Source organism: Erythranthe guttata, chromosome 8 (assembly GCF_056151865.1).
Source record: "Erythranthe guttata isolate IM_541 chromosome 8, IM_541, whole genome shotgun sequence".
NCBI classification, from domain to species: Eukaryota; Viridiplantae; Streptophyta; class Magnoliopsida; order Lamiales; family Phrymaceae; genus Erythranthe; species Erythranthe guttata.
The window spans coordinates 12,981,650-13,048,613 of NC_142540.1; the positions used below are offsets into that span (position 1 = coordinate 12,981,650).

A 66,964-nucleotide genomic window follows, 5' to 3' on the forward strand; every position below is an offset into this window, starting at 1 on the left:
TAAGTGATTTGGGATATGATTTGGTCCTTTGAACCGTTTGAGCCTTTCAAGCCTACCTTTTTTGTCGAATTTATCCTTAGAACCTTGATTTGAGCCTCGGAGAAAAGGTGTTCTTTCTTTTAGCCAATATGTAGAAGGTAGAAAGTGGAGATTTTTGAATAATTATCCCTTGGAGGTCGATGGAAAATTCTTATAAGATCTTTCTTCTTCTTCGAAAAATTAAAAAAAAAAAAAAAAAAAAAAAAAAAAAAAAAAAGAAGAATAGATTAGAAGGGAGAAATAAGGACTAGTTGTGAATTGGGTTGAAAACTCGATCCATTGCCTAAAAGGCAAAAGTGTTGACGTGCGAATTTTGGAGAATCGAGTTTATTAAAGTCCCTAGAGGTGAATTCATTGTTTCAAACGCCTATCTTTCAAATTTCGGCGTAATCACCTCAATTCAAGAAAAATTAGCCACACATACCCATATTACCTACCTCGGACCAAAGAGCCTAACAATTAAAAGCCACAAAGTCCCAATGATCCCAATAGCTTAATATTCAATATTAGTTGAGTAGAATAATTTGGTGAGTATTTGGAGTCAAATATATGCATGTAAGTATAATTTGTTTCTATCTTTAACTTGCAAATATTGGATATTTGAAGCAATTGTATGATTTGTGGTTTTTGGTAATAGTGAGTGACTAAGTGCCGTTGAATGTTAAGCTTGTGAATACCTAGGAATTATCATCATAATTGCAAGTTCTGAAAACACGAAGTTGACCAATCGATCTATGTAATGAGATGTATAGTCGTGTTTTGTGCTCTTAAATTGATTTTACTTGAGGACAAGCAAAAGTTCAAGTTTGGCGGTGTGTTAAATGTATATTTATGCACTTAATTGTACCTTTTAATTGGAACTTTTGGTGTGTTTTAACGATAATTGGTGCTTAAAATGGTTATTATTTGTATTTTAGGTGCAAATTGAAGAATTGGCAACTTGTGGGGTGAAAACTGCAAATTCGGAGAAAAAGTGGGCCAAAAGTGAAAATATCGAAATTCTGGAGAATTAAGGACCGGACGGCCGTCCGGATTTTAAAGCTTATTCTCGCACGGCCGTCCGGGTTTGCGAGGTGGCGCAGTGAAGGAAGTTTAATTACACTAGGAAACCCGCCCTATTATATTTTTGCACCCTATTTAAAGGCCAAAAGCACACAATTAGAAATATATCTTTTATCTTTTATCTTTCGACACGCAATCAAGGAGCACAAGAACGAAGACGAAGACTTGACGAATCTTCATCATAGTTCTCCTCTTTTATTTTTATTCATAGCTTTTATGTTTTTTCGTATTTTTATTATGTTTTTCGTAGAGAACATGAGTAGCTAAGTTTTTATTCTAGGATTTTGTTGGAACCCTATGTGGTAATTCGAACCTCTTTTTCGACTTTTATGCAAGTTTAATTCTTCGATTATTTCTTCTATTTTGATCTTATTTAGCGCATGAACGTAGCTAATTTATGTTGCTATTGGTTATTGTTAGAATTGATTGACAGATCGTTTTGATAATTAGAACAGGGATAGAAGAGCCTTCGAGTAGTTTTCACCGGATGAGTGTGTTAATTGCATGTATTATCGTAGACATATAGATAATACCTTAGGTAGCCGTTTACGAGACTTGTTATTTAATGCTTTATTTATACTAGGTTTGCATAGACATATAGTGAATCTTTTATGAATAATAGACTTATAATACAGCGACAGCTGGTTATGAGTAATTTTGTGTCTTGGGTTAATAATCGGGAATCATAACTTGCATGATAGGAGATTAATTGGGTGAAGAATTATCGCATAGGGGGAAGAGAAAATCCTAGATCCGTTTTATATTGATATTTTCTCGTGTTTAATTGCTTTCTTAATTAGTTTAATTTATTTAGTTAATTAATTTGACAAACTTGCGTAGGCTGGATAAAAATCGTAATTATTAAAATTTGGTACTTAGGATTAAATAATTTGCGTATTCCATGTGGGATCGACATCCGACTCTCACGAGTCTACTTTACTACTTGTTTGCGATACGTGCACTTGCGTGTGCGTATTTAGCACCCAACAGTAAACGTAGAGTTTTATTTCTACACTCCACTGTATCATTTTTATCTAGTGTTTTTGTTGTTATTTGTAGATGCGTATTAAAGTCCTAGTATTGTAGTTCGTGTTTTTTAGAACGTTATAGCGAATGCACTTTTGCGCATGTTTTTTTACATGTACGTTTGTGCATGTCCATTTGAGCGAGTGTGCTTGTGCATGTTTGTTGATTTGTATTAATGTCCTAGGATTCTAGTTTGTGTTTTCATGATCCTTTTTGCGAATGCACTTTTGAGTGAGTACTTTTGTGCATGCTTTTGTACTTTTACTTACGTGCGTGTCTTTTCTAGCGAGTGTTTTTGTGCACGTTTCTTGATTCGCATTCATGTCCTCGAACTGTAGTACGTATTTTCATGATCGCTTTTGGAATCCAATTTTGACCATGTTAGAGTCCGAATTTGGAAATTTGCCGTTAAACAGGAATTGTAGCTAGCTGAAATAGCTTTCGAATGCCGCCAGAACCAGTTGATTTGGAGTCCGGAAGAGAAAGTTATGCTTGACTTCGTGGATACTACCAAAGATGTTGAGGGATTCTCTCTTCTAATTTGAATTTATTTTTGTAATTGCAACTCTTTTCCTACTCTTTGATCATTTTTGCTTCATGTACACCTAGTTGTCGATTTGTACCTATAAGATACCAAATCCACCAATTAAAACAGAAATATAAATTAGTCCAAAAAAAATCTTCGTCAACGTAAAAGTAGAGTTTTATTTCTACACTCCACTGTATCTTTTTTATCTAGTGTTTTTGCAGTTGTTTGTTGATGCGTATTAAAGTCCTAGTATTGTAGTTCGTGTTTTTAAGAACGCTGTTGCGAATGCACTTTTGCGCATGTTTTTTTACATGCACGTTTGTGCATGTCCATTTGAGCGATCTTGCTTGTGCATGTTTATTGATTTGTACTAATGTCCTAGGATTGTAGTTTGTGTTTTCATGATCCTTTTTTGCGAATGCACTTTTGCGTGAGTACTTTTGTTCATGCTTTTGTACTTTTAATTATGTGCATATCTTTTCTAGCGAGTGTTTTTGTGCACGTTTCTTGATGCGCATTCATGTCCTCGAACTGTAGTACGTATTTTCATGATCGCTTTTGGAATCTAATTTCGACCATGCTCGAGTCCGAATTTGGAAATTTGCCGTTAGACAGGAATTGTAGCCAGCTGAAATAGCTTTCTCATGCCGCCAAAACCAGTTGATTAGTAGTCTGAATGAGAAAGTTATGCTCGACTTCGTGGACACTACCAAAGATGTTGAAGGATTCTCTCTTCTAATTTGATTTTATTTTCCTAATTGCAACTCCTTTCTAACTCTTTGATCATTTTTGCTTCCTAGACACCTAATTTTCGATTTGTACCTATAAGATACCAAATCTACCAATTAAAACAAAAATATAAATTACTCAAAAAAAAATCCACGTAAACGTAAACGTAGAGTTTTATTTCTACACTCTAGTGTATCTTTTTTATTTAGTGTTTTTGTTGTTGTTTGTTGATGCGTATTATAGTCCTAGCGTTGTAGTTTGTGTTCTTAAGAACGTTGTTGCGAATACACTTTTGCGCATGTTTTTTTACATGTACGTTTGTGCATGTCCATTTGAGCGAGTGTGCTTGTGTATGTTTGTTGATTTGTATTACTGTCCTAGGATTGTAGTTTGTGTTTTCATGATCCTTTTTGCGAATGCACTTTTGCGTGAGTACTTTTGTGCATGTTTTTGTACTTTTTTATATGCGCGTATCTTTTCTAGCGAGTTTTTCTATGCATGTTTCTTGATGCGCACTCATGTCCGCGAACTGTAGTACGTATTTTCATGATTGGTTTTGGTAACCAATTTCGACCATGTTCGAGTTCGAATTTGGAAATTTTTCGTTAGATAGGAATTGAAGCCAGCTGAGATAGCTTTCTAATGCCGCATGAACCAGTTGATTTGGTGTCCGGATGAGAAAGTTATGCTCGACTTCGTGGGCACTACCAAAGATGTTGAGTGATTCTCTCTTCTAATTTGAATGTATTTTCCTAATTGCAACTCATTTCTTACTCTTTTTTCATTTTTGCTTTCAGGACACCTAATTTTATATTTGTACCTATAAGATACCAAATCCACTAATTAAAACAGAAATATAAATTAGTCCAAAAAAAATCCACGTAAACGTAAACATAGAGTTTTTTTGCCTTTGTTTGTTGATGCGTATTAAAGTCCTAGATTTTGAGTTCGTGTTTTTAAGAACGTTGTTGCTCATGCACTTTTGCGCATGTTTTTTTACATGTACGTTTGTGCATGTCCATTTGAGCGAGTGTGCTTGTGCATGTTTTTTGATTTGTATTAATGTCCTATGATTGTAGTTTGTGTTTTCATGATCCTTTTTGCGAATGCACTTTTGCGTGAGTACTTTTGTGCATGTTTTTGTACTTTTACTTATGTGCGTATCTTTTCAAGCGAGTGTTTTTGTGCACGTTTCTTGATGCGCATTCATGTCCTCGAACTGTAGTACGTATTTTAATGATCGCTTTTGGAATCAAATTTCTACCATGTTCGACTCCGAATTTGGAAATTTGCCGTTAGACAGGAATTGTAGCCAGCTAAAATAGCTTTCTAATGCCGCCAGAACCAGTTGATTTGGAGTCCGGATGAGAAAGTTATGCTCGACTTCGTGGACACTACCATAAATGTTGAGGGATTCTCTCTTGTAATTTGAATTTATATTCCTATTTGCAACTCTTTTCTTACTCTTTGATCATTTTTGCTTCCTAGACACCTAATTTTCAATTTGTACCTATAAGATACCAAATCCACCAATTAAAACAAAAATATAAATTAGTCACAAAAAAATCCACTTAAACGTTAACGTAGAGTTATATTTCTACACTCCACTGTATCATTTTTATCTAGTTTCTTTGCTGTATTTTGTTGATACGTATTAAAGTCCTAGTATTGTAGTTCGTGTTTTTAAGAACGTTGTTGCGAATACACTTTTGCGCATGTTTTTTTACATGTACGTTTGTGCATGTCCAATTGAGCGATCTTGCTTGTGCATGTTTGTTGATTTGTATTAATGTCCTAGGATTCTAGTTTGTGTTTTCATGATCCTTTTTGCGAATGCACTTTTGAGTGAGTACTTTTCTGCATGCTTTTTTACTTTTACTTACGTGCGTGTCTTTTCTAGCGAGTGTTTTTGTGCACGTTTCTTGATGCGCATTCATGTCCTCGAACTGTAGTACGTATTTTCATGATCGCTTTTGGAATCCGATTTCGACCATGTTAGAGTCCGAATTTGGAAATTTGCCGTTAGACAGGAATTGTAGCTAGCTGAAATAGCTTTCGAATGCCGCCGGAACCAGTTGAATTGGAGTCCGGATGAGAAATTTATGCTCGACTTCGTGGACACTACCAAAGATGTTGAGGGATTCTCTTTTCTAATTTTAATTTATTTTACTAATTGCAACTCTTTTCACACTCTTTAATCATTTTTCCTTCCTGGACACCTAGTTTTCGATTTGTACCTATAAGATACAAAATTCACCACTTAAAACAGAAATATAAATTGATCTGAAAAAAAATCCACGTATGCGTAAATGTAGAGTTTTATTTCTACACTCCACTGTATCTTTTTTATATAGTGTTTTTGCTGTTGTTTGTTGATGCGTATTACAGTCCTAGTATTGCAGTTCGTGTTTTTAAGAACGTTGTTGCGAATGCACTTTTGCGCATGTTTTTTTACATGTATGTTTGTGCATGTCCATTTTAGCGATCTTGCTTGTGCATGTTTGTTGATTTGTATTAATGTCCTAGGATTGTAGTTTGTGTTTTCATGATCCGTTTTGCGAATACACTTTTGCGTGAGTACTTTTGTGCATGCTTTTGTACTTTTACTTATGAGCGTATCTTTTCTAGTGATTGTTTTTGTGCACGTTTCTTGATGCGCATTCATTTGCTCAAACTGTAGTACGTATTTTCATGATCGCTTTTGGAATCCAATTTCGACCATGTTCGAGTCCGAATTTGAAAATTTGCCGTTAGACAGGAATTGTAGCCAGCTGAAATAGCTTCCTAATGTCGCCGGAATTAGTTGATTTGGAGTCCAAATGAGAAAGTTGTGCTCGACTTCGTGGACACTACCAAAGATGTTGAGGGATTCTCTCTTCTAATTTGATTTTATTTTCCGAATTGCCACTCTTTTGTTACTCTTTGATCATTTTTGCTTCCTGTACACCTAGTTGTCGATTTGTACCTATAAGATACCAAATCCACCTATTAAAACAGAAATATAAATTAGTCCAAAAAATATATTCGTAAACGTAAACGTGGAGTTTTATTTCTACACTCCACTTTATCTTTTTTATCTAGTCTTTTTGCTATTGTTTGTTGATGCGTATTAAAGTCCTAGTATTGTAGTTCGTGTTTTTAAGAACGTTGTTGCGAATGCACTTTTGCGCATGTTTTTTTACATGTACGTTTTTGCATGTCCATTTGAGCGATCTTGCTTGTGCATGTTAGTTGATTTGTACTAATGTCCTAGGATTGCACTTTTGCGAGAGTACTTTTGTGCATGCTTTTGTACTTTTACTTATGTGCGTATCTTTTCTAGCGAGTTTTTTTGTGCACGTTTCATGATGCGCATTCATGTCCTCGAACTGTAGTACGTATTTTCATGATCGCTTTTGGAATCCAATTTCGACCATGTTCGAGTCCGAATTTGGAAATTTGCCGGTAGACAAGAATTGTAGCCAGCTGAAATAGCTTTCGAATGCCGCCGGAACCAGTTGATTTGGAGTCCGGATGAGAAAGTTATGCTCGACTTCGTGGATACTACCAAAGATGTTGAGGGATTCTCTCTTCTAATTTGAATTTATTTTTGTAATTGCAACTCTTTCTTACTCTTTGATCATTTTTGCTTCCTGGACACCTATTCGAATTCTACCTATAAGATACAAAATCCACCAATTAAAACGGATATATAAATTAGTCCAAAAAAAATCCACGTAAACGTAAACGTAGAGTTTTATTTCTACACTCCACTATATCTTTTTTATCTAGTGTTTTTGCTTTTATTTGTTGATGCGTATTAAAGTCCTAGTATTGTAGTTCGTGTTTTTAAGAATGTTGTTGTGAATGCACTTTTGCGCATGTTTTTTTACATGTACGTTTGTGCATGTCCATTTAAGCGATCTTGCTTGTGCATGTTTGTTGATTAGTATTAATGTCCTTTGGTTGAAGTTTGTGTTTTCATGATCCTTTTTGCGAATGCACTTTTGCGTGAGTACTTTTCTGCATGCTTTTGTACTTTTACATATGTGCGTATCTTTTCCAGTGAGTGTTTTTGTGCACGTTTCTTGATGCGCATTCATGTCCTCAAACTGTATTACATATTTTCATGATCGCTTTTGGATTCCAATTTCGACCATGTTCGAGTCCGAATTTGGAAATTTCCCGTTAGACAGGGATTGTAGCCAGCTGAAATAGCTTCCTAATGCCGCCTGAACCAGTTTATTTGGAGTCCAAATGAGAAAGTTATGCTCGACTTCGTGGACACTACCAAAGATGTTGAGGGATTCTCTCTTCTAATTTGATTTTATTTTCCTAATTGCCACTCTTTTCTTACTCTTTGATCATTTTTGCTTCCTGGACACCTAGTTTTCGATTTGTACCTATAAGATATTAAATCCGCCAATTAAAACATAAATATAAATTAGTCAAAAACAAAATCCGCGGTAACGTAAACGTGGAGTTTTATTGCTACACTCCACTGTATTTTTTTTATCTAGTGTTTTTGCTGTTGTTTGTTGATGAGTATTGAAGTCCTAGTGTTGTTGTTCGTGCTTTTAAGAACGTAGTTCCGAATGCAGTGTTGCGCATGTTTTTTTACATGTACGTTTGTGCATGTCCATTTGAGCGAGTGTGCTTGTGCATGTTTGTTGATTTGTATTAATGTCCCAGGATTGTAGTTTGTGTTTTCATGATCTTTTTTGCGAATGCACTTTTGCATGAGTACTTTTGTCCATGCTTTTGTACTTTTACTTATATGCGTATCTTTTCTTGTGAGTGCTTTTGTGCACATTACTTGATGCGCATTCATGTCCTCGAACTGCAGTATGTATTTTCATGATCGCTTTTGGAATCCAATTTCGACCATGTTCGAGTCCGAATTTGGAAATTCGCCGTTAGACAGGAATCGTAGCCAGCTCAAATACCTTTCTAATGCCGCCGGAACCAGTTGATTTGGAGTCCGGATGAGAAATTTATGCTCGACTTCGTGGACACTACCAAAGATGTTGAGGGATTCTCTTTTCTAATTTTAATTTATTTTCCTAATTTATTTTTAATTTATTTTCCTAATTGCAACTCTTTGATCATTTTTCCTTCCTGGACAAATAATTCTCGATTTGTACCTATAAGATACAAAATTCACCAATTAAAAGAGAAATATAAATTAATCTGAATAAAAATCCACGTACACCTAAATGTAGAGTTTTATTTCTACACTCCACAGTATCTTTTTTATTTAGTGCTTTTGCTGTTATTTGTTGATGCATATTAAAGTTCTAGTATTGTAGTTCGTGTTTTTAAGAACGTTGTTGCGAATGCACTTTTGCGCATGTTTTTTTACATGTACGTTTGTGCATGTCCATTTTTGAGAGTGCGTTTGTGCATGTTTGTTGAATTGTATTAATGTCCTAGGATTGTAGTTTGTGTTTTCATGATCATTTTTACGAATGCACTTTTGCGTGAGTACTTTTGTGCATGCTTTTGTACTTTTACTTATGTGCGTATCTTTTATAGCGAGTGCTTTTGTACACGTTTCTTGATGCACATTCATGTCCTTGAACAGTAGAACCTATTCTCGTGATCGCTTTTGGAATCCAATTTCGACCATGTTCGAGTCCGAATTTGGAAATTTGCCGTTAGACAAGAATTGTAGCCAGCTGAAATAGCTTTCTAATGCCGCCGGAACCAGTTGATTTGGAGTCCGGATGAGAAAGTTATGCTCGACTTCGTGGACACTACCAAAGATGTTGAGGGATTCTCTCTTCTAATTTGAATTTATTTTCCTAATTGCAACTCTTTTCTTACTCTTTGATCATTTTTGCTTCATGGGAACCTAATTTTCGATTTCTACCTATAAGATACCAAATCTACCCATTAAAACAGAAATATAAATTCATCCGAAAAAAAATCCACGTAAAAGTAAACGTAGAGTTTTATTTCTACACTCCACTGTATCTTTTTCATCTAGTGTATTTGCTGTTGTTTGTTGATGTGTATTAAAGTCCTAGTACTGTAGTTCGTGTATTTAAGAATGTTGTTGTGAATGCACTTTTGCGCAGGTTTTTTACATGTACGTTTGTGCATGTCAATTTGAACGAGTGAGCTTGTGCATGTTTGTTGATTTGTATTAATGTCCTAGGATTGTAGTTTGTGTTTTCATGATCCTTTTTGCGAATGCACTTTTGCGTGAGTACTTTTGTGCATGCTTTTGTACTTTTACTTATGTGCGTATCTTTTATAGTGAGTGTTTTTGTTCACGTTTTTTGATGCGCATTCATGTCCTCGAACTGTAGTACGTATTCTCATGATCGCTTTTGGAATCCAATTTTCGACCATGTTCGAGTCCGAATTTGGAAATATGCCGTTAGACAAAAACCATAGCCACCTGAAATAGCTTTCTAATGCCGCTAGAACCAGTTGATTTGGTGTCCGGATGAGAAATTTATGCTCGAATTCGTGGACACTACCAAAGATGTTGAGGGATTCTCTCTTCTAATGTGATTTTATTTTCTTAATTGCAACTCTTTTCTTACTATTTGATCAGTTTTGCTTCTTGGACACCTAATTTTCGTTTTGTACCTATAAGATACCAAATCCACCCATTAAAACAGAAATTTAAATTAATTCAAAAAAAAAAATCCACGCAAACGTAAACGTAGAGTTTTATTTCTACATCCCATTGTATCTTTTTAATCTAGTGTTTTTGCTGTTGTTTGTTGATGCGTATTAAAGTCCTAGTATTGTTGTTCGTGTATTTTAGAACGTTGTTGCGAATGCACTTTTGCGCATGTTTTTTTACATGTACTTTTGTGCATGTCAATTTGAGCGAGTGTGCTTGTGCATGTTTGTTGATTTGTATTAATGTCCTAGGATTGTAGTTTGTGTTTTCATGATCCTTTTTGCGAATGCACTTTTGCGTGAGTACTTTTGTGCATGCTTTTGTACTTTTACTTATGTGCGTATATTTTCTAGCGAGTGTTTTTGTGCACGTTTCTTGATGCGCATTCATGTCCTCAAACTGTAGTGCGTTTTTTTCATGATAGCTATTGGAATCCAATTTCGACAATGTTCGAGTCCGAATTTGGAAATTTGTCGTTATACAGCAATTGTAGCCAGCTGAAATAGCTTTCTAATGCCGTCGGAAACAGTTGATTTGGAGTCTGGATGAGAAAGTAAGCTCGACTTCGTGGACACTACCAAAGATGTTGAGGGATTATCTCTTCTAATTTGATTTTATTTTCTTAATTGCAACTCTTTTCTTACTCTTTGTTCATTTTTGCTTCCTGAACACCTACTTTTCGATTTGTACCTATAAGATACCAAATCCACCAATTAAAACAGAGAAATAAATTCATCCAAAAAAAAATCCACATGAACGTAAACGTTGAGTTTTATTTCTACACTCCACTGTATCTTTTATATCTAGTGTTTTTGTTGTTGTTTGTTGATGCATATTAAAGTCCTATTATTGTTGTTCGTGTATTTTAGAACGTTTTTGCGAATGCACTTTTGCGGATGTTTTTTTACATGTACGTTTGTGCATGCCAATTTGAGCGAGTGTGCTTGTGCATGTTTGTTGATTTGTATTAATGTCCTAGGATTGTAGTTTGTGTTTTCGATCCTTTTTACGAATGCACTTTTGCGTGAGTACTTTTGTGCACGATTTTGTACTTTTACTTATGTGTGTATCTTTTCTAGCGAGTGTTTTTGTGCACGTTTCTTGATGTGCATTCATGTCCGCGAGCTGTAGTACGTATTTTCATGATCGCTTTTGGAATCCAATTTCGACCATGTTCGTGTCCGAATTTGGAAATTTGCCGTTAGACACGAATTGTAGCTAGGTGAAATAGCTTTCAAATGCCGCCGGAACCATTTGATTTGGAGTCTGGATGAGAAAGTTATGCTCGACTTCGTGGACACTACCAAAGATGTTGAGGGATTCTCTCTTCTAATTTGAATATATTTTCCTAATTGCAATTCTTTGCTTACTCTTTGATCATTTTTGCTTCCTGGACACCTAATTTTCAATTTTTTCCTATAAGATACCAAATACATCCATTAAAACAGAAATATAAATTAGTCCGAAAAAAATCCACGTAAAAGTAAACGTAAAGTTTTATTTCTACACTCTACTGTATCTTTTTTATCTAGTGTATTTGTTGTTGTTTGTTGATGCGTAATGAAGTCCTAGTATTGTAGTTCGTGTTTTTAAGAACGTTGTTGTAACACCCCACGTTTTCAAAATACGATAAATTCTAAATCGTAAATCTCTAATCACGTAAATACTAAATGTTGCTAATAATAGGGCTATACGTGGATTATTAGGTGCCGAATTATTAGATATCGAATTTTATACGTGACCTTATATGCCTATGTGTTTACGGGTAAATTATACATGCATGCTAGGACTTAGTATAAATATCATAATACATAATATATATGAATATGTATGTGTGTGCCGTATATGTGTGTATAATTAGGGGTGGATTAATTAATATTTATAAAATAAACACATGATTATTCTAAGCCTAGCCTAATCCCTACTAGTGCCATTCTCACACTCAACCTCAAGCATGCCTACTTGGAAGGCCAAGAGTCCCTTCTCCCCCCCCCCATTTCGGCTGCAACATACCCCCTCTCTCTCTCCATTGTTTCCTTCTTTCTCCAACCACCGAAACCACCATTTCCATCGGCACCACGAAGCTTGAACCCCTCTCCAAAACAGCAAGATATTTCTCAAACCAACAATGAGAATTCCCTATCTCACCCTTGCTCTTGAATACTCCAAGAACACTATAAATACATGGTGCCCTTTCACTAGTGAAAACACCTCTCATCTTGAAATCTATACCGTGTCTTTTCATGTCAAAGTAGCTTGGTTGAATCTCCAAACTTGAAGAGGTAAGAAGTTGCCATTCCATGTTCTCCAACCCCCTTCTTTCTTCTTCGTTCTTTTCTTCTTCTAACTTCGGTTTTTCTTTGAAGGTTCCCTAGAACCTTCCCCTTTTCACCTAGCTTTCATTTCTTTCTATTTTTGAGGTAAGGAATCGAAATCCTTGCTGCAAATGGAGGTATCAAAGTATCAAGAACAAATTTCGAAATTAATTAAAAGACACCCCTAATTCTTGTTTTTGTGTTAATTCTTGCATTTACTTGTTCCTTTTTGTTAGTTCATATGATTTATGTTATTGCATGTATGGTCAGAGGTCTTAAATGGTAGATTTGAGTTGATTACCTTCATAGAAGTTTCAGTTATTCCGAAAATTGTGAAGAAATTTAAATTGGGAAAAATTTTGGGGTTGCATGTGTAAATCTGCATATTTCCGGGCCAGATCTGTAATTTGTGAGAAGTCAGGCTCATATAAGTTTTCAAAACTGGTTTTTAGCATTTATTGAACGGAAATTCCAGATTGAGGAAATGTTTAAGAAAAAAGTAATATTTTTGAACTCCTAATGGTCTTGCATGTATGGATCTAAAAGTTTTGTGGTGGAAAATGGAATTTTCGAAGTTGTTGCATAAATTAAAATCTTAATTCGGTTTTCTGCATATCTTGAGCAAAGATTTCGAATTTTTAGGGGGTTTTCATGAAAAAGTGGATTTTGAAATTTTAGTGTAGTTGCATGTGTAAATTGAAAGAGTTTTGGGGTAAATCTGAAATTTTCGAGAAATTAGTTTCAACTAGAATTCCAGGCCTGTTTTCCAGCATTTAGTAAAGGGTAATTTTCGGTTTTTAAAAAAGGTTTTACAAGAAAATGAAATTTGTGAATTCCTAGAGGTCTTGCATGTATAGATCTAGAGAATCTAGGGTGAATTATGTAATTTCCGGAAATTCTGCATCAAATCACTTCTAACTGAGTTTTCTGCATTAATCTGAATTTCAGTTAAGTTAAGGGTCGATTTTCGTGGAAGTATGAAATTTTGAACTTTAGAGTGTATTGCATGTGTGAGTCTTGAACTTTGGGGGCAGAACTGTAATTTTCAGAAGTTCAGGGGTGTTGTGCTGAATACCCGAAACTATCCAAAACTAACATGATTCCTTGATCCTAGAATTTAATTGAAATTAATTAGCTTAAGGAAATATAGAAGATAGATTGATCCTTAATACGTTTGTGTTATATTCTTGGGTGAGTATGCTTGAATGCACAATTTGATAATGGTTAATCTTTTGTGAAATATGTGTTTAATTGTCACTTGATTGATATTTGTGATGTCTTGTGGTGTTTCGAATTATTATGGGTTGTTGTGAATTAATTGTATTCTTTAGGTACTCAAAGGAGAATTCTAATAATTCGACCATGCCAATTTTTATATTTAACAAAATAAATTGGGGGATTAATGAAATACTTAGAAAAGATGAGAAAGGATACGGGGGGCCGGTATTCCAACCATAGATACTACAGTTGGGTGGTTTGTGTTGGGTTTCGGGCACGCATACGCAGCGGAAAACAAAAATTTATGCGATTTAAACGACTTTAAAACACATAAGAACATGCCCGATAAATTAAATTCAATTAATTGCGTACCTTTGCGCTTCCAGCGAAAATAAAACAACATACATGCTAATAAATTTAACCGTACTTAAATCAATTAACATGCTCGCAATTTAAACCAAATAACATGCTTGCAATGATTAAAAACCGATTACACATAATCACATAAAATCATACAAATACAAGCATGAAATCATAGTTTAAACTAAACCCTAAACGAAACTAGGGTTTCGTATATTTACCTCTTGACGCGTGAGGTAGGAGCGATTAGCACTTCGTGATTACTACGGAAACCAATCCGTAGAATCGGGGCAGCAGCGGTGCAACGGCAGCAGCGGCGCGTGAGGTCACGGCGGCGCGTGTAGTGTACGCGCGACTTCGGGACGGCGCGTGGGGCAGCGTGCGGCTTCGGCTCGTGCGTTGCTCCTCGATTCTTCGATCCACAGTCTTCCTCCTCTCGGATTTCACCTCGTATACTTCGATCTACTAAATCGTGGCACTAGACACGAAGTAGTTAGAATAAAACGGAAGAAAAAGAAAGGAGAAAGAATACCGAACAAGGAACGGCCGACGAACGGCCGGTTCCGGCGACGGAGCGGCGACGGTGGTGCGGTGGTGGCCGCGCGGGAGAGAGGGCGAGAGAGAGAGGGTCGGCCGCTTTAGGGTTAGGGTTTCATGTGTGTGTGAAAGGGCTATTAGTCATGTATTTATAGTCCCTTGCATATAACCCTAGCGGGCTTAAGTTGGACTGGGCCCAACAGCTTAAGCTCGTTAGTTCCTCTACTTGCTCGTATCTCTCAATTCAATGACCGAAAAATTGCAACGATTACATTTTCGGAATCATTATAACTTCCTCGTCATTACGAGTGCCATCTCTTGTTTTCCAACTTTCCAAAAGTGGAAACCCTAGTTCAGTGGACTTTCTAAATTTGGAAACTTCTCGATTTAGAAAGTTCACTAACATGTTCGCCTATTCTTTTCCTTTTCTTATTCTCATTCGTAATTCCAAATTACGAATGTTGGATTCAATCATATTGACTTCCAATCATGCAAAGATAAACTATTTTATCTCTGACCGTTTATTCAAAGATCTCATGTGCACGAGCAGTGTGACCCTCGATGGTTCAGGTGTAAGCTAGCCGTGGGCCCACAACCCATTGTGGTCAAAACTCGTCCCCTTCGAGTTACGATTAAGATGAAGCTCGTTTCACCTTAATCACCCAACGAATCAAGATTGGCGTCTAGCAACTACGCGTCATGATTCCCTAGATACAAATGAAGTGCCTGCAAGAACCTTCAGATATAGTTAACGTACAGTACGGTCCCTTCGATACATATGTCCCGATCGAACTAGAGGCATTGGTTCATCGAGACCTCTTTATATGTTCGATGACGGTGCGATCGTTCCAAGTGTTGTAATCGTCACGTGCATGACTTAGAGAATCGAATTCTCTAATCATCACTTAGTCAGCTCTGGCCAGAGACTTAGAATGATTACAAACTTTCAGAACACACAGGACATCCAAGACTATTCTAGCGATCGAATCCCCGACTACAATGCACAGACCTCCCACTAGATTTCGGACTGCACGAACACTGGCCCTTGGGATGGTCCTCGGTGGAACTCAGAGACAGGTCACGATACAGCTGGTCCTCTAGTGAAGTCACGGTGATGTCTAGGTCATAAGGACTAATGGTGTACAACTATACCATAGATATCTCTACTCGATTATTGGGAACCACTTAGAGATTTCTAGGGTGAGGGAGTTCAGTGAACTCGTCAACTTACGAGCACCCACTTATGCATGCCGATATCACAATACCGTTTACTGATGAGATGCAGTACACATACACTAAGTGCTAGTCTTCTAATGGGAAAGGCCGATATCCTCATTGGTGGCGTAACCCTTCGACTAGGAACACGTTTAACAGTTATAATACTGAAGTAAATATCTCACGATCCTAACGATCAATTACTAGTACTTGTAATAACTGTAAGGACTATATCTATGCTTGTGACAAAGGGACAAAGATATAGAATGCCAAGATGTTTTATCATTAATACGAATGAAGGTTCGTTTATTACAATAATAAATACGAAAGACCACAGCCACAAGTTGGCTTGTTGGTCACCTACTCTAACAGTTTGATTCCACCAAAACGGGCTCAGAACAATCTTCTCATGTTCTAAGTAAAGAAGTTGATTTCTCATCGGATCCGATAAAACGTGTCTATAGTTAATGAATTATATGTCCTAGAAGTGTAAATTGTGTTAAATGTGGTTGTACTTGTGATATTATTATATAGTATATGTAGTATGACTATATTTTAAATTCTCGGTATCTTTCGATAACCTTACTGAGCTTTGTTAGCTCATATAGATATTCTCCGTTTGCAGGTACTAGTACTACTCACTCCACCGGATTGGACTAGTCGACGTTTCGAGAGGCCGACTCCGGGTTTTTGGTTCGTATGGAGGATCTACTTATAATGCTTGTAGTGCTATCTTTTGTGTATATTGTCCTTAGGACAATTACTATTTCTGTAGTAGCTCATGTGTATTATTATCCGTGGTAAAAGAGACTAATTCCTCCGAATGTGGGCCCCTTTTTGTTAAACTATGGTCCACTTATTAATATGTGGTTTTAATTATGGACTTTAACCTTTTTCTATGTTTTATCAAGGTGACACCACCTAGAAGTCTATATTACGAAATTATTAGGTAATTAGACGTATACTCCGCCATCCCACTAAATCACTTCGCCGAAAAATCTTACGAAGCCGACTCCGTCCTTAAGTTCTAAGTCTCAAAATAAATAATAATAATAATATGTAATCGGTTCACTAAACCCCTTGGAGTCTACACACATATCCCAACACTTAAATAATATTTTTTTTAGCTTCCGTGCATGGCAAACCCTCTCGGTTTGCTATACGAATACTAGGGGGTGTGACAGTTGTTGCGAATGCACTTTTGCGCATGTTTTTTTACATGTACGTTTGTGCATGTCAATTTGAACGAGTGAGCTTGTGCATGTTTGTTGATTTGTATTAATGTCCTAGGATTTTAGTTTGTGTTTTCATGATCCTTTCTGAGAATGCACTTTTGCGTGAGTACTTTTGTGCATGCTTTTGTACTTTTACTTATGTGCGTATCTTTTCTAGCGAGTGTTTTTGTGCACGTTTCTTGATGCGCATTCATGTCTTCGAATTGTAGTACGTAGTTTCATGATCGCTTTTGGAATCCAATTTTGACCATGTTCGAGTCCGAATTTGGAAATTTGCCGTTAGAAAGGAATTGTAGCCAGCTGAAATAGCTTTCTAATGCCGCCGGAACTAGTTGAGTTGGAGTTCGGATGAGAAAGTTATGCTCGACTTCGTGGACACTTCCAATGATAAAACACATTGGCATTCTATATATTTGTCCATTGCATAAGCATAGATATAGCCCTTACAGTTACTATAATTACTTATATTTGATCTATTAGGATCATAAAATATTTTCTTAAGCATTATAACTGTAAAACCGTGTTATTAGTCCAAGGGTTACGCCGCCAACGAGGATATCGGTCTTTCCCATTAAGAGACTAGCACTTAGTGTATATGTACTGCGTCTCATCAGTAAACGGTATCTTGATATCGGCACACATAAGTGGGTGTTCGTAAGTTGACGAGTTCACTGAACTCTCTCATCCTAGAATTCTCTAAGTGGTTCTCAATAATCGAGTAGAGATCTCTATGATATAGTTGTACACCATTAGTCCTTAAGACATAGACATCAATGTGACTTCACTAGAGAACCAGTTGTATCGTGACATGTCCCTGAGTTCCACCGAGGACCGCCCCAAGGGCCAGTGTTCGTGCAGTCCGAAATCTAGTGTGAGGTCTGTGCATTGTAGTCGGGGATTCAATCGCTAGAATAACCTTGGATGTCCTGTGTGTTCTCATAGGTTGTAATCTTTAACTCTGTAGCCGGATTTGATTCAGTGATGATTAGGGAATTTGATTCTCTAAGTCATGCATGTACCGATTACAACACTTAGAACGATCGTACAGTCAATGAACTATAAAAGGGGTCTCGATGAACCAATGCCTCTAGTTCAATCAGGACATATGCATCGAATGAATCGTATTGTACGTTAACTATATCACACGGTTCTTGTAGGCACTTCATTTGTATCTAGGGAATCATGATGCGTAGTTGCTAGACGCCAATCTTTATTGGTTAGGTGATTAAGTTGAAATGAGCTTCAACTTAACTATAACTCTAGGGACAAATTTAAACCACAAAGAGTTGTAGGCCCACGGCTAGCTTACACGTGAACCATCGAGGGTCACACTGCTTGCGTACTCGAGTTCTTTGAATAAACGGTCAAAGATAAAAATGTTTAATCTTTGCATAATTGGAGGTCAATAATATTGAGTCCAACATTCATAATTGGGAAGAAAAGGAAAGAACTAGGTGATCATCTTAGTGAACTTTCTAAATTGAGAAGTTTCCAAATTTAGCTGGTCCACTGGATTAGGGTTTCCAGTTTTAGAAATTCGAAATCGAGAATTGGCATTCAGAATGACGAGGACGTTTCAATTATTCCGAAAAATTAATTGTTATAATTTCCCGATCATTGGTTTATGAGAAACGAGCGAAGAAAAACTAACGAACTTAAGTTCTTGGGCCCGGACCAACTTAAGGTATATACAAGATACGGGAAATTTACAGTTTATGTCCCTAAACATTACCACTAAAACAATTTATGTCCCCAAACATTTCAATATGCTATATATGTCCTCAAACTTGCCACTTTTGATCACTTAATGTTCTGCCGTTAACGTGGGCAGCTAACTTCGACGGAAATTACACGCGTGGCTCACATGACGTCTATATGGCCGTTAAATGTGACGTGGAATAATATATTGAAAATTAAATATTGATGTGGCACAATATAGTAATTTCCTCTAACTCATTCTCCCAAATCCCAAATCCCAAATCCCAAATCACGTTTCACTAATAAACCCTAATTTTCCCACACTTCACAATTTCAATCACCTCAACTCATTCCCAAATTTTCAATCCAATCTGCATTCTTGCTCTAACCCATACTAAAATCGAAGTCACAAACCCATATAAAATCCAAACATTTTCACATTTGAAGAGTTTTTTCCTTCTCAGAAGCTACGCTGCTTTGGGTGATTTCTGGAGAAGAAAATGTGAAGAAGGAGCGAATCCGGCCTTCAGTGGACTCCAAACTACAGTAAGTATCCTTAACTTTGTAGCTATGTTGTTAAATTATGTGAAAATGTGATTTTTGATTTGTCTAATTTTTGGTTTTTTCTTGTTTTTTTTTTTTGTTTTTTTTTTTGTTTTTTTTTGCTTCCTCAAACACCGTAGTTGAAATGGGTGAACCTACATGTTTTAGCATGAAATTTTTTTATGGTGGAACTATGAGGCATGAACCAACTAGAACATATATAGGAGGGCAGGTAGAATGCTTTGATTTTTTGGATATTGACCAATTTGGTATATTAGATATGTGGGATTTTGCAAATGCTTTAGGGTACACTGAGAAGGGAAGTTTCAAATTTTGGCTAAAACATGACAATTGTTTTAGGCCAATTGAAACTGATGTTGATGTTCTTAGCATAGCTGACTGTATTCCTTCAAACTTTGAAGTTCAGATGTTCATTGAAAAGGTTAATAACTCAGAGTGGGGTATTGAATCTGTCATAAACGATGAAATTGGGATAGATGAAACTGGGGTAGAGTTAAGTGATGAGGGTGATGACAGTGAAAATGATGACATTTTTTATGAGTCTGAGTATGATATGGAGGATGACGATAAGCTATTTGAAGCTTATGTTGATCCTGAAGCTGAGTTTGGTGGTTTAGACAAGGGCAAGGGTAAGATAGATGAGTTTGGTGTCCAAACAATAACATCTATCCAATTGCATATGCAATAGTTGAGAGTGAGACAAAAGAGAGTTGGATGTGGTTTTTGAATATCCTGAATATTGATCTCAACTTTAGTGAAAATGAACACACATGCACATTCATGTCTGACAAGCAAAAGGGCTTGATTCCAGCCTTTGAAACCTTGTTCCCAACTGCTGAAAATAGGTACTATGTTAGGCATCTTCACAGTAACATGAAAAGGGATGGTTTCACTGGATTGGCCACTAAATCAGCATTATGGGCTGCAGCAAGGGCAACTAGAGTTGAGGAATTTCAGAGGAGAATGCAAGAGTTGAAGGAGATAGATGAAAATGCCTATATTTGGCTAGCCAAAAAACCTCCACAAAACTGGTCTAGGTCTCATTTCACTACCTATCCCAAGTGTGATATTTTGTTGAATAATATGTGTGAGTGTTTCAATAGCTTCATACTGGATGCAACAGAAAAACCAATTATCTCTTTGCTTGAATCTAATAGAGAAAAAGCACTTAAGTGGGATGGTCCTCTTTGTCCTAAGATTAAGCAAGTGTTGATGAAGACAATGAAAGAAGCTGGACAGTGCATTCCAATAAGGTCTGATAAGTGGAATTTCCAAATTATGGGACCTTCAACTCAGCATAGTGTTGATGTTAGAGAGAGGAGATGCAGCTGTAGGAAATGGGATCTCACTGGAATCCCTTGTAAACATGCATGTTCTGCTATCTAGTGTAGAAATGAAGATCCAGAATCTTATGTGCACAATTGTTACAAAGTGGAGACCTATCTGAAATGCTATGAAACTCCTATCTTTCCTTTAACTGGACCTGAATTGTGGCCTGCCAGTACAATAGAGCCTCCATTACCACCCAATTACACAGAGAAAGTAGGTACGCCTCAAAGAATTAGGAGGAGAGAAGCAGATAAGCCACCTGTTGCAAAAAATCCTCATAGGCTGGTTGGAGTTAAAAGATCAAACACGTGCAGAACATGTGGAGGCACAAACCACAACTCTAAAACATGCAAAAAGAGGAAGTTTTCACATGTTCAAGAAGGGAGCAAGGGTGCTGGTATGAGTACTGAGCAAGGCAACCGAAAGAATGAAGTTGAAGCTTCAACTCCAGCTTCAGTTTCAACTCCACAAGTACCACAACCACCAATTCACACTGCAAAAGATAAAGAAAAATTACAGGTTTATAATTGTATTATTTTTTTTTAATTTCAGTATCTCAATGTATATAATATATAAAATTTCAGTTATGCAAGCTATTTGTTCAAAATTGCAGTTTAGAAGACCTCAGAAGAAAATGACAGTAACAGGCAGAAGGAACATAATTGGATCCTTTAAGGTATTTAAATTAATATTTTCATAATTATGTTTTTTTAATAAAAAATTTATATTAATTTATATTTTTTTTATTAATTACAGTCAAGTCAATCTTCTCCAACAATCCAGGCTCCAATGATTGTAAAAGGAGGTGTTAATTTCATAACACTGTCCAATTTAGCATCATCAGTGACCAATCAACTTAAGGAAAACTCAGGCTCTGAAATTGGTGCAAGTTCTTCTAAGTCAGCCTCTGCATCCATCACAAAATCCAAGGCATCTTCCAAGTCAGTAGTTGCTTCCAAGGCATCTTCCAAGTTAGTAGTTGCTTCCAAGTCAGCCTCCAAGATGAAGAAGTGATCAAGTTTAAACAAGATTGTACTTTTGTTATTTTGTATGTTTGTTAGCTAGTTTGATGTTTGAACGTTGAATATTTGGCTGTTTAATGTTTGATGGTTTGATAGGATTTGAACACAGTTTGATGGTTTGTATGACATATTTTGATTTGTTTGGATTTGAACACAGTTGGTTTGTATGAGATGTTTGATTTGTTTGGATTTGAACACAGTTGGTTTATATGAGATGTTTGATGACTCTTTTAAGTTATTGAATGTTTGATATTTGAATTTCTATTTGAATTTCAAGTTAATGAATAAGCTTAATTATGTATGTATAAGTTTTATAATTGATCAATACATACAAGGTACTTGATGGAAGCCAACCAACATAATAGGCAGCAAATCAAATGACCAATACAAGAATCACTACCAAATTCACCAAACTCAAGAATTATTACCAGATTACCAAATTCACCATTACAAGAACTTCTAACAACTGAAAATTGATCATTCAAGAACTACTACCAAATTCACCAAATTCACCAAAATTCAAGAACTACAACCAAATTACCAAATCCACCATTAGAAGAACTCCTAACAACTGAAAATTAACCATAAACAAAACATTACAAACAACATCCACATTCAAACAAAACATTACATAGACCCCCTTTCTATGCCAATTTTCATGACATATATGGCAATGAACAGAAGTATGACCATAAAAACTCCAACTTGCAACTACAACTTCTTATTGTACATTGCAATCAAACCCTCCAGTTTCTTGGCTCTTTTCTGAATAATCCTTCTTTCCTTTGCAAGTTCACCTTCTAGCTTGTTTAATTTTTCTTCTTTCTCTTTGTAACAAGCCACTTCACCTTCAACTTGGTTCAATATTTCTTCTTTCTCTTTGAAGCAAGCTAATTCACCCTCTAGTTTGTTCGCTCTCCTAAGCAGTCCGGGGATAATCATCTTGGATCTACCACATATTTCAGGATCCAACCACTTGAATACACCACAGTAGGTTGATTTCTGTAACGAATCCCAAAACTTGAATCAAAAGAACGCATTTAACCCCATAATTTGTTCAAGCTTGAAATAACAAATCCAATATACTGTAATGAACAAATAAAAGGACAGCATTTTACCCCATAATTTGGGCAAGCTTGGTATCTTCTCCCAGGATTGTCTGGTGTCCATGACGTAATCACTGGCAAACGAAATCCACATTTACAATTGATTGTGTAAAATGTTGAATGAGCATCAGAGCTCGTTGAGGATGAGCTCCGACAGCCATAATTAGATCCTTTACTCATATTTTATGCTACATCGAAAACATTGAGGTGAAATCAACACTACAAGTACACTAATTACCACAATCGAAAATTGTTCAAAGATAACAACTTTGAGGAAACTTACCAAATCGAAAATTGTTTTGCAATTATGACGCTTTAACTACTCGGACATTCAAAAACTTGGGAAGACGATTCTGTTATTTTCGAATTTCAACTCAATTGAAGGATTCGAAATGGGGTTTTAGGGCTTGGATTTACGGGTTAATTGGGGATATGGAGAATTAGGGATTTTACAATAGAAATAGGGGAGGAGAATGACGTGTCGCTCCATATCACGTTTCGTCGGCCAAGTAGGCACTGGGTGTTGAACAGCTCGACATTTAACGGCCACATAGACGTCACGTGAGCCACGCGTGCAATTTCCCTCGAAGTTAGCTGCCGACGTTAACGGCAGAACATAAAGTGATCAAAAGTGGCAAGTTTGAGGACATATATAGCGGATTGAAATGTTTGGGGACATAAATCGTTTTAGTGGTAAAGTTTAGGGACATAAACTGTAATTTTCGCTACAAGATACTATAAATACAAGATTTATAGGTCTTGTACAAGAGTGAAAAAAAAAAAAAAAAAAACCCTAGCCGCTCATACCCTAGTCCGCTGCCAACTCCATCGCCGTCATCCCGTCGTCGGAAATCGGCGCCCACGCGCCACTTCTCTTCGGTACTTCTTTTCTTTGTTTTATTCTTCCGTTTAATCTGCCTTTTGTGTGTCTAGTGCCACGTACTAGTAGAACTCGGCATACGAGGTGAAATCCGAGAGGAGGAAGACAAAGGAGTCAGATCGCCGAGAAGCCCTCGCCGAACCGCCATCGCACGCGCCCTCACCCGTCGCCCGAAGGCAGCGCGAGATTCACACGCGCCGCCGCTGCCCGCGCGTCAGTCGTCGCTGTTGCCCGCGCGTCAGTCGCCGCTGCTCCTCCCGACTGCACGGATTGGTTTTCGTGGCAGTTTGCATCAATCCGAGAGTTCGCCTCACGCTTCAAGAGGTAATTTTCGGATCCGATTTAAATAAGGTTTTAATTTAATATGATTAAATTAATTGTTGATATTTGCAGTATGTTTTTCATCAATGTCGTTCTGCAATTGTTCATGTACGATTTGTGATTTACTGCGAGCATGCTACGTGATTTAATTATCGAATTAATTATATGCATATTGTTTTTTAATTTCACTGGAAGCATTAAGGTACGCAATTAAGTGCTATTATCGAGTACGTGTTAATATGATTAAATTTGTTTTTCATATAAAAATTTTGTTTTCCGCTGCGTACACGTGCCCGATTCCCATCATTGGTATCAGAGCAAGGTTGCGCAATTATACCCTACATACATCATGGAGTAAGTTATGTGATAGAGGGTAACTTAAGAATCTCTAATTGAGTACTGGGGAGTTATAAACTCCGAGTGGGTTAAGATAGGAATAACCACATTCTATATTATATACAACACATATAATATTTTTTTATTTAATTATAAAATTGGGATTTTTCGAGAGGAAGAAAAAGTTCGAAAATAAGATAGCACTTAGGGATGGCAGTGGAGTGGGTACCCTCGAAAAAAGTGAAATACTAGAACCATTGCCATTTAATTTATTTCAAACCAGAGCTATATCAAACCCATTTAAAAATTTAATCGGAATACAAAAGAGCTATACCAAATCTGATACGAACCCCGTAGAACTTGTTACGAGACCCTAATACCCTACGCGGAAGCAAGATCGAAACATCCAAAAACGAAGATTCAAAGGTGTGGAACCGCGACCCGTTGCCTATAAAGAGGCAAGAACCTTGGTATGCGAAGACGTCACAATCGATTGCGACAGATCGATTGATAAGTCGGGGTGAACAAACGGAATCCACCGATATGTTCGAAGAGTTCTTAAAGAACCAAAGAGAATAATCTCATAATTTTATTCAAAATTCGTCCTATTAAAATAAGCCAAATTGGCAACCTATTTATAAGGTCTAAAAAGACTCATTTTTCACAAGGAAAAGGACTCCTACCTAAACTATAATAACGAAACTTGTAAATAAGCAAATCCTAACCATAAAAGACTCTAAAATAATAAAAACATAATAAAACCTAATTTTAAAACGTGCATAATTAAATAAGATAACTTGATATTCAAGTCGGCTTCTCGATCACCCTTCTTAACTCGCGACATTGGGCTGTGTACGTGCATGCAATTAAAGCTCAATTTAGGCACTGTTCCACTTCGAATATTTCTTCGCTCAAAACATGAAAGTTGTAGATCTTTCAGTTAGCTTTCCGAATCATTTTGAATCAGTTTAAATGGACTTAAGATGCGAGAGTTATAACCCGAATGGTAAACTCTGCCAGAATAGGCGAGAATCTCGGATGCATGGAATTCGACTTGTCCAACGAATTCTTCTCTTTCTTTTCTTCCAATTCCAAACAACGGACTCTTCAAAGGCCTGATTCAAGCCTTTATTCTTCAATCCCAACACGAACGGCTCCATTAATCTCACTCGCTTTCTCTTCTTCCAATTCTTTGTCTTGGAGCTTGTGCGGATCGTATCATTCTCCCCCTCTTTAAAAGGATTCGTCCTCGAATCCGGACAAATATAAAAAGGAGCATATAGAAGCCATCTTTCACGATCATCTTCAAACAATTGTAGTTCATATGGTCTAGAATACTCCAACGTCGATAAAATCAAGTTTTCCACCAAATTATTGCTAACAACATTACTATAACTGCCTTCGTCTTCATGTATTGCATAACCGTCTTCATCAACTTCAATAACGGAAGTTTGTGCTCCAGTTAGCTCGATATTAAGTTGGTCACATGGCTGGATTGTATCATCATCCTTAACTTCGATGCATGGCAGGATCGTATCATTCTCCACCTCTTCAAAAGGATTCATCCTCGAATCCGAATCATCAATTTCTTCTTCGAGTGGTGGGGCGGTTTTGCACTTTTGATCCTCCACGGGCTGCAACTCAACAATCTCAGTTACTTTTTCCTCAACTAGCGCATTATCACTTTCCAAATCAGTTCTTTCTTTATTCACATATGGCGGATCGAACATGGCCTCTCTTGGTATTGATTCACTATCTCGGTTTGATGAACAGCTCCCCCGTGATTTTCGACTCGGCGATCTCCTATCTTCTAACTTAGTAGCTTGCCTCAACCTTTGCAATTGTAAGTCCCTATAATATTGTGAAGGGACGAACCTCCTTCTCATGATTGCCTTCATGGACTCCCAATCTTCAATTGGTGGTTCGCCACAGCGGCGCCTAGTTAAGACAAATTGATCCCACCAAGTAATTGCATAGTCAATGAACGCTTCGACGGCGAGCTTCACTTTCTTCTTTTCGGAATAGTAATCAGAATCGAATACGTGCTCAACCCTTATTTCCCATTGAATGTACGCCTCGGGATCACTCTTACCTTGAAAGGGTGGTATAATCAACTTCATTGAGCTACGGTTTTGATCTACACCATCTCTTTCTCCATCAAAATATCCTCGGCTCGATCTATCCAATCCAGACCCTCGTCCCATACTCTCCCTCCTTGATTTTGTAGCGTTCACACCAAAATTTTCATCACGAGCTACCTCTTTATCAGGATAAGGTATAACTGGTTGGTGAACATCACGTCGTACGTATGGCCCTCGAACATGTTGATCTTTGCGTAGTTCATGTAGTTGGGTAACAATTCCTTCCATCCGATCTTGGAGTTCCTGGAAGCGTTTATCCATTGGCGACATCCTACGCGGCTGAATTCTTTCTCCTTTATAACCGGCCTTCTCGGACATGATCAAAGCAAAAAAAAAATTTCTTTTTATTTTTTTTTTTAACGACATTAACAAAACCTAACTTGGGCTCCAAAAACTACAAATAAAAGATAAATTTCGTTTTTTTTTTTTTTTTTTTTTTTTGGACTTAAGACAAAACCTAACTTAGACTCAAAGAAACTCAAAACAAAATAACCAAAAAATCGATTTATTTTTATTTTTGACTCTAAACAACTGAACGAAGAATAAGAGAAAAGAGGACTAGAAGACTCGACAAAAGACAAAAGAAAACTACGATGACACGAACAAGACTGACTCAAAATAAAGATAAAGATAGGTGAAACCTGTTTTGGATGTTGGCTCTGGTTACCAACTGATACGAAACGAAAAACAAAACGAAGACACGAAAGAAAGGACTGACTCAACAATTAAGATAAAGGATAGGCGAAACCTGTTTTGGATGTTGGCTCTGGTTACCAACTGATACGAACCCCGTAGAACTTGTTACGAGACCCTAATACCCTACACGGAAGCAAGATCGAAACATCCAAAAACGAAGATTCAAAGGTGTGGAACCGCGACCCGTTGCCTATAAAGAGGCAAGAACCTTGGTATGCGAAGACGCCACAATCGATTGCGACAGATCGATTGATAAGTCGGGGTGAACAAACGGAATCCACCGATATGTTCGAAGAGTTCTTAAAGAACCAAAGAGAATAATCTCATAATTTTATTCAAAATTCGTCCTATTAAAATAAGCCAAATTGGCAACCTATTTATAAGGTCTAAAAAGACTCATTTTTCACAAGGAAAAGGACTCCTACCTAAACTATAATAAGGAAACTTGTAAATAAGCAAATCCTAACCATAAAAGACTCTAAAATAATAAAAACATAATAAAACCTAATTTTAAAACGTGCATAATTAAATAAGATAACTTGATCTTCAAGTCGGCTTCTCGATCACCCTTCTTAACTCGCGACATTGGGCTGTGTACGTGCATGCAATTAAAGCTCAATTTCGGCACTGTTCCACTTCGAATATTTCTTCGCTCAAAACATGAAAGTTGTAGATCTTTCAGTTAGCTTTCCGAATCATTTTGAATCAGTTTAAATGGACTTAAGATGCGAGAGTTATAACCCGAATGGTAAACTCTGCCAGAATAGGCGAGAATCTCGGATGCATGGAATTCGACTTGTCCAACGAATTCTTCTCTTTCTTTTCTTCCAATTCCAAACAACGGACTCTTCAAAGGCCTGATTCAAGCCTTTATTCTTCAATCCCAACACGAACGGCTCCATTAATCTCACTCGCTTTCTCTTCTTCCAATTCTTTGTCTTGGAGCTTGTGCGGATCGTATCAAAATCCATTTAAAAATTTAATCTAAATACAATATCCATTACCACCAATATCCGGATGCCTCGCGGGTATCCATTTACCATTTAAATGAGGTTATAAGAAATAACTTTTAAGCGAATTATACAAAATGAAATAAGACGCTTCATCAAAATTGAAGTTCCACAACAACAAAAAAATGATTAACTAGCAATATTTACTACAAGATTTTGAAATGTAAATAATTAACTTCAGAACTATTAAACTCAGGAACAATTGACTAGAATTGTACGAAATTTGTTATGTACTTGAGCAATTATATATATACATCAATGGTCTGGTACCCATTAATTACTGACGGGGTAAAAGCAGAACCATACCAAGACCATGACGGTTTGTATTCCTTTTACCAACACCATTATCAAATCCTAATAAGTTTGGTAACAAGTATTGAACGGGACGGATACCTATGGATAGCTAGCGGATCGGACTTTTTTGCCATCCTCAATAGCACTAATTAATGAGAAATTGAACTAACTTTGATACCATGTCTGAATAGAAAAAGTAGAAAAGGCGGTATGAATTAGCTAGAAGCCAGACAAACAATTTTATTCTAGACCAATCAATAGTTGAACATAATAGATAGACATACAATAATGAATTAACCCAATCTCTCATATAGAGTTGGGAAAAGATCCATATGCCATAACTAGGAAATCATTCTTTACTAAAACATAAATAAGAAATCTACTAACTTAGATAGAAAAGAATTACCTTCTAAAACAGATTCTTATATATTCTAACAATGAGTAATGAAACCAAATTAACCAAGAACATATGATTTCACAAGTGAGGAATTAATCAACTTCGTGTGCAAAATCCAATGAGATTTCATAATTAATGTCTCTGCAAAACAAAAGTGAGTACAGAAAGAAAGAAAAAAAATGATAACAGGAGAACGAAAAAGTATTTAAAACTTTTCTACGTAAAAATATCTCCTATGTATGATATTAGCAGTATACACAATCATTTCATTCAATGCAAAAGTATCTTTTCCAAAAGTCCCCAAAAATCTACATTGTTTCAGTGTATCAAATATTGATCCAAATAAGCTGAGAATGAGCAAATGTAGATTGTGCCAAGGGCCAAGAGCAAGCAGTGGCAGCAAATCATTAAAAAAAATAAAAAAAAAAAAAAAAAAAGGAAAAAAAAAAAAAAAACACGCACAAAAGTTTAAGGAGTGGAACACTTTAGCTCGGCGCTCAACATATGGTGAAGAAGCATATCAACCCTCTGGCTCCTCGACTTAGTACTGCACAACAATAATCAAAATTGAGGAAAGATGTATATTCAAATCGGCACATGAATATATTTCAAAAATAATAACGAATTTATTTCAAGAATCATATTTGCCTGTACACATACCCGATGTTACGCCTTCGCCCAGTTCCTTTTTCTTCCTGAATTGTACACCAAGTAAAGTTAAATTCATCTTTACAAGTTAACAATGATATACAGATATCGTCTTAAGATTTATGTAGCGCATAGAAAACAAATCAAGAATGTGAAAACATACAAAGAACGAGTCTCACCTTCAATCTGTCCATCTAAGACTTAAGGTTATATATCATGTATGGAGTTTTATTCAATTATCACTTGTATTACTTATAGCTAAACTGCTGTTTTTGTAAACAAGAATCACACTCCCCCAGATGAGTAGACCATTTCGTCGTGTAATATGAAGATACCTCAATGATGAATAAACAATTTTTAATTCGAAAATCACCAATTTAAATAATACAAATGCTGGGTTTGTACGCTTCCCCTCCTCGGAGGCAGTTTCTATAATTTTCAGATGTACAAGCAAAGAGCAAAAATCAAAGAGAGGTCGAATGAGTTCCGAGAAAAGAGTGTACTGCTAAAAGAGTGTGAGTTGATCTGTGAAATTCCATCTTCTAGAAATAGTGATACACGGACATGGCAAATTTTGTTATCTGTCTTATTTTTCGAGTTCTTTCTATTTCAAAACTACCCAATAATAGTCTCTTTTCTCATTCCTTCTTAAATGTTTACCAACAGGATACTTTGTCGTGTTTCCCCAATAACTACTTACTAATCGATAATGGTGATTATAGGTTCATAACATAACACAAGCCAAGTTTGTTGAAGAAGATTAGATTAGCGTCCCAAAAGAGAAAGCAATATAAGCATTTGAAATACTGGTATTAACCATTAATAGAAAGATCATACAAATTTACAAAAACTTGCGTAAAAGTTTACCTCCCCACTGTCGGTTTCGAGATCCATTTCAGCAAAGAAAGCCTCCAACACAAACGCCACCACCTAAAATAACAGTAGGAAAACACCAAGATTATAATTACCAAGTAATACATAAGATAAAGCGGGAAGTTCGATGGTACAAAGCCTACAAAAAACAATAAAACTAGCTACAATTTAATGTTTTACAGATGACATGAGAATGGAAGTTTCTCGTAGTTCACAATGATAACATGTTTCAGTTTTATGTTGCGTAAATCCAGCTCTTTATTTATGAGGACTAAATTATCTAGTCTCCCTCATTCCCTCTTAACTTTACGATTCTTATTTCGATCCAAATCTCAGTACAAATGCAGTTTCGGGAAGCATCCTCAAACACTAAAATTCCAGCCCCACCAAAAAGAGCATGAAAATAACATAGTAAATCAGGACACAAGCTTCTTTACCTTTGCGTAAATTTCCACTGAAATTTGCCTTAATTGAGGCACAAAAAAGGGACGAAAAATAGTTGAGTAAGATGAATTACATAATTCTATCTTCGTAAATGAGTACCCTACTCCCACTAATAACAATTTCTTTGTCCTAGACAACTAGTCTTATCTTACAAGTTATAGGTCCTCAATGAGAATATTTGTACAACACCGTAAATATTGAAAAATAAAATAATGTCACTCCAACAAAAATTCCCGGAAGTGCACACTTTATCCCAACATTACTACTATGAAGGGAATGGTAATAAAATATATGCAGATAGCTAAATGATTATGTTAGATTCTGGAATGTATAATAATATGCCTTCTGAGAAACCATGAATTAAACTCCAACCGCTCCTTTATTGCTTAATGTGGAAAACATGTATTCCAAGGGTACAAGCGTATCTTTAGAAATGTTAAGATGAAAAGGTACAGACAGGCTTATTATGGTAACAGAAGTTAAAAAAACAAATATGGACAAAAAAAAAAATCTGAAATGAAAACAAATTGCCCATTAAAATGGCCTACAACACACACCCAAAGAGATTTGAATCTCCGATTTCTCTCCACACGAAAGACGCCAATACCATTAGACTAAAGGCTTAACGTTAAAAAATATGGACAGTTTACGAGTATAGCATGCATGTTTCATACGTGATATTGCTCCTAATTTACATGTGATTTAGTTCCTTTACTCAAAGAATTTACCATAATTTTATTCACAAATATTGAATTGCCATGAAAAATTCGGTAAATATGAGCAATAATCAAAAAGTATCATATCAGGTGCCAATGTTAGCTTATTCATTGTTAAATTTTCAATTATACTTCCATATGCATGCAATGAAATGAACACTAGTCATCAACAAAGTTATATCAACTCCTCATTAATATACAAAGGAACTTAAATATCTGACATAAACTTGAGCATATTTGTAAAATATAAGCTCAGACAGAAATCATAAAGCCCTGTTAGAAACATACCAAATTCAAGAGGAGTACGATTGTGATTAGATAGAAGCTTATGAAGTAGGCATAACTCCAAGCAGTTCCTGTCAACTCCTTGTAGCTCTGGAATTTTTCAAACATTAATTAGTACACAAACTTTTTAGGAGAATTAAGGCCAAAATATAAAATATTGCTAAACTGCAGAGTATTTATTGTAGTGCAATTCCAATTTGATTCGGAACTAAATGTGAATTGCCAACATACAGTTCTCAAAGATCCATGTCCCGGAAGAAACGGTCAGGAAATTATTCTACAGTATATTCCAGAAGATGAATCCTACAAGTATCTGACCATTTATTCATAAAACTAGATTCGTAATTAAACTAGATTCATCTAAGCCAAACATAAAGTGAATATGAAGTGCCTTATTGTTTGACTACAAATACTCCAAGGACTCGGTATTGAACAATCTAGTTCAATGACATAAGAGTTTGACAAACCTTTACTGCTACTGACAGACATTAAAGAGCCATACTAACTCAACGGCAGTGATGAAAGTTGATTCTAATCAACTAAAAACATAGGACACTAAACGAGTTTCTCATTATTTTATTAAATAAATTCTGTAACAATGAGGACTGCTGCATATCATTTGAATCGACATACCTGCATCCATGCTTGCCAATTTCCCATCACTAGCAAATTGAAAAGTGTAACCATCCCGTTGGGGTAGTCATTGAAGTTGAAGAGCAAGTAGCTTAGATTGTCAAGGAAATTGGTAAGAAGCTGATTAATGGAAAACCATAACTTTAAATGTCAAATGAAAAATCAAGCAAGACAACTATAACTTTGATGGTGACGATCTTACACTACCTTAATTCCGAAAAGTGTCATGACATCAATACAACTTGAATTAGATCATTGCATTGATATATTAAAGAATGTTCACTTATGACAAAGGATACTCACTATCTTCAAGATCAGTTCCAGTTAGATTTGGATTCCCATCATAAACTAAACCACCAAAGATCTACAATATTAAGAAGAAACAGATTGGTTTATAATCTGCATGAAATAGATATAAGTAAAAAAAAACGAAGAAATAATGTTAAGAATCTACAAATGAATAAAAAAATGAAAGGCATAGGTTGTGCGATTAACATAAATGACACCGTTACCTTATTTTTGCCATCAAGCTTTAGAAACATAAAAAAGAGGGAGCTAAAACAGGTAAATACAAATTTCAAAAGAAACCAAATACCTGTACACCGAGAGAGCAATAAATGCACATGATGCAAAATATGGTTCCGAGATACGGCATTAGACTTGGTAACAGGGTCAAAAATGTTGCAACAAAAGCACGATATTGTTTAACGTGCATCAAGAGCCTAATCAATCTCAACATTCTTGCTATTAGAAGATACCGAATCCTGTTGACGAAAAAAGCATTTGTTTTAGTTATGGAGAACTTAATTCACGCATATGAACAAGAGAAAATGGAGCATCCTTCAAATAAAATGTTACGTCTTTTTCTTAATTTTGACAAAAAGATAATTATTATATGTTTTGGCTGTATATAAGTTACACTCAAGTGTTCGGCTCAAAACTTCGAAGAGAAATGGTAATCGATATCAGAAGCCTACTAAAACATTCACAGATATCCAACCAGTGGTCTTTTTGTAATGAGGGAATCAAAATGTTGCTGAAAACCATGAGCTTATAGTGTAAGAGGAAAAACTTCTCCCATTTACGAGCTAGTTAATTTAAGTGTAACGGTAGGTGGTGCCTGAATATTTTTCAGCTTTGTAGAGATCCATAAGAGAATTATCATGCCCATATTTAGGGATAGACAATCTGAAGCAGCTAATAACTTTGACGTTTAGTACAGGCTGACTATTGAATAGATATAAGCAGTTATGTACTGATAGAATAATGATTATAAGATGAAATTTTGTGTCAAGATTATGAATGAGGAAATTCTAAAAGGAGGAGTCAGTATGAATTTTATAATAGACAATACGATGTGAACCTTTTCTTGATTTGCCCAATCACCAATCATGATTAGTTTGAAGCACTTTTCTTTTTCAAATTTTGTCAAAAGAAGAAAATTGTGGAACCAAATACTCATGGCATAATACAATTGCATTGGAAACCATAAATGAAGTAACCTCAGTCCTCACCATTCGCCATTGGAGAGGAAAGTTTGTCCACTGGGAGACAGGAAAGTAGCTGTTTCTCCAATAACTGCAACAAAAAAAAAAAAAAAAAAAAAAAAAAAAAAAAAAAAACAGAGAGAAGAAAATGGAGGTGTTAGCCTCCATCTACAGTTTCAATACGACAACATTTTTTTTAGCATAAACTATCTGGCAGAATTCTTCTGGCAAAGAACACAAGTGAATACCAGAAAGATCCAAAGGGCGATTTGGAGTTGCTGACCTACTTCTTCGTATTAATAAAACCACGACCTTCTTAACATTCAGCGCCTAAATTTTAGCAATTCCACGCTTCTTATAGAAGGAAAGCAGCCTTCAGCTCTAGATATTTGAAATCCTAATGTGATAGAAAGGTACTTGGTTGTTTTATTTCTGTTTTATCAACATATAATGATCAAGAAGATAAAACCTTGTTATTGCCCATCATTTATTTTGTGTTTTTCCCCGTCCTTGTTCGGTACGCATCATGTTCTTTTATGCTATGATCACATTTTTCACATTTGACGAAAATTACACGAAGAAACTCCCAAATGTAATTAGCTTCTTTAATGATAAGCATAATGCAGTTTCAATCATGTCAACATCGAACAAAGGTTAGATATCTATGGAAATCTAGGAATTGAAGATTTAATTATCTGTTGCATGACCAAATCCTTAGTACTCTAGCATAAATTGGCAGCTCTAAGATTCACAATTTGAATGCTGATAATTCTGCCAACTATTCATGATAAGTATGACCGAATTGAGAATATGAGATTAGCTGACACTCTGATTATTGGTACCAGATTAAAATTTGGAAAAATACATTGGACTCAAGTTAGTAACTCTACTTACCAATTACCCAGGTGATTACAAAGTCAAAGCGGTTTTGGCCGTCCCTCCAGTAATTCACAAATCCATAAGCATACACTTTTAATGCCATTTCCAGGACATAGATCCATCCTGTGGAAAGAATTTCATTATAGATTTCAAATATCACAAGAATTCCAAAACATTGAGATATTGAGCACCCTGAGAATTTGACTACAGAGATCACCTTTTTCAGTATAAATTCATGGAGAAACAATGCTGATGAAATCTAATGTACATACGGAATGATGAAAACAAAGTTATATTTTTTACTCAATATTAGTTGAGTAATTTCTAGTCGTTACAGAATAAGTTTTACTTATTTATAAAGCTATAAGCTTTATGAAAATATGAAAAGTATTAAATATGGATGACACTGGGAAGTAGTAGGAGATTGATGGAGAGCTTACCAAAAACAAACTCAACTTTTTGCCAAGCCTCTTGACCAGAGTTCTCTTGTATATCAAGCTGCAGTGCAACGGAAACAAAATATCAGCGTATCACAATTTTCAGTTTAAGAGATTTTTTTTTCGTTCTGTTCGGGGTTGTTAGGTGGTTAGACAGATGCAATGGATGCTCAAATCTAATAAATTGCAACCAACGTTAAATAAAGGGTTCTCATATTTTTCTGCATATCCACTGGAAGAAAATGAATTCGATGCATTTGAAATATCATATGATTGAACATAATTGCAATAAATATTTAAATGCTGAAGCTAGTCTATGACTTCGAAAGATTTTATTGGAACGACGTTTTACAGTTCAATGAATGAATAAACAATTATTTTTACTGCCAAAAGGTGAATTCAGACATGTGTATGTATCAAGAAAATAAAATAAGGAAAGAGGTCAAGCACTGGTCCAGTTTTATCAACAGATCATGCTCCAACTAGTTTTGAGACAACAACTTGTAATGTCGTGATTTATTTAGTAACACATTAAATGTTTACGCCCATTTCCTTTTTGGGAGATATCATGACCCCTATATTTCGGTTTTGGACTTTCTTAGCAAATCAAAACGAGTAGAAAATCAAATGGATGCAATTTGTGTGTGTATATATCGTATATGTGCTGCAGAAGTGGAGTGAAATTATATATATATATATATATATATATATATATATATATATATATATATATATATATATATATATATATATATATATATATATATATATATATATATATATATATATATATATATATATATATATATATATATATAGAGTAGAAATATAATTTTAGAAAACGAGATAAAATTTGACTTTCTTAGCCAATCAAAATGAGGACAACGTACCAATGCTGCTTATGGCAACATGATGCTACTAGAGTTATGGTACTGTAGGAGTTAGGGACATAATCAACTGATTTATGTTTCGTTTCCTAGTAGAGTTGCGAGACAACAAGAGATTGGTAAGGCCAATCAAGTAAGCCATTAGGTGGTGGGTTTTTTATGGAATTTGATTTCTAATTCTATTTGTAGTGGCCGAGGTCGAGGTGACAAGTTTAAGTTTTTTATGGATTTTTCTTAGCTTATAATTGCATTTAAATGTTGGTCTACGTGGATGGTGTAATATTATGTAGGGGTTGTATTATTATTGAGTGACTTTGCTGGCTATGGCAATATTCCAGTCCTAGACCCAGTATGTAATCCTTTTAGTTCATAATAAACAAGAAAGTGTCTTCGCCAAAAATACCTTTTGAAACAATTAGATTAAAAGCATTCATACCGTTGTCTCAATAACGACTGCAGCAAAATTCATGATGAGAATGAAGGCTATAATGTAACCAAATTTGGGGCATCGAATGAAGTCTTTCAGCATCACAGATGCAGGTGAGTTGTAGAATGCTGGACAACTTTCAAAAATAGGTTCCTGCATAAGACAAGCACGGTAAGTAGGATGAAGATCAAAGAAAATTTTCCAGTTCACGGAAAACGGACTAACTGAATTCTCTTTCTGAAATCTGAGTCCGATGGCATGGGACAGGTCATAAAACTCATCCAAATTAATCTGCATGTGCAGCAGCCAAAGTGATAAATATGTCAGTGACAGATTGATGAGATTGTATTCTAATTCAGAAGGAAGTAAAATTTAAAGGCACGAACATACAAAAGGTACTGCCATGAATGTGATCTCAAAACAGAATGTAAAAGATACAACACTAAGCACCAAGAATAAAGAATGCCGTTGTATTAAGATGTGCTTCAAATAAATAATACCTACAACAAGGTGTATATATAATAGTTGTATGACTACCTCATCTAACAGTTTAAGGTTCTGGAGAGGTGTTACAGAGGTATTAGAGAGGGGTTGAATTGATCTAATTAAATATGGGATTATTTTGACATCTAATTAATTCATTAAACTGAACTAACTTAATTTATAAGATAAATGAAAACTATTTATATGATGGGCTTGAAGCAAATACAGTAGGGTATAGTTTAAGTGAATCAAAACCTCCTACTCGTATATGGAATATTAGGGAAATAATAAGGAAGGAAGGCATAATATTCTACTGGCTACTGGTAGACAAATACGCTTGAGCGGTCCGAATTGGCTAAAACATGATGACCGAAGATATCCTAGCATTCATCTTTATCCACACATAGAAATGGTAAAGTTTATGTTTGGTTCTATTAATCTTTTATAATTATAAGTAGTTTTAATTATATCGTTCCAATTTTAGAAGAGAAATATCCAAAAAAATCGTGTGAAGTTATGTAAAATATGTGTATCTTGATTCAAAGATCATTGTCACGGGATGTTTTTAGCGTGACAATGAACAAGAATTCAGGATATAAATCTGAAAATAGTTTAGCAAATTCATTCCCAGTCAAGTGTCATAAAATGATGAATTAATTTGTGCAGATATCAAGAAAACGATGTATATAAGAAAATTGCAGACAAAAAAATATCCACTAGAATTGAAAGGAGGGTAATGAAGATACCTTGACATCATGACTATCATCCAACTCATAGAATATCAACTCAAAGTCATCCCGTGATATCTGTGGCAATGACCTTCAAGTTGGAAACAGATGATGTTTCAGCGAATAAAAGTTGAATGGTGCAAACAGAATATTGCAACTCAAAAAAATATATTTGTGGTTACTACATAGCAGATGAGTATAACTAATACAAGTACGAAGTACGGAAAAACAAAAAGAACATAGCTACTAAGTTTCACATCCGTCATTGAGCCTCACATAAATAATACAACACAATAAATTGATCGCCTTATATTCACCAATTCCATTTTTTTTTGACAATCCTGCCCACCTGCCAACCACCTCTACCAATGGGCATCTACATGTTACGTGAAAGATCTGTCTGGCAAAAATATTCAATTAAAAATTAACTGAAACGGCTCATATCTACACCTACATATAATCTTACAGCTCTACCACTGTGAGCACATGTCGAAGCATGAAATCCCCCGAGAGATTTAAGTTTCTAAACCAGCGATCATGCGTTTCTCATTTCTTTAAATTTGGATGATTCAAGAGGTAGGTATAAACATTTAGCATCAGAAATTTCTCAAGGGAAAGTAAATACTACCTGTATTTATTCAGTTCTTCGAACAGGAGAATGCACTGATCTTTGTTAAGGTAACCAAGATCCTGCCAATACAAAATGTACAGAAAAGGATCAGATTATAACTCAAGCCAGCGTGTAAAATAGTTCTAATTATAGATCAAATGTGTAGAATATGTTGGTTGTGAGTCTGTTCTCTGCATGGTACCAGACACAGCGGCTTCTTATTTTTGACGCACTTTGATGGCTGAAATCAGTGGTGGAGCCACTTAGGATCTAGGGAGTGCAATTGCACAACCTTGAATTCAAAAAAAGATTATATATATATAGGGGGTGAATCTGAAATTTTATTACAAATTCACAATCTATCTTTCCCAAAATTTTGGATGTCCTCCGAAACATCGGCGTTCTAACTTTTCTCTCTAAAATAAAATCTCCCCGACCTCTCAATCAATGGCGATCAAGTATTAAATGATATTTGGTGTCGTACATAGAGATATATGCATTATACAATGTTACTATTAATGAAATGATGGATATTTTTCAAGGAATGGAACCAAGTCGAAAAGTATCCTAGACGTTATATTTATATATGAAAAAATATTTTTTTTACAATTTTCTTGTAAAAAATTTCCTATTTTTTATATACTTATGTTTTTGTATTAAGTTACGAACACCCTTAATTAAAATTCTGGATTCGCCACTGGCAAAAATAACCTGTTAGTGTAAATATCTTCTACCACAGTTATCTTGTGAAGAGGAACTTACCTCTTTAAATACGGAATAACACTTGTACATATCTTCTACCACGACCATCTTAGCAGAGGAACTTTACCTCTTTAAGCACGGAATAGCTCTTTAAGAATGGAAACCAATGTTAATCCGGCTACTAAGGCCTCGTTTGGTTGGTAAGATAAACCATGACTAATTAAACAAGTAGGTCTTTTGATGTTTGGTTAGTCCAAAAACTTTGCGGGTTGAACACCAATTATGGAAAAATGAGCATATCTTGACTTATTGAGGGTTTGTGGTATTGCTTCTCCCCTAGTCCAATTATAATATTGGGTTAATCCGGCCTAATCTTATCTTGGAACCAAACGGGTCCAAAAATTTGTTGGTTCTGATAAATCATAAATCCCATGTACCATTTACAATTCACAAAATTGAATGGTAAAAACCATCTAAGATTGGGGTGCAGAGATCAAGCTTATTATATATTTCAAGAAGCAAGAGAAAAAAAGAAACTGGCAGAGGCCGATCAAACATGGAAAACTTGAACCAGAAAGGAAAAGACAGATATTATTTAATATGATGTTAGAAATAACTGAACCATAAAGGATAACCAACAATCACTATATATATGAGAGAAAACTATACTCACATTGTCGAGCAGGTTAAACGCTTTTTTCAGTACCCTCGTTCTTTGATTATCCTTCGCAGCCACTTGTTTAACAAGCTAAAAAGGAACATTAATTAGTTACTTACAAGAACTTAACTGAAAATAAGTTAGACACACAACGTTACCAGGCTATCACTACATCTCAACTAGGATTTGGACCCTGCACTATATTTTCAGTTTCAGTATAATGCAGCACGACAATACTGCATTTGCCCACATATGATTGTTCTGTTTGCTAGATATAAAGTTAAACTGTAAAATTATTCACTTATCATTTATTTATTTTTTTGTACCTTAATATTATTCACATATTTCAAATAAAATTATCTACTACTAAAAAAAATAGGGAATGACTTGGGGACTAAGGAGTGTTTTCAACCACTTAAAAAGTGATTCATATTCCGGCCAAAAAGTAACACATTTGTTTTCGGCCGGAATCTGAATCACTTTTTCAGTATGGAGGTAGTATTTCTGTCTTAAAGCTACTGAATAGAATGGCACGAGAAATACGACTTCCATATTCATATGAATCTTCAATTTTCTTGATTCAAATTGTCTAATCTTATTGCTAATTCTGTAACATAAATGTTTTAGATGAGACTAGTTGGTTATTACTGTTAATGTTATTCAAATGATTATGAAAGAAATTAACTGCTATTACATTCCAATATTCAAAAGAATAGTAAACTACGGAGAAAAATACCTCACTCTTAAAGCTATCGTAGACGACGGCAAGGATCAAATTGGTTACAAAGTAAACACCCAATAGCACATACAGAACAAAGAATAGCGAATACCAACGTGAGGCCCTACACAAAAGATTGACAATTGATGGGTTAGAAAATCTTAGAGAATATTTTTAATGTTACCAACAAAAATACAAAAATCTAGCAGTTAACTTTTAATTACATAATGTTGAACTATGCTTGCATGGCTGACAAGAAATATTAAAACGAAAGGAAATGGCATCCAATTTTTTAACCCTCAAAGCTACTTACTTGTATGCGGGAATCCAGACATCTGGATTGTTGGATGTGGTGAATAAAACAAACATTTGGTACAATGTTACACCGTATGATGTAAATACAGTCCTTCCCTGTTCGGTATCTTCAAAGATGACATATGCCAACCAGCTCGAAAACAGAAGAAATAACAGCCACAAAGCCTGAATTTGGTCCCCCATCACAAGAAACAAGAAGAAAGCATTAAAAATGGTAATCTTTTTTTTTCTTTTTTTTTTTTTTTTGTTATTACTCAAATTTTATTTTATTTAATAAAAATAAAAAATTGGGTGCATTTCAAGCTATCAGACATACCAGGACATTGAGGTATGTGCCAAGCATTCCAACCAATATGATGATGCTATCTCGTATGTCCCTGAGGTCAGTTCATGAAATGCTGCATCTTATCATGGTAGACTTTGAAAAGGTACAATTGCAGTCATAATATATTCAAATGCATAGTGCATCTCTTTCAGGCTGATTGCAATTATTATGCACTTAAGATACAAACATCTACGTCTCAATCTCATTCAACAGTGATGTGTGAAAGAGAGAAAACAGTATAGCGGATGGCAAATGAGAAGTGAATTGGCAATATTACCTGATGTAAAGAACAAAAAATGCAACTCGGAGATAGGGTGAAATCCTCAGTGGGAGAGTATAGAATGCCACCGGTGAAAGATATACAACATAGACTGATAGATCAATAAGTGATACTAAAAGCAAAATCACCTGCCAATGAGAGAGAGAGAGAGAGAGAGAGTTAAATATTTGTACAATATAAATCAAATAGTAAGTTCCTATACTTCAGAAAAATAACTTCGGAGACTAGTCAACAACTTCTTGTCACATGCATGTTCAGAATGCGCCACTGGGTGATTCACTACTGTTCGGTACCTGCTTTTTATTATTTTTTTTAAGACATCCAAACACTCCACTGGGTGGTTCACTACTTATTATTCTCGAGTTGTTTTGCAAAAATACACTGAACAATAAAGTAACAGTAATGTTAGTTTTCACCACGGCACATTTTTTCGGATCCTATAAGATGCGATACTTAAAAAAGTCAATATGTAAAGCTCCTCTAAAGTTATTCAAAAATCCAAAATGAAAAAGGGGTAGATCTGCTTAGGAATAAGATACTTGGAGAAGAACCGATCAATTAAGTAAACCAGAAAGAAGATAATCTATGGCACATATTGATAACATAGTGGTCATTCCCATGCTGTTGAAGAAGAATCAAAACAGCAAATCATGATGAAGTGTGTACCTTCAGTCTATTTGCAGAACTCTTCCAGTAGATACTGCACCCTTCATACGTCATTGGAAAGAGAATATGTATAAAGAGAATCAAAAGAGTTACTCCCTGCACAGAGAAAAATGTATGTAAAGAAAGCTCAAGCTATAAGAAGACCAGAAGCTCCAAAAAAAAGCACCAACAAGTAAATTACACATAAACGATAAGAATTATGTTTTCAGTATATATTATATTATTTCTAGCAACGGTGACATTGCAAGTGGTATTCTATACAGCAGAGATTCCAATCTTTTACATTATTCATACCATAAATGTTAGACTGCAGTTTCAAATTTTAGATATATAGCATCCTATGAAATATAAATGTTACATCACAGAGTAGAAATTCATCAAATTAATTGTGTTGGAATGTCCCCAATCATGCTGCATGATTTCCTCAAAACCAATCAGCCCTTCACACAACCTCGAACTCCCTCGTGCTTGATTATTAATTTGAATTCAGTTATAACAAGAAAACACACCAACACTGTGCATATACATGAAGGTAATGAAATAACAGGCAAAGCATCAACCTCAACGTTTTATTTTATTCTTCAATTCCATCCACGTAAGAGGCAAGCTTAAGGCACACTCAATCATGCAAAAATGTGCAGGCCAACAATGCATAAACGGGAACGTAAATCTCACTGACAATCAATGGGCCAATTGCAATAAATCAGATGGTGGCAGTTTCACAACTGCTCCTAACTGCTTGCAATGCCACACGATATATAGCATGTTTCAGGAAATCATTATTGATCAGTGAATGTATGGTTTGTATACATCTACAAATACTTCTATGAAGATTTACACTGTAGTATCGATTCATAAGCATGCATAAAATACTTCAATTTAAAAAATTAAATCAAATACAACACCAGTAGCACAGTTGTGAATGTTTAGAAAACTCATGATGATGATGATGATTAGTGGAGAAACAAAATAATTGCTAAATATACTGTATTCAAGATAAAATCAAGAGTTGCAAAACTGCGTGAGCAGAAATCATCCAACTCCAAGATGACCTGATGTTATCAACAATTTGTAATATCTAGATACTTATACTGACAAAATGAAATAAAATCAATGAAAAACTCAGAAAATTGCCATACACCGAAACTATTTAGTGAATTATTCATCTCAAGATTACCTCAAAAATGAGACTCTCGGCACTAGTCAGGTACGGTAGCTGTCCTAGAAAGTAGTATTCCCTATTACTGCAAACCTCAGAACACCACAAAGGTTTCTGAGAATCCAAATTGGTCATTCATATGTCAGGTAAACAATTTTAAGGCCAAAATATTTTTAGGGTAAAAAGTAGACAGTTAAAAATGTGGTACAAACCTCCAAGAAATTCAGGAGGATTAAAGCAAAGTAGTTGAGGGACCAAAGGAAATCAAATCGTATAAATATTAAGTATGACTTTAAGGAGCTTCCATAGCTTGATTGGTCAAGAATCTCCTCGGGTATCCCTATCCCGTCTTCAGCCTACAACAGCACAAAACATTTAAATTGCCATAAAAAGATTCAGCAATCAACATTGATATTTCAGTAATACTTCAACAAGATTTTAATACTTCCACTGCATTGTAGTGCTTAGCCTTCACCATGTACCTTTGCTCATTGTTCATAATGTTTTAATTCATGATCAACTACAAAACATCCCTATATGTGTGTTTACAAGAAAAGTCAAGATTGAGGTGAGAGAGAATATTAGGCAATGTTTGGAAGCGTTTTGGATCTTATTTTGATTTCATTTTGAGGAAATATGTTTTGGGGGAATAATTTGAGAATGAAAGTATTGTTTGTATTTTGGAAGGAGAAAAAAATACACTGTAGCAGTCAAATCATGTTAAAAGGTGTTAGAAAAAGGTATTTTTGAAGAAAAAAATTGAAAGATGAAGTGATGTTTATTTGTTTTTTAGTGAAGACATTTTTTTACTGTAGCAGTCAAATCATTTTACTGTAGCAGTCACATCATGTCTAAAGGAGAGATAAAATTTTGAAATTGTTTTGAGAAAATGATTTGAAAAGTGTAATAAATCCCATTTTGTTTTGGGGAAACAATGAAAACAAAATAGAAATGGTTCCAAACATTCCCTTTTAGTTTCTACATTGCTCAGAAGAAAGTTCAAGCTTTCTTGCCATGATTAATTTTGTAAATATATTAGTGAAGTTCAGAATGTTCAAGAAAACCAAAAGGATCTAGTAGCAGAGGGTGAGAAATCCTCACTGAAACTGGGACGAAGAAAGTTGAGTGTATAATCAGGAACATATTTAACTAACTACAGAAGCCACAAAATTTATAAAGAGCTGTGATTTTTCCATGTCGTGTTATATAGAACAACTATGAAGGATGATGAAACTTCAGCTGTATGTATTCATATTGTGTCCAAAGTGGCTTACATACCCACTCAATAACTTATATTAGCCAGCGAGCAAGTGTGCTTAATGAAGAATAATTTATGCTCGATAATCTCATATTAGATGTATCAAGATATGCATGACGCTATACAAATTCTGATATCCGTATTCTACAAACTTAATTTCCATCAGCTGGACTTATAGATAGATTCATCTCCTCTTCACAATATTGCAAGAAAATTAGTCAAACAAAAATGACAAAACAGGCAATAAGCAAATTATGAGTTACGAATAAAAAAATTAGAATCTCAAATTTAGAAAGAAAATAAGAATTACTTTCTTATTGGCTTCCCACTATGTATCACATATCCAAATCAAAATTTTGTACTGACATATTTAATAATGTCATAGGGTATCTCACTAACTTATGTTCTAAAATGCTTTAAAGTTGGCGCACTAGGGATGAAGAATTAGATAGAATGTAGACAGAAAAAAATTAATTTTTTTTTGGTATTTGTTGCATATAACTCTGATATAGGATAATGAATCCTGAGGAGAATATGTGATCAAAATCTTCCCAATTATCGTCCATAACATTCTTTTAGGGGAACAAATTGAAAGAACACAAACTTATATAGCAATTATGTCTGTTTACAAGAAAAGGAAAGAACAACCCTCTAACTTCCATAACTTGTATTGTCCCATTATGATTACCTCAAGTTTGTTACCTATCCGAGAACAAAAGAATTCTGGATCTATCAATGAGACTCGAGAAAAATATTTATTATATCCAAAATATCAAAAACTATATGTCGACCTAACTTTCAAACAGCATTCACTCAATTCAAATCCACTCTTGATATACATACATTTCCAATGTGTACAGACAATTCAAATCCACGCGTCCTATAAATACTTGAAGGAATCATGAATGTTTAACACGAAAAGAACAATGGCTTTTATTTTTCTTAACCCGTCACATTTTACATAAAGACATGGTAGAATGTCTCAATCTTACCCTGCAACCTTTAGTGAATCATACCTGGAAAAACTTCTACTTCTACTTCTACTTCAAAAAAAAAATAAAAAATAAAAATAAATAATTGGCCAACAATCTGACAATGCCCAACTCATTTTACCAATAACTACTAGTAGTACACTCAAATACATTAATAACCCAAAAATCCCACTTTTGATAATCGTTTGAAAAGATACTGTGACATTGCCATTGAAATCAGGTCTTAGTAAAAAACAAAAAAAAAACAAAAAAAAAGGGGGAATAAAGAAAGCTGACATACGAGATCAACCAAAGCAGCAGCTTTTTGATAGGGTGATCCATGAGCAATAGCATCTGTTCTTCGATCGAATAAAGGCTTATGGTCTAACTTTGGTCTGCCAATTCTGACGGCAGCAGCAGATGATGCTACTTCAACATCACCACTACCACTACCACCAAGCAAAGCTGCATCCATTTTTCGAAAAAACTCTACAGATTCAAGATATGGTTTGACTTTGTAAACTCTGTTTTTGTGTGTGTGTGTGTTTGTCTGTGAGAACACAGATCAAACATGTGGTGTGCAATAAAAAAATGTTGTCAAATAAAGGCAAAATTAAGTTTTGACGAAGTGGGAAGTTGAGTGATTAGTTGTTCGTTATAGTAACTCAAGTTGAATTAAAAATGAGGCAGTGTGTGTCAGAGAAATAAACAAGTAGGGTGGGTGGAGAAGGTGTACAGTACGTGTGAGATTTGAGAATGAAAAATTTATGAGGGTGGGTGGGTGTGGAATTCTGTCGGCACTATTTGATGGATATGAATGGCAATAGAGACATATTCCAACGCCCCCGGGTTACGAGTTGGACCCGCCGGAATTTTGGGGGTTTAGAAATTGGGTAAATTGCAAACACCCCCTGAGGTATGGTTGAATTACAAAAACACCCCTCTTGTTTGGATAATTACAACCATCCCCTCAACTCCTCAAATTTAGTGGAATCTTCGAGATTATATGGAATATTATCACTTTTGTACCCGTTTTATCCCATTCAAACTCTACATTATGAAGCAAGATGATCATAGTATGTGATATTTAGCTTGTATATATCAGTTTGTGGTGCATCGAAAACTGTATTTTTACACAAAACGAGTACAAACTAGAGCACATTTCACGGAATCTAGATGATTATGTTGAATTTGGCACTATAATGGTGGAGATGTAAGAAAAAATCATAGTTGAGGGGTAGATGTAATTATCCAAACAAGAGGGGGGTTTTTGTAATTTGATCATACCTCAGGGGGTATTTGTAATTTACCCTTTAGAATTTATTATCCGTATCGAACTTGGTGGTTCTGGGTCGGAGTTGGACCTATTCTTTTAAGGAATATATATTTATATATTAGGGTAAATTACAAACACCCCCCTGAGGTATGGTCAAATTACAAAAACACCCCTCTTGTTTGGATAATTACAACCACCCCCTCAACTCCTCAAATTTAGTGGAATCTTCGAGATTATATGGAATATTATCACTTTTGTACCCGTTTTATCCCATTCAAACTCTACATTATGAAGTAAGATGATCATAATATGTGATTTTTAGCTTGTATATATCAGTTTGTGGTGCATCGGAAACTGTATTTTTACACAAAAGGAGTACAAACTAGACCACAATTCACGGAATCTAGATGATTATGTTGAATTTGGCACCATAAGGGTGGAGATGTAAGAAAAAATCATAGTTTAGGGGGTAGATGTAATTATCGAAACAAGAGGGGTTCTTTTGTAATTTGACCATACCTCAGGGGTGTTTGTAATTTACCCAATATATTGAATTGTTTAAAATTAGTGAGACTATAAATAATAATTGAAATCAATTAATCTTAGCTCTAAACTGAAAATTAAAAAAATATATATTGAATTTAAAATCCCTATTTGGAATCAGAGTCCAGTAGTTATGTTACCGTTCAAAATAAAATTTATATATTTTTTCACTTCGAATTAATTATTCTGTGCAATTAATGTCATAAATTCATCGCATGTTTCTCATGTACATGACGTTGTAATAATAATTAATACTTCACACGTGTGATGCACGAGGATCAATTCGAAGATCAAAATGGATTAGTCTAAAGACCAACGAACTAAAAATTATCGAGGATTTAAATTAAAAACAATCGAACAAAAAATAACAAATTTGTATATCATTTTATCACAAACAATATACATAAATATAAACTAATACGTTGGAAACATCATCCAAACCGAAATATCATAACCAACTCCATGAGTGGTGATTGATCATAGCACCACTCTTGCACATTAATTCGAATCTTGATAGAGTAACATACAAAACTACGGTCAAATCAACTATTACCGGATGAATAAGCTATAATTACTTATTAGTGTCAATATATAAGTTTAACACATTACTTAGAGAGAAAAAATATAAATAACAAATGAAAAATGTGTCCATAAAATTACCTTAATTACCCAAAAAAAAAGGCATAATCGAAGATCCTATTGAAAAATATTACTCATTAAAAATAAACATGAATGCACGTAAAATGTACATGTATAAGTCAACGAAAAACGTGCGCATGCATGTAATCGATAAATGATGTTTGTTAAGGTGCATCTTCGTATTCTCTGAAATACTTCTTTGTACACGACGTTGCTAGTAACTGATACTGGTACTGGTACTGGCACTGGTTCTGATACTGAATCAATGTTTTAAAAAATAATGAGGCAAATTTCAAGATTTTAGTTGTACAATTTTATAAAGATTTAAATTGTCAAATCAATTTTTTTTCTCCCTCGACCTTTCAACTCACTTCGAAGCTATAAATATAATTTCAAAAATAAATCTTGACTTGAACTTATATTTTCTCAAAAAAAACAAAATCACCTTACAAATCTTTTATCACCAAATTATTTATCTTGTACTGAAATTTATTAAAAGAAATTGGTAGTGTTCTTTTTATATGAGAAACTATAATTTTTAACTTATCTTGAGATAAAATGATTGGACGGTAGATATACATTAATATTTAATTTATTCTTTTTATCATGAAAATAAATACTACTGAAAATATAAAAAGAACTTAATTTAGCTAATCTTATAAGATGTTAAAAGGAGTTTATAAGATGTTTTAGAGCTTATAAGTTCTTCCAAGGTGTTTGGTAAATTTAAAAAAAAAAATTAATTTGTTTTAAAAATAAGATGTTGGAGAGCAAATAAGATTTTTTTTAAAAAATTACCTATACCCCACATTTTTATTTAAGATCTTATAATGAGTAAAATATGAAATAAGTTCATTATCCAAACACTCTGAAAATTAATTCTAAAAATAAGATGTAACAGCTTATCAGCTCTTAAAACATCTTTTCAGACGTAAGAGCTTATCAATTGTTTAGAATAAGCTTAGCCAAACACCCTCTTAAGTCATGTGAGCAGAGATTTTATATTATTAGGAAAACCTTTAAAATCATATATTAGTTTATTATCAATTATTTGCATTCTTTTAGAAACATATATATCTTGTAGGATTTCATGCCATTAAAATATGGCAAAAAGAATAGTAAATATTGATTGTATTTTTATGTACATTTAAACTATACTAATCTAAAATAAGAATGTTTAGAAGCTTATATTCAAAATTAGTATTCTAATAATTATGTGTACTCTTAGAATTAAAATTCGAAATCAAAACTTTTGACAAAATGTAATACATGTGATATAAAACTAAATTCTAATTCTTGAGGAAAAAAAACATTGTTTCGATCCATATATTAAAAAGAAAACTTCATCAAACAAAACCTCTTAGAGGGTGTTTGGCTACGCTTATTTTAAACAGCAGATACGCTCTTACGTCTGATAAAATATTTTAAGAGTTGATAAGTTGTTACTTCTTATTTTTATAATTAATTTTTAGAGTGTTTGGATAATGAACTATTTACTATTTTTACTCATTATAAGATCTTAAATAAAAAGGTGGGGTAGAGGTATTTTTTTTAAAAAGATCTTATTTGATGATTGCTGACCATGCATTAGTTGAGTTCGCATTAGCTGACATCCGAACTTTTTTTTTTATTTTTTTTTACTTCTAACTTTGTTTTCTGGTGGCGGATATTTAGGGCTCTGATTAGCTAACTAAGCATTAGCTGACACCCGACTGTTTTAGTGTTGAAGTCAGCTAATTGTAGCGCCAATTAGGGGTGAGTTCGGGACGGGATTTCGGGAAATCGGGATTTTCGGGATTGGGATTTTGGGATTCGGGATAGAAATTTTAAATCCCAATCCCGTCCCATATTATTAAATCCCGGTAAATCGGTATCCCGAAATTTTTCGGGAATTCGGGATTGGGATCGGGAAATCCCATATTTTTGCCTAAATAGTGAGAAATATTGCATTTTTTTTCCATTAGTATGATTTTATCCACTAAACCAACTATATATATATATATATATATATATATATATATATATATATATATATATATATATATATATATATATATATATATATATATATATATATATATATATATATATATATATATATATATATATATATATATATATATATATATATATATATATATATATATATATGTGTGTGTGTGTGTGTGTGTGTGTGTTTTATTAGTTTTTTTTTCTTTATTTCCTAATTCGGGATTAAAATATCCCGATCGGGATTGAACCAACTCCCGAATCCCAATCCCGTATTTGTTCCTAATCCCGATCCCGTATTTGTTCCTAATCCCGATCCCGAATCCCGTAATCCCGAATTCCCGAAGTTTTAGTCCCAAATAGTAAAATTCCGTTCGGGACGGGACGGGATCCCGAATCCCGATCCCAAATGCCCAGCCCTAGCGCGAATGATCCGCCATCGGGGTAAGAAAAAAAAGGTCGAATGTCAACTAATGTTGAGTCAGCTCATTAACCGGAGATCCGACTATCCGCCGCCGGTGAAAAAAAGAGAATAAAAAAGAGATGTCGACTAATGTTGAGTAAGCTAACCAGAGCTCCGACGACCGACCACTGAAAAAATTAAAAGAAAAAAAAAATAATAATACTAATAAATAATTAAAAAAAACAAAAGGTCGGGTCGGGTCAGACCAGACAGAATCGGACCGGACCTAGTGGGCGGGGTAGGATGGGATGGAGGTGGGTTTGGCTTATCTCAAATAGAAATATGTAGGACTATTTTGGGAATTCATGGTTTTTTAGTTTATTTGAAATGAAAGTTAAATGGTGAGTTGATTTGTAATAAAAAAAAAATCATGGGCCTAACTCAAATTCACCCTTAAAATAAAGTTCTCATTTTTAGAGAAATCTGAATAAAAATGAAAATGAGTAACATATGTTTTTTTTAAACATTAAATTGTAAAGAATGGAAGTAGAAGAATATTATTGAGAATAAAATGTAACTCAAAGTAATCGAAGATTTTTATACAATTAGGCCTATTAGAACATGCTTAATTAATAATGACGTATTTTGTGAATATTTCTCTAATCTCAAGTAATGGAAAAAGGCTTTCTCAAAAAAAGAAAAATATTTGACAAAGACGTGCCTAAGTAGTGAAGAGACCCATGTGGGCAGTTGCATTTTGGTAGTTGTTAAGCATAATGAACAAAAGACAATTTGCAAATAAAGAATAAGATAGTTTGTTTGACCGCACGAACAAGGGGAATACATGTACCTAGACCTGACCACGGTTCGGTTCGGTTCCGGTTCCGGTTCCGAACCGCCGGTTCCGGTTCCGATTTTGGAGGAACCGGAACCGAACCGAAAAAATCCGGTTCCTTGCGGTTCGGTTCCTAACCGGTTCCGGTTCGGTTCCGGTTCGGTTCCCGGTTAGAACCGTAGAACCGTTCGGTTCTTAATATTTTTTATTTTTTTATTTTATATATATATATATATATATATATATATATATATATATATATATATATATATATATATATATATAACTTAAAAAATACTTTAAAAAACTTAAAAAAAACTTTTAAAAATATATTTTTTTTAAATGTTTATATTTAAAAAAAATTAATTTTTTTTTTTAAATAGGTCAATTTTTTTCTTAATACTTAAATGTGTATATATATATATATATATATATATAGAGAGAGAGAGAGAGAGAGATAAATATATATATACAGATAGATATATATATACATACAGATATATATATAAATAGAAATCCAGAGAAGTATATATATATATATTTATATATGTATGTCTGTGTATGTGTATATATATAGAGAGAGAGAGAGAGAGAGAGAGAGAGAGAATTAATTTTTTTTTTTTTTTTTAAAACCGGTTCAAACGGAACCGTCGGTTCCCGGTTCCAAAAATGAGGAACCGGAACCGAACCGGTTTTTTCGGTTCCGGTTCCGGTTCCGGTCAAACCGGTTCCGGTTCGGTTCTAAAACCGTTGACCCCGGTTCGGTTCCGGTTCTAACCGAACCGGTGGTCAGGTCTACATGTACCTCAGTAATTTTGATTTATAAATTTAATTAGCAAAGGTAAAAACTGATTTAGTATATGATTGCTTATATTTTATTTTTTTATTTCTTTTTTTAATCAAGAAACCCAATCTATATAAAAGTGTTGGAAAAAAGTATTTCAAACAAAAAAAATTAAAAAATAAAGTGATACTTGTTTATTTCACATACAATCTGGACCCACAAATATTATTTCACACCAATTTCCTCATCACTAGACTTGTTTTTACTGTGTCGTTTAACTATGATTTAAATTACATCTCACAAAATACAAAAGTGGTAGGTATATATGCACGCAATTAGATATTAAGCAAACCAAGATATTGTGGCAGAGAGAAAATTGAAAAGGATTAATAAAATTTCAAGGTCCACAGCCAGAAGAATTGCAGAATCTGGTTCAAGATCACGTGATTAAGCAAGCTACGTTTACTCACAATAGACAATATAGATATATTTTCTTACAAAACCTTGGTAATAATAAAGCACAAACAATAAATCTCTTATCTGAGTAGTAATTAAAAGATTTGACTACCTTTTTACAAACAGTAAGAGAAAAATGAAGTAACCAGCAAAACAAATGATAGTTGGGATCTTCTGCGGCGCCAGTTGATCAGAAACAAATAACAGGAAAATGCTGCTATATCCGCACCAGAAAACCTCAAACGAGACTCGACTCAACTCTCAACCTGCGAAACAAATTTCGTTTTCTTAGCCATCAAATTGACTTTTACAAGGGAAAGTAAATCCATTGTTAATTAAGGTTAATACCATCGAAACACTCCAATGAAATATAATACAAGAATTAATTGCTGCAAACAATAAGCACTAGATATTCCAGCACTTTCTCGACACTTTAAATAATTGCAATCAAGTGGTTTAGCAAAACACCTACTTTCTAATTCATATGTCTATAGATTCTTCAGCTGAAACACAAAATCAAGAATGGCATGGTAAGCTAATGCAAATTCAACCCAAACTAGGTAGTCGGGCATCTTACCTTCATTTCTTGAACTACAAAGACATACAATGTATACACTTTATAGAAAAGGACTATCTATAAAATAAGCTAAACTAAGTAGGCCTGAAATTGTAGTTTTAGCCTTTTAAGGTCTTTAATACGTAAACGCATTGTTGATCCAATAAATTATTTTGAACATTTATAAATTATTTCAGCGGGGGTGTGAGATTAGAACCACTTCTAAACCTGCATCCAGCTTCAAATCTGCAATTTATCAGTAATACTGGGAGCTTTCATAGATTTTGCAATCCTTATCTCCATATATATATATATATATATATATATATATATATATATATATATATATATATATATATCTTGGGCGACATGATGAATTCATGAACAGTACCCACCTCTCGTGATATTGTCACCAGAATGTTAGTAAAACACTTAAGCCAGCCTTGGAAGGAAACAACAACCAAGGAGACGCATGGCATATGGACATATAGGATAAGTTAGCATAAAAGGTGAAGATCAAATATGAATATGGATACAAATGACACTCACAGCTCTGACCGGACAAAAGCTGGCATTATTCACATAAATGAGTAGAGTCGTGGTATCCATGTCGGGCATTATAAGGGTAGTTCAATTATATCCTAATTATCTAGGAAATATTGATATTTTCTATACATAGGCATAAAGGTCGACAGAAAATGTTTTGATTCTGTCTTGATTGGAAAATTCTCATTTTTTATCTGAGCAAAAAGTCAATATTGAGGGCCGGATCATGATTGATACGATAGGAATCAAAATACTCAAGTTCGTACTAATAATTCTCAAAACAATTCTAAAAAATATATTTTTTCTCTTATGAGTTCAGACGGGAATATGCTATGCTATGATGAGGGTGAAAATAGTTAGAAGTAATTACCTTTCTTACGTATCAGCCTTGGGTTTTCTTCCAGCCACAATCTGGGATATATGTAGACCCCTGCTGAATGCTTGATTGAAAAGAATCCTTGTTTGCATGTTTTGGAACCCAGGCAGCCACGAAAGAAGGGCAAGAGGTACCATGACAATCACTCCAAACATAATGTCGTACATGCGAGCTACAGACACAACAGTATCCCAAATCTTTACTTTCTGCAGTAAGGGCCGAAATACCTGTGCGATAGATATAAACCCCCACCCAGTGGGAATAAAAGCCAGTAAACTGGTGAAAATATCCATAAACTTGAAACTGGTGAACTCGAGCAAGGCAATCATCAAAACTACTGCAAGTATAATGACAAGGAACTGGACCAAACGGTAATAAATGTGTTCTTTTGCAGAATATTTGTCCCGAGCATATGCAATTATCGTGTATAGTACAAGAGCCACAACCACATAGATCCATGAAAGCAAATAAACAGCAATGCTCTTGCTTCCAGCAGTAATGCCCAGTTGATATACAATCCCGTACTGGAAAAAGAAGAAACGGAGGTCCAAAATGATTTCCAGTACCTTTCCCCAAAGCCCAGTTGTTCTTAAATGATCTTGCTCTTCATACCACCACTTTTCCCAGCTCTGTTCAGATTTTGCAAACACGCCACCCTTGAACCATATCCAATCCATGAACTCATCAAAGTCATATACAGTTTTTAACCAATCAAAGCCCAAAGGATTGAAAATGAACGGCCCCAAAATCCACGACACCACTAAAAACCAACTGGTAATGGTCAGTGCTATGTACACAAGAGTTCCTTTAGCTACCGGGCTGTAGGAAGCATATACAGTGAGTATCAGTCCGAGTTCAATCGCCTTCACAAAATGACTACGAGCGTATAATCTATAATTCTCCACAAACTTCTTATGCTCTACCACAAAGCCACGGCCAGTTGCGCGGTATTTAGCACCACCATGTAGAATAGTTCTGCCAAAGTAATGACCACGGGTCCCCATGGAGAATGTATAGAATACAGCAGAAAGTTGGAGCTGCATTGTTATAAAGTCCCAAATAGCATTCAGAAAGCCATGCTCGAGTGAATTCTCAACAACCATTGGCAAGGCAGTAAAGAGACCAAGTTGGATGATTAACTGCTGGTTCAAGATTGTACCAAGTGCTCGATTATCGTTCGAACCTGCCAAGGCAAAGCCTTCTAGCCCACTCAATGCCAGATAAAGCCGGCCCCACAAAAATGCATAAACAGTAAGGAGAATCATCATGGTATTGAAGAAAAATCCCACCGTAGTATAAAAGAACGAGAGCATTCGAAAAAAGTCCAGCCTATGACCCAACCTGTAAACATCTCGGCTCAGAATTTGCTCACCGTTCCCACTAGCAACCTTGGCTTCAAACATAGAGATTTGATTCAGCCCAACATCCCTTCCCTTTCCAACTTGGATGTATTCGTGGTGAGTAACATTCCCGCCTCTCAATGTGCAGTTAAATCCAGCAAAAATATCCTCACTAATGTTAATCACTCTAGAAGCCTTGCTTAGACCTCCCCGAGTCAAAAACCAAAACCTGTCAAACACATCAGGGTGCCCATAATGCATCCGAACTTTCAAAGGGTTGGCTAAAACACGCTGCCCCAAAGTGACAAAACTCGTTTCTTGTGCAGACATGAACCACGCAAGTGATGATACAGAACCTGTGAAAATGTGCTCCCGAACTCCAAGGATAGTAGGCTTCCTAATACCGTAGTAGGATTTGAATTCCTCCAAGAGATTCCGCATCTTCAGAGCCTCCTCAAAATAGTTATCCTGGTTCATGTCAATGGTCTGAACTGCATCTCCTCTAGTGAAGATAATGGCATGATTCTGATTCTCTGGTTTCCCCTCTCCAAGCTTCAATGGACCAGGAAGCTTGACCCGGTATATCTCAACTTCTTTATCCAGAGTCCGATCATATTTCACCAGGACAGAAAAATACTCTTTCTCATCCCTCTCTGACGACACCTCATCAACATAGGCAACACGGAGTGCTTCGTTAATTTTCATCAAATAAAGTATCTCATCGGCATGAGGATCCTTTTTGGCTTTCTGAGAACCATAAATCTGGCATGCAACCACATAAGTAAATTTCATTAAAACTGTTCCACGCTCGTGACCTTTAAAAAAGGCACTGACTGAACTATTTCCTCTGCTCAAAGTTCTTGAGGAGGATGAATTTTCTGAATCATCCATGTCATCATTATGCCTCATGGAACCCAGTTGCTGAGATCCTTCTCTCATGTCCATCTCAGAAGCAGAATCCAGAAAAGCCAGCAACTCAAGGGCACGATAGTAATACATCATTCCCCTCACTGTGCGAATGAGTGTTTGGCCTCTGTATGATGCCCACATCCGAAGTTCTCTCAGCCTAGTTGTCTCGAGTTCCTTTTCACTTGTCATACCTTCTCGCCGCATCCTTTCCAAGAAGTTCTTCCAATCACTGGCATAGATGGTTTTCAAGTAGTAAAGGGTTGATATCCCATCTTCATTCTCAGTTCGGAGATTTTCCTTGCTGTATAACACCTCTTCACTGTAGTAGGGGGTCAAAACACTGAAGGCCATCATTTTCTCAACCTGAGGAGCATGAGGCATGTTCATGAACAAGGAATTACTGAAAAATGCAATTCTGCGCCTTGCCTCAAGATTTTCTGGAACCTTCTGCATGGAATCCTGAGAGATGAGAATTGTTTGCAATCGACGTACACGGCGATAAAACATCTCATTACTTGCACTAGGCAACTCAACAGCATTCTGAAAAAGCAATCTTTCACCAGAAACTGCCGCTTGAGGAGCTAGACCGTCCTCCTTCAGCTGCTCGTTGTTTCTGGGCTCTTTCAGGAAATCTCTAATCGCTGCCTCATAAAGAGCCTGAAGAGCATTCACCACCTTATCAGTATCTTTATCAGGCTTCAAGGCAAGATTAAGAAGATGAACCAACTTTCCATGGATTTTAGGAAGTGCATTCATCTTATAATTTTTTGTAAACTTCTCCAGCTGAACCCATTGATCAACTTCTTGGAAGAAAGTTTTGATTATAGACCGTTCCTCAGAATCATATTTCACAATTGACAGTAAAAAGTGCTTTAAGCTATCATATGCTTCAATGACTGCACATCTCCTATACTCGGTCTTACAGATCTTATGCCAAAGCCACCTGTCAGGAGCATCTGATAACTCTTGTGCCTGGCTCAGTGCAAGCAGTAGCTCATTACAGAGTAGCAAGCACGGCCACTGAATCACTCGAATTTCCCAGTTACATTTAGGATCTTTTCTGTCATTCTGAGGCAGCTCCAAAAGCTCAACCTCGCGGTCACAGATAATGTCTTCCTCTCTGAATGTATTGATTATCTCATTCCATATCAACGCAAATTTATAGGCCTCCACCTGGTTGGATTCAAGTTTTTTAAAGGGGCGTCCAAGCCCATATCTCAGCTTCAGTCGGTTAATGGCATCCCTGAACTTGCTCTTAAACGTTCCCCTGGCATTCATCAGCTGCTCCTCAGGCATAAGATTAAACTGAATAGCACTGGCAAAGAATTGAAATCTCAACCTCAACTGCTGCATGTTTCGAATTTCACCCAAGTGATCAAACAACCCAACTGCAGCTCCCACAAAAGAGGAGTAAATTGAATACCAAATCTGGAGATCCATTAGGTAAATCAAAATAACCGGGAGCCACAATAGCCCAACTGCAAATCGGTTACTATTATCAAAGAACTCGTGCCACTCATAAACAACGTTTTTAAGACCCAGCAAGTCCTTTGTCGGAGCAATCATGGGCTTAATCTGCATGAAGTAACTGAAAACAAATTTTGTTGCAAGCACTACAATCCAGAAAAGGCTATACTTAACATTATCCACAAGACCTTCCCTAAGCCCCCGACCCACAAAACTCCTGCTTTGGAACCACCATGACAACAAATAAAATATCTTCCAATTTGTGTTCTCCAAAAAATTTCTAACCCACGGCAGAACAAACAGAGCCAAAGCTAACAGCTCTGGAGCAATAAAAGCCACCACAACCTCAAGGAAATTTACCACAATCCTGTTTGCAGCACTAGACCAATCCCCATCTTTATTCTTCTGATTCCATATCCTTCCATAAAACACCCCAAACACCACAATCCATACAGCTGCAACAACAGATTTCAAAACCATCCTCACTCCCAATGACTTGGTTTCCCTCGACACCAAATTGTACTGCATTGCAATATCCAACAAAGACTGCACGAACCTCAACGTGCTCCATGTGATAAACAAAGTCAAACACCTCACCTGAACGTCCCTACTACCCAATGCCTGCCATGGATACTCCCTCTCCGCCCAAGCCACAATAATGGCTGCCTGGAGGAATAAAATCAGCATAATCCATAGCTTATCGAAGCTCCTAAATAAATTCAAAAATGACCTCTGCTCAACAAACCCCGTCTTTCCTACTTTCTTCCCCTTATTCCCCGTCACAAAAAAATTACTCCCGACATCAATCGGCCATTTCAGCTTATCAAAGCACCTCTTACTCCAAAAGTACTCATTTATATCATCGTAATTCCGCCACGCAGAGTGTGGTGCTGTCCCATTCTTACTATTCTCCACCTCAGCTTTTACAGTTTCATAAATTGGCTTCACAATTTGGTTCAGAAAAGCGTTCTCCCCAGATATAGAAGGTAGAAAAGGCCTCCCAGTGTTCTCATCAATATAGTCCTCCAATATCTTATTCAATTCCATAGCCATATTATGAAAGATATAAGAAATACATTCGGGAATGAAACGTAAATTGGCAGACTCGCCCCAAATAAGCAAATAGAGCGAAACGTACAAGAGCTCGCGCCTGTGATCGGAGGACGAGTGACGGGAGTTAGAGTCGGACAGCCAAATATTTGACTTGAGGTTGAGGTACGAGCACCAACTGGAGTAATTCTTCAAGAGATGGCGGCGGAAGCGGCGGAGGACGGAGGGGTCTAGGGTGTCGATGTTGTCAGGAGGCGGCGAGAGGCGCATCTGAGCATTTGAGAGGTGGAGGACGAGGTGCTCCCTCTGGTTCTTCACGCTAGAGGATTGGAAACCGAAGAAGAGGGCGAGCCAGTCGAGGAGGTCGTAGTTGGGCATCCATGGAGAGAACGGAGGGCGGCGGAGGTCACCGACGGAGCGGAGTGCGGCGGCGGCGGCGCGAACCTCGGGGAATCGGAGGGAGGGGTGGTCGGCGAGGAGGTTGTGGATTGGGATGATGTTGTAAACCTCGTCATCCTGTGGTCGAGGTGGGCGTTGATTCATTGGAGCATTCGCCGGAGAGATCTGAGAATTGAATTGATGCAGGGTTGACGAAGGGTGGGGTTTATATTTGGTTTTCTGTGTATCTCCAGATTTGAAATCGGAAGACAGACTTCAACTTTTCAAATGACTATGGCGGATGGGGGAGTTTACGCTGTTTTTGGATACTGATGGCGATTTGTATGGTACGCACTGCACTTTTAGTTGTACATTAGTTTTATTTTTCTTTCCTTTTTTTTTTAATGGGTAAATTACAAACACCCCCGAGATATGGTCAAATTACAAAAACCCCCATCTTGTTTGGATAATTACATCTACCCCCCTCAACTATGATTTTTTCTTAGACCTCCACCCTTATTGTGCCAAATTCAACATAGTCATCTAGATTCCGTGAAATGTGCTCTAGTTTGTACTCGTTTTGTGTAAAAATACAGTTTCCGATGCACCACAAACTGATATATACAAGCTAAAAATCACATATTATGATCATCTTGCTTCATAATGTAGAGTTTGAATGGGATAAAACGGGTACAAAAGTGATAATATTCCATATAATCTCGAAGATTCCACTAAATTTGAGGAGTTGAGGGGTGGTTGTAATTATCCAAACAAGAGGGTGTTTTTGTAATTTGATCATACCTCAGGGGGTGTTTGTAATTTACCCTTTTTTAATAGACAAAAAGTTATTTATTGGCCTTCTTTCAAGAATTTTATGTAACAATTAATATTCTGAATTTCAATGTGTAGGACTAGGACTAAGGATTCCATTTGGATCTAATATGATTTATTTTATTCCTCCCACTCACCCAATTTTGAATAGTAAAAAATGAAGAAAAAACAATGACGCGTTTGTCTTGAAAGGGTTGAGATAGAAACGGTCTTAACGCGTTACCCCATATATTATACAATAAATAAATAAATAGAAGACAAATAGTTCAAAGTCAATTAAATTCATCGATATTGGCCACTTCTTCCTAACTGAAACTTGGCTCTTAAGTTATACATTAGCTCCAATGGTAAATATAAAAATTATCAATTGGAAAGTTTTTTGGTGATTTTATTTATAATTTCCACATGTTAATTTGTTAATGGAGCAAGTGAGCTTGTGTTACTTGAATCAAGTTTAATTTATCTTACCAACGGTCGCTAGGTCAAACTTGTCACACATGGTTAGCCTAGTGGGGTTTACGTTTCTCGTATGGTTTGCAAACTATTATACGAGAGTGGAAGTTTATCCATTGCATCTCTATGATTGGTTGCGGGTTCTTTCATTACAAAAACAATAAAAAAAAATTAACTCCGATGAAATTATCAAATGAGGGTTCTATTTTGATAATTTACTTCTTGGTATGTAAATATATTTGCTGGAAATCAGTTATAGAAAATGTAACCACCTAAACATACAATCTCAAGTTGACATACGGCAATTACAGAGTAAACTGCAAAAAGTACCACTGTGTAATCTCCAAATAGCAAAAAACCCCCTGTGAAAAATAAATTAGCAAAACCCCCCCTGTGAAATTTAGTTAAAGGCAAAAAACCCCCCGGTTGACTTAAGTGTGGCTCACTCGCGGGTTGCGCGACTGGTAGTAGGTTTTTGGACGTGAAATGACGAAATTGACCCTAAAAATGTATTTATATGTATATATATTTTCCTTTTAATTTGATTGTTTAGAAATTAAAATATTGTTAAAAATAGTAAATAATTAAATTTAAAAATTATTAAAAATTTATTAATCAAATTAAGTATAGTTTTTTTAAACACATAATAACGGAACTTAAATTTTCTTTTCATGTAGCAATAATTTAAAATATATACAAAAATTATGTAATAATAAAAACAAAAATTAATTAAAGACTTCATTGTACCTTTATAATTAAGATATAACAAAAATAAAATATTTAAAATATTTAAAAACTATAAGAATTTATTAATTGCAAAATCCCGGGGTACTTGTGTCTTTTTATATGAAGTCAACACTCAAATGATAAATGGGCCGAGTGTGCTATTTAAATAATTTCACATGGGGATTTTTGCTAGTTTATTTATCATAGGAGGGTTTTCGCTATTTAGAGATTACACATGGGTACTTTTTGCAGTTTACTCGGCAATTACAAACAAAACCACCCATAAACTTCCCATTGATAATATAGTTGATAACCATGGTTGGAGTAGATGAATTTTAAATCAATATTATCTTAAATATCAAATAAGTATTTGAGAACTCAATTTTTATATCTAGTATTGGATTTGCTCTTAATAAGCTATTCATTTGATAACTCAATCTGCAAGAAGTATTTTTAAATACAAATATGTGGAATATCAAAATAGTAACCCCTTTTGATACTCTCATTGAAGGAAAATTTTTTTTTTTTTAATTTTAAGGTATCAAAAAGGGTGTTTATATGTTTGATAACCCATTTGATACTCAAATTAGAGTTGTTCTTGTTATTTGGGTGTGTATTTCGAAATGAGAACGAACAAAATTTGGACAGAAGTTTGACAAGAAAAATGTAGTCGAGGCAAGAACTAGGTTCTTTCTCCTTAAGACAAATTTGCCCGGTGCAGTGCTCTCGGTTTACGGCAATCGTCTCTCAAGATACAACGAATATTTCAGTTCCAACAAAGTAGCACACCAATTATTGGAACACGGCGAACGAAACAACGTTTATGACTTTTTAAGACACGAAGAAATGGACTTGGTAATGCAACAATATGCAATGGGGTGCTATGATGAGAAGTGAATTCAATTAATGCATTGAATTCCATGTGAATAATGAATTATTTCAAATGGTGGATTTTGGAATCTATTTATAGATTTTCAAAGGTTATGACCACAAGTCACAACTCTTAGGAAAATAATTTCATGAAAAGGTATCACACCTTTTCTCAATAACCATACACCTATTCAATTTAATAGGTGTTTAAACACCTCCATCTTTTTCAATGGTGGCATTTCACTTTATTATTTTCCACACTTAAATATTTTAAATGATCCATTAATTTATCATTCATCAAAAATTAATTTTGAGAATTTGAATTAAACCACTTAAATATTCAACAAAATTTGAGTCAAATACTCAAAATTTCCAACAATCCCCCACATGAATGAAATTAATGCATGCAGACACATTCAAAGTCCAAGCGATTTGTTATTGCATCGGGAGAGGTAGCTTATGGCTTTGAACCTTCCTTAGTAAAATGCTGTCGGATTTACTTGTTGCTTAGTGAACGCGATGTCTTGAACTAATCAACTTTTAATGTAAACCAAGACAACAACACTTACACAATAACATCTCTAACGTCTTTTGTTCTCACGTTGTGTCCATTTCGGCCTTGGACCAATTCTTGGATTCATAAGTGTTTCATTGAAGCGGCCCTATACTTCACACTTAAATAGGTGATCTCCCATAAAGAATACCCTGACGTATTCCACCTTAAAAGGTCATAGGAATCATTAAAAGTCAATAGACTTAACCTCACCACATTCGACAGGTAGCATTTGGATTTTAGGGAATGGCAGGAACTATTTCCAAATGCTCGGTTTGAATTTCCATAACTTAGTTGTCCCATTGAACCAAGATCTTGGGATCTCCAATCTACAAGGTTGGGTTACCATCATGGATTTTCGTTTGAGTTGTGGGTTTATAGACCCATTCCCATCACTAACTAGCACATTTGATCTCTATTGATTCCTTCGTCAAGGATCAAATAAATTATCTCTTGACTTCGTAAAGTCAACGTTTATAATTTCACTAGAGATCAATTGCTGAATGGTGTTACGTCTACGATCGAGACTTTACCATTTTACATATTATTTTGTGCTCTTTTGTATAGTCAACTGACTACTACAATTATTTTCAAGCACTAACTAAGTCCATCACATAATGTCCTCTAGAAAATTATGGAGTCATCCAACATTTTTCTTTAACTTTCAAGTTATAACTTGAATTCCATAGTGAATCGAGTTATACATTTATTTTGAGGACTTCCACAAACAAAATCATTTATGGACATAGTATCTTAGTATCATATATTCAATTCATATGAATGTACTGTCCAAGTACAATTGGGTATCTTTTATAATATAACTTACGTTTAAGGCGAATCTTGCACTTCCAAGAACCCTTATTTAACCATCCACTTATTACTTATAGGATTACCTATTTACTTGACTTGCTTAATGAGTCAATCAACATGTAGTTCATTAAACTACAATCTCTTCAAGAATATTTTAGTTGAACCATTGTTCACCACTATTCTTTATAGTCTTATATTGACGAGTTCAATATGACTCGCATTGTCTCAACATAACAAGACTCCAATAATTCATCAAATCCTTAGTGATTTAAATCTCTATAGGATTGCATCAATATGACAATATTTTCCACATTGAAATATTTTACTAATATTTCATTAGTTTTCATGATTAACATGTCATTTACTCATAAACATGTACTCTTATGTGCATATATCACACAAGCATTTTTCAAACTCGCCAAGTTTAAAAGTATTTGATAAAAAATTCTTATCAAATGTGCAATTGCTTTAGAACTTATTTAAGTTCATACTATACGAGTTTCACTAATTTTTCCTTTGTCTCAAAGACAATTAACCCCCAAGTGGACAATACTTCATTAATTGCCCGAGGTTTATTTTCTAACTCATAAATTAGAAAATCAAAATCAAACTGTTGATTTTCTTAGCTCTCTTTTATTGAGCGTTTGGTTATTTATCACTTTATAAATTACCACTTGATCTTATAGAGAGATATATCTCTAACTAATCATTTACACTTAATAAAGTGCTTTAAATGTAGTTCATTGTCAATTTGGGATGGTGACTTTTCACCTCCACATACATTAATTTCCCATTCACCCCTAGTCGAGTTTGAGAAATTAAACACACTAGATTTATCTAGCCAGAGTGTAGATTTTTATTCAATAACTTATCAAATGGAATCCACTTAAATTGTTTGTCAAACTTGGGTCAAAATCCAAATTTTCAAACACATTTAATTTCAAAGACCGTACATTTATTTGCATCAAGAATGACTATCTTGAGCACTTTCGTACTTAGCATATTCAATAAATATGCATTTCAACATTTTTAAGGCTCTTTGAACTTGTTCAACTTTGGTACATTTACCTTAGTCAAAATACCCCACATTTCTATGGTCCAAAACATTTATGTGGTAAGTAATGAGAAAGTGGTGAGCCATAATCTCCCCCACTAATTCTAGCTTACTCTAGAATTATCAACATGACTTTCTTACTCATTAACAGTTCGAGTATTTCATTTCTCAATACTTTCAACTGTGGTTGATAAGGACTTGCGATTTGATAAGTACAAAACTTGTCAAAAACTACTCTATATCATCCACGTCAATCACTTTGAATAACAATTTTTATTCATATACCATGATCATTCTCATTTAAATGCTTCTAAGGCCTCGTCTTTGTTACTTAACAAAGATACATATTACAATTTTGGTATAAATACCACAAAAGTAACAAATACTTTTCTCATAAATTGTACAATCTTTTAAATCACTAATGTGATTTAAATTTTATACACACTGTGTTTATTTTGTCTTAACAAAACACACTATAAGAAACTTCTCAAGATACTCAAATCAAGAAAGTTCTTATCAAATTGTGACAGTTTGTACACAATTCAAATCTAGAGTTTAGAAACTCCCACCGTTCACAGTATAGAAATATTGATCCAACAGTGCAACTGGCCACAATAATCTCTCGTATAGAGATCGTTTGACATTTTCCTTCAGAAAACAACCATTGTTGTTTACAAATGGACCAGATGTTCAACATCATAAACTTCGATTTCATTCATTCATAAGGTATACTTATGTCTTCTGAATACAATATCCAAAAGTCAAGATGATCCAACAGATCGATCATCTTCGATATTCTTTTAGATAACAACTGCTCAAATATTCCTTTAGAAATTGAGCTTCTTGAGTTTCGATTGTATATCAATTTCAAATATTACATGCCTCTAATTGCACACACATACGAAATTATCATTTTTAAGATAAAGTGCATCAACTTGATCTTCAATATACTAAATATTGAATTTAAGAATAATAATATCACAAATAGCATGTATTATTTATGAAAGAACATAACATTTGGATCTAATCATGAGCTTATAAGCATACATATATGCACGTAATCATAATTACATAATTCCAAATATTCACATGCATCATATAATTTATGCATACCAAATACTTATATGTACATAAGCATTTCAAAATTAACATGGAATAAATAATCCATTCGTACATTAAATAAACCATCATCCGATTAAACATCATTATTCATGCTAAAAATCATTTATATTCATAGCATAAATATTCATATAATTTAATCACGTACTACAACACAATTTCCAATTCATAAAAATTATGCTTCAATAAACATATATTATATGCTTCTAATTCTATGTACTCTTTGACATAGATTAATATAACATATCATAAAAAAAATATTATATGTTATTTCAAGTTTGCGACAATACTAACATCTCATAATATTATGCAACAATTTAATATAAATAATGCATACGAATTTCAGCAAAATCAAGATTAATCCATGCATCTCAACATATCGAAATAACATTCAAAGTATCTATACATGCTTCAAGTATAACAACATTCAAGATTTATCATGCTCTAAAAAATAATGTTATCATGCCAATTATAACATATAGTGCAATATTATTACGCCATAACTTTATCATGCAACATAACCATGTTTCTATCTCATATAATACCATATTATTTATTATATAATATTATCACTTAATTGCATGAGATACAGTGTTATAATATTAACCACACACCTATTCAATTTAATAGGTGCTTAAACACCTCCATCTTTTTCAATGGTGGCATTTCACTTTATTATTTTCCACACTTAAATATTTTAAATGATCCATTCATTTATCATTCATCAAAAATTAATTTTGAGAATTTAAATTAAACCATTTAAATATTCAACAAAATTTGAGTTAAATACTCAAAATTTCCAACAGTTCTGTCATAGAAAAAAGAGTTAATGGCTATGGGAATTCTGTTGGGAAAGTGTTGTTGTACAAGCTGCATCAGTACCATCATGCCTAATACGTGTCTTAAACCATTGTATTGTTTTATCTTATATTTTGATGTAGTTACAGAGCCGTATTTTCGTGACATGTTTTCCTTAGGCGGCAATTTTGTGACAAAAGAATAATCGTAGTTGTTGTTTGTAATGGTTCTGGTGTATGAGGATTAAGGTTTATTATATCATAGATGTTGTTCATTCAGTTCACATGACATTGGTTTGTGGATAATTTTTTCCGTTTTGTTGCTTTATAAAGTTTGGATGGAGAGACAAGCAATGGATAGTTATTTATACAAAGTGTTGTTTCCTTCCATGTTCATTTTATGTATCTTGCATCTGCTATTTTTTTAGCCTGCTGTCATTTTTTAGTAGCGGAGTTTGACGTTTGAACAAATTTGTTGAATTTCAAAGTGTTACATCAAATAAACCAAACTTGCATAAATTTACTTTTTTAGGATCCTTGTATTTCATTTTATTGCGTGTAACTTGGAGTAGTTAGTGAAACTAGAGACTCCTTGTGTCTTTGACAATATTGTTTTACAGACTATAGACCCTAGTTATTGTGCACAATCATGTTTGGGTGGAAATTGGAACATAATTTCGAATTCCGCTAATTCTGATCTAAATATTTTCAATATTGGAACAATATTTTTTATTCCTAATTCCGAAAGTTCTGATTTCCATTTTTTATTGGAATTAAAATGTAATACATATTAGAATCCGATGCGATTTTAATTTCCAAAATATCCTATTTTTTTGGGGTGAAATTACACTTATAATATCAATATCTATATAATATATAAAAGTTGAATTCCATCCTCAATTGCTTGACATTTCGCAATTTTAATTGGTTACATGTA

At 35.0% G+C, this 66,964-nt stretch overlaps 2 protein-coding genes, 1 non-coding gene and 1 pseudogene across 3 annotated transcripts; 1 reads left to right on the forward strand and 3 right to left on the reverse strand.

Annotated features, from left to right (window-relative positions):
* The first annotated feature begins 19,716 nt into the window (after positions 1-19,716).
* LOC148768537 (uncharacterized) lies at positions 19,717-21,489 on the forward strand (annotated as a pseudogene).
* Positions 21,490-28,923: 7,434 nt separating this feature from the next.
* On the reverse strand, positions 28,924-46,158 carry TPC1 (two-pore channel 1). Its single transcript, XM_088821909.1, has 23 exons — positions 45,569-46,158; positions 43,251-43,394; positions 43,057-43,152; positions 41,880-41,975; positions 41,211-41,341; positions 40,925-40,985; positions 40,607-40,773; positions 40,312-40,417; positions 39,591-39,665; positions 38,234-38,295; positions 37,624-37,696; positions 36,620-36,685; positions 36,404-36,547; positions 35,084-35,141; positions 34,659-34,766; positions 33,792-33,855; positions 32,873-33,041; positions 32,577-32,641; positions 32,278-32,368; positions 31,648-31,734; positions 30,194-30,256; positions 29,339-29,373; positions 28,924-29,225 (listed from the first exon to the last, which is right to left on the reverse strand). The coding sequence occupies exons 1-23, from the start codon at positions 45,740-45,742 to the stop codon at positions 29,147-29,149; spliced, it is 2,214 nt and encodes a 737-aa protein (XP_088678035.1). The 5' UTR covers positions 45,743-46,158; the 3' UTR covers positions 28,924-29,146.
* A 5,940-nt stretch (positions 46,159-52,098) lies between these two features.
* GSL05 (glucan synthase-like 5) lies at positions 52,099-59,155 on the reverse strand. Its single transcript, XM_012992418.2, has 2 exons — positions 53,665-59,155; positions 52,099-52,458 (listed from the first exon to the last, which is right to left on the reverse strand). Exon 1 carries the CDS (start codon positions 58,977-58,979, stop codon positions 53,670-53,672), a length of 5,310 nt encoding a protein of 1,769 aa, XP_012847872.2. The 5' UTR covers positions 58,980-59,155; the 3' UTR covers positions 52,099-52,458; positions 53,665-53,669.
* On the reverse strand, positions 55,943-56,023 carry LOC148768538 (small nucleolar RNA J33). The gene has a single exon (XR_016033348.1). It is a non-coding gene; the product is annotated as a small nucleolar RNA J33 (small nucleolar RNA).
* Positions 59,156-66,964: the final 7,809 nt, after the last annotated feature.

What these genes read in the sequence shown, in the direction of transcription:
- TPC1 (XM_088821909.1), bottom strand. Translation starts at nt 45,742, where the DNA reads ATGGATGCAGCTTTGCTTGGTGGTAGTGGTAGTGGTGATGTTGAAGTA. An exon ending in CTGCTGCTTTGGTTGATCTC is followed by an intron (nt 43,395 to 45,568) that starts GTATGTCAGCTT and finishes GTGCTGTTGTAG; the next exon opens with GCTGAAGACGGGATAGGGAT. An exon ending in TCCTCCTGAATTTCTTGGAG is followed by an intron (nt 43,153 to 43,250) that starts GTTTGTACCACA and finishes TTGGATTCTCAG; the next exon opens with AAACCTTTGTGGTGTTCTGA.
- GSL05 (XM_012992418.2), bottom strand. Translation starts at nt 58,979, where the DNA reads ATGAATCAACGCCCACCTCGACCACAGGATGACGAGGTTTACAACATC.